Source organism: Bombina bombina, chromosome 1 (assembly GCF_027579735.1).
Source record: "Bombina bombina isolate aBomBom1 chromosome 1, aBomBom1.pri, whole genome shotgun sequence".
In the NCBI taxonomy this organism is placed as follows: domain Eukaryota; kingdom Metazoa; phylum Chordata; class Amphibia; order Anura; family Bombinatoridae; genus Bombina; species Bombina bombina.
Window position 1 is genome coordinate 1,434,447,660 of NC_069499.1, and position 72,089 is coordinate 1,434,519,748.

Genomic DNA, 72,089 nt, shown 5'->3' on the forward strand with positions numbered 1-72,089 from the left:
GTATACTTGCAGATATAAACAGCAACATGCAATCAGCTTAAAGGAGCTTGTTATGGAAAGTGCGGTTACAGGCACGGAAGTATATTGTAGGTGGAGGGTTGGCTAGACTTCTTACACCCTGTTGCACACAGTACCCCCAATTACGGAGGTATATACTGGGCAGGTGTTAATCGGGATCTAAGTAATCTAGAGATCAAGCCCACCTAAATATGCATATATATCATATAGTAAAACAAGCGAAATGTAAGCATAGAAGGATTAGTAGGCAAGTTATGGCAGTAATGCCGTCGTAGCAGTTAGATGCCTTTCAAAGCATTGTTATATATAGTTATACACAGTTAGGGAAATAGTTCAGCTGGATATGTAGCATAGGTTAGTTGGTAGTTATTCAAATCACAGTTCCATATTCATTAGTGTCAAATCCTCGGCAGGGATACTTATGCCTTTATGTAAAAAGTCAAAGTTTACTCCAACTTTCATGACCAGTCTGTTGCTCACATAGAAAAGTGCATACAACCTTGTTATCAGCTATAGAAGCAGCAAAATCCTTGCATATCCTTCGAAGGAGTGCTTTACTTGTCTTGTCTGTGCTTACAAACGAGCTGCTCCAAGAAACGCCAACATTTTCGTAGCGTTACTCTGCAATCCGATGCACACATCACGTGGGCCAGTCAGCCAATGCTGACGCGCGTTTCACCCCCTCATCTGGTAGTGAGACGGGGCTTCATCAACGCGTATGAAATGGGGACATAAGCGTCCCTTTTTAACTCGATACAATGTTGCGCCCATACTGAAGGGTGAAAGTAACTTTATCTTTAGAATCTGTAACATGTATGGACACAATTAACAATTATTATTAAATAAATTTATAGCAACATAATTCATTACATTAAAAAGGTCTTGCTTGCCAGCTAAAGACAAAAGGTATTATTGTTTATAGCGGTTATGTATAAGTACCAAGTTAGATGGAAAAATTGTTAAAGTCATAGGAAGCAGGCCATATATTTAACAATAAATTGGGATATTGGCACTCCTGCATTTCTGTCAGATAATGCACCACTTCGCCCAGAAAATTGTTGAAATTACAAATATTTAGGCATTCTCATGTTTATTTCTTTTGTTTGTATTGGTATGACACAAAAAAAGTGGAGAAAAAAAAGCAAATCTGACACATTCCATGCAAAACTCCAAAAATGGACTGGACAAAATTATTGACACCTTATCAAAATTATAAAATAATTGCATTCTAAGTTTGGGATGCTTCTGTAGTTTGCAATTAAACTCACCTGTATCAATTAACAGGTACTGACAATATAGAAATTTACACTGGCAACCATTTAAAATGGTGAACAATTTACTCAACCTTTCTGTTGTGTGTCTCTGTGTGCCACACTGAGCATGGAGAAGAGAAAGAGCAGCAAAGAATTGTCTGTGGATTTGAGAACACAAATTGTGAAAAAGTATTGACAATCTCAAGGTTGCAAGTCCATCTCAAGAGATCTTAAAGGGACAGTCAAGTCCAAAAAAAAACTTTCATGGGTTAAATAGGGCATGTGATTTTAAACAACTTCCCAATTTACTTGTATCACCAATTTTGCTTTGTTCTCTTGGTATTCTTGGTTGAAAGCTAAACATAGGAGGTTCATATGATAATTTCTTAGATCTTGAAGACTGTCTCTAGTCTGAATACATTTTGACCACTAGAGGGCATTAATTCATGTGTTTTATATAGATAACATTGAGCTCATGCATGTGAAGTGACCTAGGAGTTAACACTGATTGGCTTAACTGTATGTCTGTCAAAATAACTGAAATAAGGGGGCAGTTTGCAGAAGCTTAAATACAAGGTAATTACAGAGTTAAAACTTATTATTATAACTGTGTTGGTTAAGCAAAACTGGGGAATGGGTAATAAAGGGATTATCTTTCTTTTTAAACAACGAAAATTCTGGTGTTGATTGTCCCTTTAATATTCCTGTGTCCAATGTGCACAACATTGTCAAGAAGTTTACAGCCCATGGCACTGTAGCTAATCTCCCTGGACGTGGATGAAAGAGAAAAATTGATCAAAGATTGCAACAAAGGATTGTTCAAATGGTGGATAAAGGACCTTGATCAACTTTGAGACAAAGTCAAGCTGACCTTTAGGCACAGGATACAAATGTGTCAGCTCGCACTATACGTCGCCATCTGACTGAAAAAGGACACTGTGCTAGGAGACACAGGAGGATGCCACTGCTGACACAAAAACATAAAAAAGCCAGATTGGAGTTTGCCAAAACTTACCTGAGGAAGCTTAAATCCTTTTGGGAGAATGTGACGAAACAAAGTCACAGCTTTTTGGTAAAGCCCATCATACAACTGTTTTCAGAAAATGAAATGATGCGTTTAAAGAAAAGAATACAGTCCCTACAGTCAAACATGGTGGAGGTTCACTGATGTTTTGGGGTTGCTTTGCTGCTTCAGGCACTGGGTTTCTTGACTGTGTACATGGCATTATGAAATCTTAAGACTACCAAAGAATTCTGTGGTGCAATGTAGGGCCCAGTGTCAGAAAGTTGGGTCTCTGTCAGAGGTCATGGGTCTTACAGCAGGACAGTGACCCAAAGCACATGTCAAAAAGCACCCAGAAATGGTTTAAGACAAAGCACTGGAGAATACTTAACTGACCATCAATAAATCCAGATCTCAAACCCATAGAGCACCTGTGGAAATATCTCAAAACAGCAGTTGGGAAAAGGAACCCCTTCCAATCTGAGAGACCTGGAGCAGTTGGCCAAAGAAGAGTGGTCCAAAATTCCAGTAGAGAGGTGTAAGAAACTCAATGATGGTTACAGGAAGCGATTGATTTCAGTTATATTTTTCAAGAGGTGTGCTACCAAATATTAAATAGTAGGTTCGTGGAATGTGTCAGATTTGGCTTTTTTCTCTCTACTTTTTTGTGTCATACCAATACAAACAATTGAAATAAACATGAGAATACATAAACATTTGTAATTGCAACAATTTTCTGGGCAAAGTGGTGCATTATCTGACAGAAATGCAGGTGTGCCATTATTTTTGGCCATGACTTGTATAAATGTATGTTGTATCAAAATATTATCAGATATATGTATAAATATGTATTTATGAATAAACAGAAGATATTTATTTATATAAAGAAAATTGGAATATGAAATATTCATATTTTTCGTGTCAGGCTAGTGCAAATATGAATATGCAACCATGTTTGCATGAGATTGGGGTGTTAGCGCTCTAGTGAAAGTGGTTTAATACTGCTCCACTCATAAACTTGCCCATTGTGTAGCAAAGATAGCATTGTAAAAGAGAAATCAATAAAGTATAAATACCCTCACCCTGAGCATAGAGACTTGCCTTAGAACAGGTCCCACCTTGACTGTGCAGTGCTTCCCCCAGCCTCTGTCTACATGGATCCATGTCTGTTGGCAGCCTTGCCCTGGAAAAACTATAGACCAGTCCTTGGGTGAGGGTAAAGCCATCAGTAGGTAGTACCTTTGCAGCCAGCATACCCAGCAATTCTGGGAGTACATAATTGCTTGGAATAATATACGACTGTGTCTCCACCACACAAACTGTTACACTGCTTCTCTGCTTGCATTGCATGGCATGAGTTGCATAAATTGCTGCTTCTTTACTAACATTTCTCCATAACTGACTGCTTTACATGTACGGTCTTACCGCATAATTTGTAGATTAGTGTGGTGTCAATCCTGCATGGACTTTATGGGCTAATAATCTCTAATCCTAGGATCACTATATGAACCTTACTATGTTCAATCACGATGTTTTGAGAGATAATTAATTGAGCTCTATCCATGGATACAGGTTTCTCCCCAATGGCCATTGGTAGATAGATAGGTATATCTTTTTAAACATAGGCACTTTGTTACTCGTTGCTATAAATACATGTGTTACAGATTAATAAATTGAATGTTTTTTTGTTAATCCATGACTAGCATTCTGATGTGAATAGGAGAGGGGCTTATATCCCTTAGACTGGTGGCTCTCACATCCAGCCTTGAGACTTTATTCCCCTTTTTTCACGATTATTGCTGGCACAGGGCATACTTTTTTTCTTTCTTCTCTTTTTCTGTCCCCCTCTTCGCTTTTTCCATATATTATAGTATATATATATATATATATATAAATTTCTGACAAGTGTTACGCCGCGCCACTCGGGCGTGGCATCTCCTTCCCTGCTCGTTGCCAGGGGCAGTGTCGGCTGTGGATGCGTGTGGCGCTGATGTCATCATTGCACGCTCCGGATGCCGGTCAGAGTGGCGTGAATCTGTGCCTATTTAAATGTTCTAATAACGATCTGTCACTGCCCAAGTATAGGTGATACTTTGTGTGCTCCTGGGTGTGACAGATCGTTCTTTCTATGTGCCTAAATATTGTCCTGCCTGCCTGACTACTCTACCTGCCTTAACCCTTAAACTGCTGGATTAAATATTGTTGCTGAACCTGCCTGTCTGACTACTCTACCTGCCTTAACCCTTAAACTGTTGGACTGCTTTACTGTTGCCAAACCCTGCCTGCCTGACCATTCTAGTGGTTTATCCTTGGACTGCTTTAAAGTTGCCAGACCCTGCCTGCCTTACCATTCTAGTGGTTCATCCTTGGACTGCTCTGTTGTTGCCGCTGGGGACTATCCTGCCTGTGGTGAGTGACTCCTTTCTCATCTTCCTAACTTTCTCTGCTCTGGGATATTTAATATCGTTCCAGCTCAATGCTGAGATAACAAGACTACTGGCCGAGTTTGGTCTGATAGAGGAGTATCCCACGAGCGTTACATTATACTTGGGCCATGCAGCCAGATGAGGTGGCATGAGCTGTTTATCTTCAGGAACAGATGTTGGGAACCCATACCACACAGTTGCAGAATATGGATTCCAAGTTAGAGGCTATTACCGCTCAACTCTCCTTACTAGTTGTAGCGAGGGATGCCACTCCTGTTGCTACACCATCAGCTCCTAGTACTGTGACTTCTTCCTCTGCTTCTGGAAGTATACCCCGGATACCCTTGCCTGACAAGTATGAAGGTACTACTGATTGCAGGGGCTTTCTAAACCAATGCAAGCTGCACTTTCACAATGATCCTCACACCTTTCAGTCTCATCAGTCAAGGGTCACCTTTATCATTTCCTTGCTAAAGAACAAGGCCCTAGCCTGGGTCTCTCCCCTGTTGGAACAGAGCGCTACACTCCTGCATGATGCTGATGAGTTCATTTCTGCTTTATCTTCTGTGTTTGGGACATCTGGCCGTAGCTCTGCTGTGGAATATTCTCTCCTGGATCTCCTCCAGGGCAAAAAAACTGTGGCACAATTTGACATCGAGTTCCGCACCTTGGCACTTGAAACCACTTGGGATGGCAGTGCTCTCAAGGCAGCCTTTAGGAGGGGTCTCCATGAACGCATCAAAGATAAATTCACTTATCGTGATATTCCTTCTGCTTTGGATGACTTTATAATGCTTTGTATCAATCTGGACTCTTGCTTTCAGGAAAGGCAAACCATGAGAGACAGAACAAGGAGGGTCCTTCCCTCCCATCCTCCTATTCGCCCAGGTTTGACAGCATTCGCTACCCCTTCAGCTACTCCAGTTACCTCAGTAGAGGAACCCATGGATCTCTCCTCCTTCAAACCTTCAGAGTCTGAAAGGCAGAGAAGAAGGAGACTGAGATTATCTTTTTATTGTGGATCTAACACCCACCAACTAAAGTGACATTCGGACGGGAAAAGCCAATGCTTAGGGGATAACACTGGAGCACCTCTAAGCATGGTCTCAACTAAATCCCCTCACTCCTCTCGGATCCTGGTACCTGTTACCCTTACCTTCCTTCAGAATACTGTCCACACTCAAGCCTTCATTGATTCAGGGGCAGCTGGAAACTTCCTGGATCACCGTTTTATGATTCAAGCTGGTTTGCCTCTTCTGCAAAAAAGACATTGTCTCAAAATAACTACCCTGGATGGCACCCCCCTTGGTTCGGGCATGATCCTTTTTGAGTCAGCACCCCTGACCCTGACTGTGGGAGTCCTCCACACTGAACAGCTGCAGTTTGAGGTCATTCATTCCCCAGCACATCCTGTCATCCTTGGTCTTCCTTGACTTCAAGTACACAATCCACAGTTCGACTGGGCTGAGGGACAACTGGCCTCCTGGGGTACCTCCTGTTTCCACTCCTGCCTTGCTAAAGTCATTCCTCTGCCCCGTATTCCCATAGCCAGTATACAGACTCCTTCAAACCTTCCTTCAGTATACACAGACTTTGCGGATGTGTTTGAGAAAAAAGCAGCCGACGTGCTGCCAACCCACCGTCCTTATGACTGCAAGATTGACCACTTTCCCGGAGACCCACTTCCTAAAGCGAGGTCTTATCCACTCTCCAAGTCTGAAACCAAATCCATGGAGGAGTACATCCGAGAGAACCTAGCTAAAGGTTTAATTCACCCTTCCGCCTCTCCTGCTGGGGCTGGCTTCTTTTTTGTCAGTAAGAAGGATGGTGGGCTCAGACCCTGTATAGACTACAGGGCCTTGAACCACATAACCATCAAGAATCGCTATCCCATACCATTGATCACCGAACTGTATGACTCACTCCAGGATGCTCGCTTTTTCACCAAATTACGTGGGGCATACAATCTGATTCGCATCTTTCCAGGCCACAAATGGAAGACCGCCTTTAACAGAAGATCTGGGCATTACAAATACTTTGTAATGCCCTTTGGGCTGTGTAACGCCCCTGCAGTCTTCCAGGCATTTGTCAGCAATGTCTTCCGTGACCTTCTCAACCGCACTGTCATCATTTATCTGGATGATATCCTTGTTTTCTCTTCCACTTTAGAGGAGCATCATAGGCACGTGAGACAGGTGCTTCTTCATCTCAGAGATAATTCTTTGGTAGCCAAGCTAGAAAAGTGTGAGTTTGATCAAATTCAGATCCAATTCCTTGGTTATGTCATCTCGAAAGAGGGTTTTGCTATGGATCCTGCTAAACTCACTGCAGTACTAGAATGACCTCAACCTACCTCTTTAAAGGAATTGCAGAGGTTCTTGGGATTCTCCAATTATTACCGCAAGTTTATAAAGAACTTTTCTCAAACAGTCACTCCTCTTACTGAATTGATAAAACGGAACAAAGACTGTAAATATTGGCCTCCTGAGGCCATAAATGCCTTCTCTTGTCTGAAAAAGGCCTTTTGTTCAGCACCTGTGCTCCACCATCCTGATCCTGATCTACAGTACACCTTAGAGGTTGATGCCTCCGAGATAGGGGCTGGAGCATTTCTTACCCAAAGGGACCCTTTGACTTCCAAGTCACACCTTTTAGCCTTTTTCGCTAAACGTTTTACTCCTGCTGAGAGAAACTATGATGTGGGTAATAGTGAACTCTTAGCCATTAAGATGGCCTTGACTGAATGGCGTCACTGGTTAGAGGGCACCACCAATCCTATTCAGATTCTCACCGACCACAAGAATCTGACTTATCTAGAGACTGCTCATCGACTCAATCCTCGACAGGCCAGGTGGGCCTTGTTCTTCCCGTTTTAACTTTGTTGTTTCTTATGTTCCTGGGACCAAGAACAAGAAGGTGGATGCACTTTCCCGTCAATTCCCTCACTCAAGTGATTCCTCAGAAGCTCCTATTGAACAGATCATACCCCCCTCCTGTGCGGTTGCTCAACTCAATACCACCCTTCTGCAAAGATTGCAACGTGCTCAGTCTAGTAAACCTCCAGATGCCCCATGGCCTCCTATATCCTCTTTGTACTTCTGAACCTATGTATCCCTGTGCTAGCCTGGGCTCATGATAGCAAACTCTCAGGACATCTTGGTTCAACTAGGACTTTCAAGCGTCTTTCCCAACATGTTTGGTGGCCTACTATGAAGTCTGACACTCAGGATTATGTGAAAGTCTGCCAACAAGACTCCCCGATCCTTGCCTCCTGGCTTGCTCCAACCATTGTCCATTCCCAAACAACCATGAACACACATAACAATGGAATTCATTGTGGACCTTCCTTCTTCCGACCACCATACAGTTATCTGGGTTGTGGTGGACCGCTTTTCCAGACTGGCTCACTTCGTGCCCCTAACCAAACTGCCTTCTGCTCAAGAATTATCATCCCTTTTTCTCTTGCATGTGTTACGACTTCATGGCATTCCTGTGAATATTGTTTCCGACAGAGGTCCACAGTTCATATTTGCCTTCTGGAGAGCCTTTTGTAATTTGATTGGAACCACTGTTTCCTTGTCGTCTGGCTCCCATCCTCAGACCAATGGAGCTAACCAGGATCTTGAAGCCTACCTTTGAGCCTTTGTCAACGCTTGCCATACCAACTGGTCTGAATTGCTACCCCAAGCTTAGCTGGCAAGAAACACTTATTGGCACTCTTCTCTTCGATGTTCTCTGTTTCAAGCCGCAGCAGGGTATCAACCTTGTGTCTTCCCTCTTTCAGCTCAGTCCACTGGGGTCCCTGCCCGCAGACCAACACATCACTGAACTCACCACTTATTGGCAACGTATTCGCTCTCAGCTGCATTTAGCTGTCTCTAGATATAAGAGGTTTGCTGATCATCATAGGGCTTCTGTACGTGCCATTCCAGTGGGTGAACGTGTTTGGATCTCTACTCGACATATTGGTCTACGTCAACCCTGTCACAAATTGGGGCTTACAAGGTCCTGAAAAGACTGTCTCCTGTTGCCTACAAAGAGGCCTTGCCAAAAACACTAGGCATACATCCAGTCTTCCACATCTCACTACTTAAATCTTACATCAAGAATAGATATACCCGGCTCCTCCTCCTCCGCTCTTGGTCCGTGGTGACCCCAAATATGAAGTAGCTAAGATTCTGGACTCCAGAAACAGGCGCAGACAACTGCAGTATCTGATTCATTGGAAGGGTTACTCCATGGCAGATCGTTCCTGGGTTCCTGTCCATGATGTGCATGCTCCATCTCTGGTCTCCAGATTCCATGCTGCTCATCCTTTGAGGCTGACTCTGGTCCCGGAGGGAACCCTTGAGAGGGGAGCTATGTCGCGCTGCTCTAGCCTTTGCTAGGGGCACGGCGTCTCCTTCCCTGCTCGTTGCCAGGGACAGTGTCGGCTCCATATGTGTGAAGTGCTGACATCATCACCACATGCTCCAGGTGCAGGTCGGAGCTCAGTAGCACGAATCTGCACCTATTTAAATGTTCTAATAATGATCTGTCACTGCCCAAGTATAGGTGATACTTTGTGTGCTACTGGGTGTGACAGATCGTTCTTTCTATGTGCCTAAATATTGTTGCTGAACCTGCCTGTCTGACTACTCTACCTGCCTTAACCCTTACACTGCTGGATTGATTATTGTTGCTAAACCTGCCTGCCTGACTACTCTACCTGCCTTAACCCTTACACTGCTGGATTGATTATTGTTGCTAAACCTGCCTGTCTGACTACTCTACCTGCCTTAACCCTTAAACTGTTGGACTGCTTTACTGTTGCCAAACCCTGCCTGCCTGACCATTCTAGTGGTTTATCCTTGGACAGCTTTAAAGTTGCCAGACCCTGCCTGCCTGACCATTCTAGTGCTTCATCCTTGGACTGCTCTGCTGTTGCTGCTGGGGACTGTCCTGCCTTTGGTGAGTGCCGCCTTCCTCATCTTCCTAACTTTCTCTGCTCTGGGATATTCCCTATCATTCCAGCTTGACCGCGGGATAACAAGACTACTGGCCGAGTTTGGTCTGAGGAGTATCTCACGAGCGTTACAACAAGAAGGCTTGCACTCTCTGTTCTTTATAAAGTGTAGATTTATTGAGGTCAATATATATAAATATATATATATTTTTTTCTTCAAAAAAGAATCCCCAAAGTAGGCAAAAATGGGAAGTGGCACTCAAAGTTTTTTTCTTTGAAATTACAAATCCAGCTATTTTACAAACTCTCCTGTGATGTTTCGGGTTAGTTAACCCCTTCCTCAGACACTGCATAGTGAACAAACTATCAGTTAGATTACGAGTTGTGCATTCGTCTTTTAACGCTGAAAATATGATATTTTCAGCATTAAAACAGCACTGCAGCCATTACAAGTCTTGTCGATATAGGTGTACTGCAAGCCTTTTAGCCTGTAACGCAACGTCAGTACCGCACTCATAAAAATTACGTTTTTTCATGGGATTCCCATAGCGCTGCCATTACGAGTTTTGCGGTGAGGGTTAAAAACTTGCGTTACAGAATAAAACCAAGACAAAATCCGTAACGCCATCTAAAAGCAGTAGTTATTAGTTTTACGCTACAAATTTGTAACCTAAAACTCATAACTAAACTGCTACAAAGTACACTAAACACCCATAAACTACCTATTAACCCCTAAACTGAGGCCCTTCCGCATCGCAAATACTATATTAAATGTATTAATCCCTAATCTGCCGCTCCCGACATCACCGCCACTAAAAAAAAATATTAACCCCTATTCCGCTGCTCCCCGACATCATCACCACTATAATAAACATATTAAACCCTAAACCACTGCCCTCCCGCATCACAAAAATTATTTAAATATAATTAACCCCTAATCTGCCGTACGCCCACATCGCCCCCACTATACTAAAGTTATTAAGCCCTACACCACCATCACTATAATAAACAAATTAACCCCTAAACCGCAAGCCCCCCACAACAAAATATACTAAATTAAACTATAAACCCCTAAACCGAAAGCCCCCCACATCGCAATAAACTAAATTAAACTAGTAACCACTAAACCTAATGCCCCCCTGACTTTATATTAAAATTACAATTTCCCTAGCTTAAATTAAATTAAAAATTAAATTAAAAGAACTAAGTTTAAACTAACAATTAAACTAATATGATTATTAAACTAAAATTAATCTAACTACCAATTAAATAAAACTAAACTACGCATTAAAAAAATCCTCACTACTCTAAAAATTACAAAGTAGCTAATTACAAAAACTAAAAAGACTAAATTACGAAAAATAACAAACAAAATTATCCAAAATAAAAAAGCTCTTTTGCTTCCCAAACCCTAAAAAAAAAACACCCAAAAAAACCTAACACTAACCCCCGACAATCCACTTACAATTTTTGAGGTGCCGCTTGAACGATCTTCATCCAGGCGGCAAGAAGTCTTCATGCAGGCGGCCTCTTCTATCTTCATCCAGGTGGGATCTTCTATCTTGATTCCAGCGGTGCGGAGCGGGCCAATCCTAAAGACATCTGGCATGGAGCATCCTCTTCATACGGTCCCCACTTACACTAAATCTTCAATGCAAGGTACGCGATTCAAGATGGGTCCCTTGCATTCCTAATGGATGAAAATTTTCAATCAGCCAACAGGAATTAGAGCTGCTAAAATCTAATTGGCTGTTCAAATCAGCCAATAGGATTTAAGCAGCTCTCATTCTATTGGATGATTCATCATACAATAGAATGAGAGCTGCTAAAATCCTATTGGCTGATTTGAACAGCCAATAGGATTTTAACAGCTCTAATTCCTATTGGCTGATTCAAATTTTTCAGCTAATAGGAATGCAAGGGACGCTATGTTGAATCGCGTACCTTGCATTGAAGATGCAGTGTACTACTGGGTGTGACAGATCGTTCTTTCTATGTGCCTAAATATTGTTGCTGAACCTGCCTGTCTGACTACTCTACCTGCCTTAACCCTTACACTGCTGGATTGATTATTGTTGCTAAACCTGCCTGCCTGACTACTCTACCTGCCTTAACCCTTACACTGCTGGATTGATTATTGTTGCTAAACCTGCCTGTCTGACTACTCTACCTGCCTTAACCCTTAAACTGTTGGACTGCTTTACTGTTGCCAAACCCTGCCTGCCTGACCATTCTAGTGGTTTATCCTTGGACAGCTTTAAAGTTGCCAGACCCTGCCTGACCATTCTAGTGCTTCATCCTTGGACTGCTCTGCTGTTGCTGCTGGGGACTGTCCTGCCTTTGGTGAGTGCCGCCTTACTCATCTTCCTAACTTTCTCTGCTCTGGGATATTCCCTATCATTCCAGCTCGACCGCAGGATAACAAGACTACTGGCCGAGTTTGGTCTGAGGAGTATCTCACGAGCGTTACAACAAGAAGGCTTGCACTCTCTGTTCTTTATAAAGTGTAGATTTATTGAGGTCAATATATATAAATATATATATATTTTTTTTCTTCAAAAAAGAATCCCCAAAGTAGGCAAAAATGGGAAGCGGCACTCAAAGTTTTTTTCTTTGAAATTACAAATCCAGCTATTTTACAAACTCTCCTGTGATGTTTCGGGTTAGTTAACCCCTTCCTCAGACACTGCATAGTGAACAAACTATCAGTTAGATTACGAGTTGTGCATTCGTCTTTTAACGCTGAAAATATGATATTTTCAGCATTAAAACAGCACTGCAGCCATTACAAGTCTTGTCGATATAGGTGTACTGCAAGCCTTTTAGCCTGTAACGCAACGTCAGTACCGCACTCGTAAAAATTACGTTTTTTCATGGGATTCCCATAGCGCTGCCATTACGAGTTTTGCGGTGAGGGTTAAAAACTTGCGTTACAGAATAAAACCAAGACAAAATCCGTAACGCCATCTAAAAGCAGTAGTTATTAGTTTTACGCTACAAATTTGTAACCTAAAACTCATAACTAAACTGCTACAAAGTACACTAAACACCCATAAACTACCTATTAACCCCTAAACTGAGGCCCTTCCGCATCGCAAATACTATATTAAATGTATTAATCCCTAATCTGCCGCTCCCGACATCACCGCCACTAAAAAAAAAATATTAACCCCTATTCCGCTGCTCCCCGACATCATCACCACTATAATAAACATATTAAACCCTAAACCACTGCCCTCCCGCATCACAAAAATTATTTAAATATAATTAACCCCTAATCTGCCGTACGCCCACATCGCCCCCACTATACTAAAGTTATTAAGCCCTACACCACCATCACTATAATAAACAAATTAACCCCGAAACCGCAAGCCCCCCACAACAAAATATACTAAATTAAACTATAAACCCCTAAACCGAAAGCCCCCCACATCGCAATAAACTAAATTAAACTAGTAACCACTAAACCTAATGCCCCCCTGACTTTATATTAAAATTACAATTTCCCTAGCTTAAATTAAATTAAAAATTAAATTAAAAGAACTAAGTTTAAACTAACAATTAAACTAATATGATTATTAAACTAAAATTAATCTAACTACCAATTAAATAAAACTAAACTACGCATTAAAAAAATCCTCACTACTCTAAAAATTACAAAGTAGCTAATTACAAAAACTAAAAAGACTAAATTACGAAAAATAACAAACAAAATTATCCAAAATAAAAAAGCTCTTTTGCTTCCCAAACCCTAAAAAAAAAACACCCAAAAAAAACCTAACACTAACCCCCGACAATCCACTTACAATTTTTGAGGTGCCGCTTGAACGATCTTCATCCAGGCGGCAAGAAGTCTTCATGCAGGCGGCCTCTTCTATCTTCATCCAGGTGGGATCTTCTATCTTGATTCCAGCGGTGCGGAGCGGGCCAATCCTAAAGACATCTGGCATGGAGCATCCTCTTCATACGGTCCCCACGTACACTAAATCTTCAATGCAAGGTACGCGATTCAAGATGGGTCCCTTGCATTCCTAATGGATGAAAATTTTCAATCAGCCAACAGGAATTAGAGCTGCTAAAATCTAATTGGCTGTTCAAATCAGCCAATAGGATTTAAGCAGCTCTCATTTTATTGGATGATTCATCATACAATAGAATGAGAGCTGCTAAAATCCTATTGGCTGATTTGAACAGCCAATAGGATTTTAACAGCTCTAATTCCTATTGGCTGATTCAAATTTTTCAGCTAATAGAAATGCAAGGGACGCTATGTTGAATCGCGTACCTTGCATTGAAGATGCAGTGTACGGCGGCGACCATATGAACAGGATGCTCCTTGCCAGATGTCTTTAGGATGGACCCACTCTGTGCCACCAGGATCAAGATAGAAGAGGCCACCTGGATGAAGACTTCTCGCCGCCTGGATGAATATCGCTCAAGTGGGACTTCAAAAACTGTGAGTGGATCTTCGGGGGTTAGTGTTGGTTTTTTTAAGGTTTTTTTTTGGGTGTTTTTTTTTTAGTTTAGGGTTTAGGCTTGTAAAATAGCTAAATGCCCATACAAATGCCCTTTTCATGGCAATGGTTAACTTACGGTTAGATTTAGAGTTCTGCGCGTTAGCTAGGGGTGCATTAGCTACGCATGCTTTTTTTCTCCCGCATCTTTTAAATACCGCTGGTATTTAGAGTTCACGGAAGGGCTGCGTTAGGCTCCAAAAACGGAGCGTATAGCATATTTACCGCCACTGCAACTCTCGATACCAGCGGTGCTTACGGAAGCGGCCAGCTTAAAAAACGTGCTTGTGCACGATTCCCCCATAGGAAACAATGGGGCTGTTTGCGCTGAAAAAAAACCTAACACCTGCAAAAAAGCAGCGTTCAGCTCCTAACGCAGCTACATTGTTTCCTATGGGGAAACACTTCCTACGTCTGCAACTAACACCCTAACATGTACCCCGTGTCTAAACACCCCTAACCTTACACTTATTAACCCCTAATCTGCCGCCCCCGCTATCGCTGACCCCTGCATATTATTATTAACCCCTAATCTGCCGCTCCGTACACCGCCGCCTGCTACGTTATCCCTATGTACCCCTAACATCGCCGACCACTATGTTATATTTATTAACCACTAATCTGCCACCCCCGCTATCGCTGACACCTGCATATTATTATTAACCCCTAATCTGCCACTCCGTACAGCGGCGACCCCTATATTATATTTATTAACCCCTAATCTGCCCCCCACAACGTCGCCGCCAGCAACCTACAATAATTAACCCCTAATCTGCCGACCGGAGCTCACCGCTACTATAATAAATGTATTAACCCCTAAAGCTAAGTCTAACCCTAACACTAACACCCCCCTAAGTTAAATATAATTTAAATCTAACGAAATAAATTAACTCTTATTAAATAAATTATTCCTATTTAAAGCTAAATACTTACCTGTAAAATAAACCCTAATATAGCTACAATATAAATTATAATTATATTGTAGCTATTTTAGGATTAATATTTATTTTACAGGCAACTTTGTATTTATTTTAACCAGGTACAATAGCTATTAAATAGTTAATAACTATTTAATAGTTACCTAGTTAAAATAATTACAAAATTACCTGTAAAATAAATCCTAACCTAAGTTACAATTAAACCTAACACTACACTATCAATAAATAAATTAAATACAATACCTACAATTATCTACAATTAAACCTAACACTACACTATCAATAAATAAATTAAATAAAATACCTACAATTATCTACAATTAAACCTAACACTACACTATCAATAAATTAATTAAATACAATATCTACAAATAAATACAATGAAATAAACTAACTAAAGTACAAAAAATAAAAAAGAACTAAGTTACAAAAAATAAAAAAATATTTACAAAAAGAAAAATATTACAACAAATTTAAACTAATTACACCTACTCTAAGCCCCCTAATAAAATAACAAAGATCCCCAAAATAAAAAAATGCCCTACCCTATTCTAAATTAAAAAAGTTCAAAGCTCTTTTACCTTACCAGCCCTGAAAAGGGCCCTTTGCGGGTCATGCCCCAAAGAATTCAGCTCTTTTGCCTGTAAAAAAAACACATACAATACCCCCCCCCAACAATAGAATAGAATGCAAGCTCAATCTGATTGGCTGATCGGATCAGCCAATCGGATTGAACTTGATTCTGATTGGCTGATTCCATCAGCCAATCAGAATTTTCCTACCTTAATTCTGATTGGCTGATCCTATCAGCCAATCGGAATTCGACGGACGCCATCTTGGATGACGTCATTTAAAGGAACCGTCATTCGGCGAGTAGGCGTCGGTAGAAGAGGTTGGATCCGCGTCGGCTGGAAGATGATGGCTCTGGAAGAAAGAAGATTGAAGATGCCGTTGATAGAAGACTTCAGCCGGATCATGGACCTCTTCAGCTCCCGCTTGGATGAAGACTTCAGCCGGATCATGGACATCTTCAGCCCCCCGCTTGGGCTTGGATCAAGACATCGGAGCCAGGGCGGATCGGTGTGATACCCGGCGAGGTGAAGATAAGGTAGGAAGATCTTCAGGGGCTTAGTGTTAGGTTTATTTAAGGGGGGTTTGGGTTAGATTAGGGGTATGTGGGTGGTGGGTTGTAATGTTGGGGGGTATTGTATGTGTTTTTTTTACAGGCAAAAGAGCTGAATTCTTTGGGGCATGCCCCGCAAAGGGCCCTTTTCAGGGCTGGTAAGGTAAAAGAGCTTTGAACTTTTTAAATTTAGAATAGGGTAGGGCATTTTTTTATTTTGGGGGTCTTTGTTATTTTATTAGGGGGCTTAGAGTAGGTGTAATTAGTTTAAAATTGTTGTAATATTTTTCTAATGTTTGTAAATATCTTTTTATTTTTTGTAACTTAGTTCTTTTTTATTTTTTGTACTTTAGTTAGTTTATTTCATTGTATTTATTTGTAGATATTGTATTTAATTAATTTATTGATTGTGTAGTGTTAGGTTTAATTGTAGATAATTGTAGGTAGTTTATTTAATTTATTTATTGATAGTGTAGTGTTAGGTTTAATTGTTGATAATTGTAGGTATTGTTTTTAATTTATTTATTGATAGTGTAGTGTTAGGTTTAATTGTAACATAGGTTAGGATTTATTTTACAGGTAATTTTGTAATTATTTTAACTAGGTAACTATTTAATAGTTATTAACTATTTAATAGCTATTGTACCTGGTTAAAATAATTACAAAGTTGCCTGTAAAATAAATATTAATCCTAAAATAGCTACAATATAATTATTATTTATATTGTAGCTATATTAGGGTTTATTTTACAGGTAAGTATTTAGCTTTAAATAGGAATCATTTATTTAATAAGAGTTAATTTATTTCTTTAGATTTAAATTATATTTAACTTAGGGGGGTGTTAGGGTTAAGGTTAGCTTTAGGGGTTAATACATTTATTATAGTAGCGGTGAGATCCGGTCGGCAGATTAGGGGTTAATAATTGTAGGTAGGTGGAGGCGACGTTGGGGGCGGCAGATTAGGGGTTAATAAATATAATATAAGGGTCGGCGGTGTTAGGGGCAGCAGATTAGGAGTACATAGGGATAATGTAGCTGGTGGCGGTGTACGGAGCGGCAGATTAGGGGTTAAAAAAATATGCAGGTGTCAGCCATAGCGGGGGCGGCAGATTAGGGGTTAATAAATATAATATAGGGGTCGGCGATGTTAGGGGCAGCAGATTAGGGGTACATAGGGATAACGTAGCTGGCGGCGGTGTACGGAGCGGCAGATTAGGGGTTAAAATTTTTTAATAGAGTGGCGGCGATGTGGGGGGACCTCGGTTTAGGGGTACATAGGTAGTTTATGGGTGTTAGTGTACTTTAGAGCACAGTAGTTAAGAGCTTTATAAACCGGCGTTAGCCCAGAAAGCTCTTAACTACTGACTTTTTTCTGCGGCTGGAGTTTTGACGTTAGATTTCAAACGCACACTTCAGCCAAGACTCTAAATACCAGCGTTAGGAAGATCCCATTGAAAAGATAGGATACGCAAATGGTGTAGGGGATCTGCGGTATGGAAAAGTCGGGGCTGCAAAGTGAGCGTTAGACCCTTTCCTGACTGACTCCAAATACCAGCGGGCGGTAAAAACCAGTGTTAGGACCCTCTAACGCTGGTTTTGACGGCTACCGCCCAACTCTAAATCTAGGCCTTAGTTTTTTTTATTTTGTGGGTTTGGGGGGTGGGGGTTTCTAATGTTCATGGGTCTTTTTATTTTTATTTTTTCAGGTAAAAGAGCTGTTTAACTTAGGGCAATGCCCTACAAAAGGCCCTTTTAAGGGCTATTTGTAGTTTATTCTAGATAAGGTTTTTTTTATTTCGGGGTGTTTTTTTTTTAAATGGGTATTAGAATAGGAATAATAAATAAATAATAAATAATAAATAATTTGTATTATTTTGGATAATTTGTTATTTTGTGTAATGTATTTTTTTCGTTTTGGGGTGGGTTTTTATTTTTAGATTAGGGCTTGGGCATTTCACAAAAGAGCTAAATGCCCTTTTAAGGGCAGGAAAAAGAGCTAAATGCCCTTTTAAGGGCAATGCCCATACAAATGCCCTTTTCAGGGCAATGGTAAGCTTATGTTTTATTTTTATTTTGTGGGTTTGGAGGGTGGAGGTTTGTATACTGTTAGGGGGGTGTTCGTTTTGTTTTGTAGCAAAAGAGCTGTTAACTTTAGGGCAATGCCCTACAAAAGGCCCTTTAAGGGCCCTTGGTAGCCTATTTTAGATTAGGTTTTTTTTATTTGGGGCGGGTTTTTTATTTTCTCTTACATTGGTGTGTCTGGTCCACGGCTTCATCCTTACTTGTGGGATATTCTCAATCCCTACAGGAAGTGGCAAAGAGAGCACACAGCAGAGCTGTCCATATAGCTCCCCTCAGGCTCCGCCCCCAGTCATTCTCTTTGCCGCTCTAACAAGTAGCATCTCCACGGGAGGGTAAAGAGTTTATGGTGTTAGATTTGTAGTTTTTATTTCCTCTATCAAAAGTTTGTTATTTTAAAATAGTGCCTGCTTGTACTATTTACTCTGAAGCAGAAAGAGATGAAGATTTCTGCTGAGAGGAATATGATTTTAGCACCAGTAACTAAAATCCATTGCTGTTCGCACGCAGGACTGTTGAATACCGGAGAACTTCAGTTGGGGGGAACAGTTTGCAGGCTTAACTGCTTCAGGTATGATCAGTCATTTTTCTAACAAGACCCAGTAATGCTAGAAGACTGTCAGAAATCCCCACAGGGGTAGGTAAACCATTTTTCTCAGACTCTGTATAAAATGATGGCTTAAATTAAGGGCTTAATTTCTGGTTGTCACTATTTTGGGCTTAATCGATTGCTTATTACCATGATTTAAGAAGGATATGGTGATTTGTGAAACTTATAAAACGCTTATGGTTTTTTTTATTCGCCTGGCACTGGATTAGACTCCTAATCTACCTCAAAGGCCCCAGCACTCTGTAATGAAGAGGGAGGGGGCCTCATTTTCGCGCCTCAATTGTGCAGTTGTTTTTGACTAGACAGTTCATGCAGCTTCACGTGTGGAGTCCAGAGACCTCAGAGGGGACTTCAGAGAGGCTTATTTCTTCACCAAATAATCCCTAAGGAAGGTAAAAGCCACAGTAGAGGCTGTGGCATCGTGCTGTAGTGTGTTTAACCGGTTAACTGCTCTTTTTAGCTACGGTTTGGGCATTAAGGGGTTAATTGATCTGAAAATTTGTGTGCAATCTTTTCAAAGCATTAGGATAATATGGTGAAAATTTCATTAAGATCGGATGTTTATTTGATGGTTATCTGTTGTGTTGGTAATAAAGTGTGCACTTTTATTATTTAAAGACACAGTAACGTTTTTTCCAAAAGTATTTTTTCTTGCATTATAGTGCTGTCTAAGTCTGCCAAACATGTCTGAGCCTTCAGATAGCCCTTGTTCTATATGTTTAAAAGCCATGGCGGTACCCCCATTGAATTTATGTTTGAAGTGTGCTATAGCGTCCAAGCAGTTTAAGGACCATACAGTGACACTTAAAAATGTAGCCCAAGATGTATCTTTAGCTGAAGGTAGTGAGGATAGTACTCTATCTTCTCCTTCTGTGTCGACACCAGTTATGCCCGCGCAAGCGATGCCCAGTACCTCTAGCGCATCGATCCCTATTACTTTACAACAGTTAGCAGCAGTAATGGATAATTCTCTCGCAGCATTTTTATCCAAACTGCCAGCATTTCCAAGGAAGCGCGATAGCTCTGTTTTAAATACAGAAAATGAGCAATTAGACGCAGCGGATAATTTATCTGTAGTGCCCTCACAACAATCTGACTTGGCGGTGAGGGAGGGCCTGTCTGAGGGAGAAATTTCTGACACAGGAAAAATTTCTCAACAGGCAGAGCCAGATACCATAGCATTTAAATTTAAGCTAGAACACCTCCGCGCCCTGCTTAAGGAGGTCCTGGCTACACTTGATGATTGTGACCCCTTGGTGGTCCCAGAAAAATTGTGTAAAATGGACAAATTCTTAGAGGTCCCGGTACACACTGACGCGTTTCCGATACCTAAGAGGGTGGCGGATATCGTGACTAGGGAGTGGGAAAGGTCAGGTGTACCTTTTGTTCCCCCCCCTATATTTAAGAAAATGTTCCCCATTGTTGACCCCAGAAGGGACGCGTGGCAGACGGTCCCTAAGGTAGAGGGGGCAGTTTCAACACTAGCTAAGCGCACGACTATACCAATAGAAGACAGTTGCGCTTTCAAAGATCCTATGGATAAAAAATTAGAAGGTTTACTTAAGAAAATATTTGTTCAACAAGGTTTTCTTCTTCAACCAATTTCTTGCATTATTCCTGTAACCACTGCAGCGGCTTTTTGGTTTGAAGAACTAGAAAACTCGCTCCAGAAAGAGACTTCTTATGACGAGGTCATGGACAGAATTCACACCCTGAAGTTGGCTAATTCTTTTATTACAGATGCCGCTTTTCAGTTAGCTAAATTAGCGGCGAAAAATTCTGGTTTTGCAATCGTGGCGCGCAGAGCGCTTTGGCTAAAATCTTGGTCGGCAGATGTGTCGTCCAAAACTAAATTGCTTAATATTCCTTTCAAGGGTAAGACCCTATTCGGGCAAGAGTTGAAAGAGATTATTTCAGATATCACTGGGGAAAAGGGTCATGCCCTTCCACAGGATAGACCTTTTAAAGCTAAAAACAAGTCTAATTTTCGTTCCTTTCGCAATTTCAGGAACGGACCTGCTTCTACCTCTACAGCCACTAAGCAAGAGGGTAACGCTTCCCAGTCCAAACCAGCATGGAAACCCCTGCAAGGCTGGAATAAGGGTAAAAAGGCCAAGAAGCCTGCTGCTGCTACCAAGACAGCATGAAAGGGTAGCCCCCGATCCGGGACCGGATCTAGTAGGGGGCAGACTCTCTCTCTTTGCTCAGGCCTGGGCAAGAGATGTTCCGGATCCCTGGGCGTTAGAAATTGTCACTCAGGGGTACCTTCTGGAATTCAAGAACCTTCCTCCAAGGGGAAGGTTCCACATTTCTCGCTTGTCTTTAGACCAGACAAAGAGACAGGCATTCTTACGTTGCGTAGAAGACCTTCGAAAAATGGGAGTGATACACCCAGTTCCAACAGCAGAACAAGGACTGGGTTTTTACTCAAACCTGTTTGTAGTTCCCAAAAAGGAAGGGACTTTCAGGCCAATCCTGGACCTAAAAATCCTAAACAAATTCCTCAGAGTTCCATCATTCAAAATGTAAACCATTCGGACAATCTTACCAATGATCCAGGAGGGTCAATATATGACTACCGTGGACTTAAAGGATGTGTACCTGCATATTCCTATCCACAAAGATCACCATCAGTTCCTGAGGTTCGCCTTTCTGGACAAACATTATCAGTTCGTGGCTCTTCCCTTCGGATTGGCCACTGCTCCCAGAATTTTCACAAAGGTGTTAGGGTCCCTTCTAGCGTTACTAAGACCAAGGGGCATTGCAGTAGCACCTTACCTAGATGACATCCTAATACAAGCGTCGTCCTTTCACAGAGCAAAGGCTCATACGGACATTGTTCTGGCCTTTCTAAGGTCTCACGGGTGGAAGGTGAACGTAGAAAAAAGTTCTCTGTCCCCGTTCACAAGGGTTCCCTTCCTGGGAACAATTATAGACTCGGTAGAAATGAAAATCTTTCTGACGGAGGTCAGGAAGTCAAAACTTTCGAACACTTGTCGAGTTCTTCATGCAATTCCTCAGCCTTCTGTGGCTCAGTGCATGGAGGTAATAGGTCTAATGGTTGCGGCAATGGACGTGGTTCCTTTTACTCGAATTCATTTAAGACCACTGCAACTCTGCATGCTCAAACAGTGGAATGGGGATTATGCAGATTTGTCTCCCAAGATAAAAATGGACCAGAAAACCAGAGACTCACTCCTCTGGTGGTTGTCTCAGGATCACCTGTCTCAGGGAATGAGTTTCCGCAGACCGGAGTGGATCATTGTCACGACCGACGCCAGCCTCTTAGGCTGGGGTGTGGTCTGGGACTCCCTGAAAGCTCAGGGTCTATGGTCTCGGGAAGAATCTCTTCTCCCGATAAACATTTTGGAATTGAGAGCGATATTCAATGCGCTCCAGGCTTGGCCCCAACTAGCGGAGGCCAAATTCATCAGATTTCAGTCGGACAACATCACGACTGAGGCGTACATCAATCATCAGGGAGGAACAAAGAGTTCCCTGGCGATGAGGGAGGTATCCAAGATCATCAAATGGGCAGAGGATCACTTCTGCCATCTATCCGCAATTTACATCCCAGGAGTGGACAACTGGGGGGCGGATTATCTGAGTCGTCAGACTTTCCATCCGGGGGAGTGGGAACTCCCCCTGGAGGTTTTCGCCCAGTTAACCCAACTATGGGGCTTCCCAGATCTGGATCTCATGGCGTCATGCCAGAACTCCAAGCTTCCACGTTACGGGTTCAGGTCCAGGGATCCCAAGGCGACATTGGTAGATGCCTTAGTCGTTCAATCTAGCTTATGTCTTTCCACCGTTTCCTCTTCTCCCCCGGCTAGTAGCCAGAATCAAGCAGGAGAAGGCTTCGGTAATCCTGATAGCTCCTGCGGGGCCACGCAGGACTTGGTATGCAGACCTGGTGGATATGTCATCGGCTCCACCATGGAAGCTACCTTTGAGACAGGACCTTCTAATCCAAGGTCCATTCAAGCATCCAAACCTGGTTTCTCTGCAACTGACTGCTTGGAGATTGAACGCTTAATTCTAGCTAAGCGTGGATTCTCTGAATCAGTTATAGATACTCTGATCCAGGCTAGAAAGCCTGTTACCAGGAAAATTTATCATAAGATATGGAGGAAATATCTTTGTTGGTGCGAATCCAAAGGTTACTCATGGAGTAAGGTTAGGATTCCAAGGTTGTTATCCTTTCTCCAAGAAGGATTGGAGAAAGGGTTGGCAGCTAGTTCTCTAAAGGGACAGATATCTGCTCTGTCCATTCTGTTGCATAAGCGTCTGGCAGCCGTGCCAGATGTTCAGGCGTTTGTACAGGCCTTAGTCAGAATTAAGCCTGTCTACAGACCTGTGGCTCCTCCATGGAGTCTAAATTTAGTTCTTTCAGTTTTTCAAGGAGTTCCGTTTGAACCCCTACATTCCATAGATATTAAGTTACTATCTTGGAAAGTTTTGTTTTTGGTAGCTATTTCTTCTGCTCGAAGAGTTTCTGAATTGTCTGCTTTGCAGTGTAATTCACCCTATCTGGTGTTCCATGCAGATAAGGTTGTTTTGCGTACCAAACCTGGTTTCCTTCCAAAAGTGGTTTCTAATAAGAATATTAACCAGGAAATTATTGTTCCTCCTCTGTGCCCTAATCCAGTTTCTAAGAAGGAACGACTGTTACACAATCTTGATGTGGTTCGTGCTTTAAAATTCTATTTAAAGGCAACTAAAGATTTCAGACAAACATCATCCTTGTTTGTTGTCTATTCTGGTAAGAGGAGAGGTCAGAAAGCGACTGCTACCTCTCTTTCCTTCTGGCTGAAAAGCATCATCCGATTGGCATATGAGACTGCTGGACAGCAGCCTTCTGAACGAATTACAGCTCATTCCACTAGAGCTGTGGCTTCCACATGGGCTTTCAAGAATGAGGCTTCTGTTGAACAGATCTGTAAGGCAGCGACTTGGTCTTCACTGTATACATTTGCTAAATTTTACAAATTCGATACTTTTGCTTCTTCGGAGGCTATTTTTGTGAGAAAGGTTTTACAAGCAGTGGTGCCTTCCATTTAGGTTACCTGACTGTTTCCCTCCCTTCATCCGTGTCCTTAAGCTTTGGTATTGGTTCCCACAAGTAAGGATGAAGCCGTGGACCGGACACACCAATGTAAGGTAAAACAGAATTTATGCTTACCTGATAAATTTCTTTCTCTTACGGTGTGTCCGGTCCACGGCCCACCCTGGCAATTTAGTCAGGTTTAAATTTATTTTTGTAAACTACAGTCACCACTGCACCCTATGGTTCTCCTTTTTCTCCAAACCGTCGGTCGAATGACTGGGGGGCGGAGCCTGAGGGGAGCTATATGGACAGCTCTGCTGTGTGCTCTCTTTGCCACTTCCTGTAGGGATTGAGAATATCCCACAAGTAAGGATGAAGCCGTGGACCGGACACACCGTAAGAGAAAGAAATTTATCAGGTAAGCGTCAATTCTGTTTTTTTAAAAGGGTATTAGAATAGGAATAATTTATATTATTTTGTATAATTTCGTAAATTTTTTGTAATAGTAGGTTTTTTTTCTTTTTAGTAATTTTAGTATTTGTTATTTTTTGTAATGTTAGGTTTTAGTGTAAGGCAGCTTAGATTTTATTTTATAGGTAAGTTTATATTTATTTTAACTAGGTAGTTAGTAAATTGTTAACTATTTACTAACTAGTCTACCTAGTTAAAATAAATACAAACTTACCTGTGAAATAAAAAGAAAACCTAAGCTAGCTACAATATAACTATTAGTTATATTATAGCAAGCTTAGGTTTTATTTCCCAGGTAAGTATTTAGTTTTAAATAGGAATTATTTAGTTAATAATTGTAACTTTTATTTAGCTATATTTTAATTATGTTAAAGTTAGGGTTATGTTAAAGGTTAGTTTTACGGGTTAATATAGTATTATTTAGGTTGTTGTGGTGTGGGGGGCTGGCAGTTTAGGGGTTAATAGATTTATTTAGAAGAAGTGATGTGGGATGCCAGAGGGGTTTAGGGGTTACTAACTTTATTTAGTTGTGGCGATGTCAGGGAGTCGCGGAATAGGGGTTAATAGATTTATTATAGTGTTGGCGATGTTGGGATGCGAGGGAATAGGGTTAATAACTTTAGTATAGTGGCAGCAACATCGGGAGCGGCAGATTAAGGGTTAATAGCTTTATTTGGGTGGCGGTGATATCAGGAGTGGCAGATTAGGGGTTAGTAACTTTATGCATATATATATATATATATATATATATATATATATATATATATACATATATATATATATATGTGTGTATATATATATATATATGTGTGTATATATATGTATATATATATATATATATATATATATAAATAGGTTGGAGGAAACGGCACACACTTAGTTCACAGCCACCTGGTGCTCAGCCAAAAGAAATATACATACAGTAGTGCAGAACCGGATCCAACGGACGGACTCCGTTGCCTGATGAGATCCAAGAACAGCCGGCACACAGGAATTTTGTTATAATCCGATTTATTCAATAAGCAGAAAAAACCAAACGTTTCGGCTCTAGCGTGAGCCTTTCTCAATGGTATTCAGACCGGTCTGAATACCATTGAAAAAGGCTAACGGTAGAGACGAAATGTTTGGTTTATTTTGTTTATTGAATAAATCGGATTATAACAAAATTCCAGTGTGCCAGCTTTTCTTGGATCTCATCAGGCAACGGAGTCCGTCCGTTGGATCTGGTTCTGCACTACTGTATATATATATATATATATATATATATATATGTATATATATATGTGTATATATACAGTATATATGTGTATATATATATATATGTGTATGTGTGTATATATATATATATATATATATATGTGTGTGTATATATATATATATGTATGTATATATACTGTATATATATGTATGTATATATATATATGTGTATATATATATATATATATATATATATATATATATGTGTATATATATATATATATATATAATACCGTCCTTTAATCACAGGATATACCCTCCCAAGGTCGTCTGCCTGGGTGCAGTGATGTTTTGAATATCTCCAGTACAAATAACAGCACTCTCAGGTCTTTCGTTAAAGTGAGAACAGCAAAAGTCTCTTTTTTTATTGAAACGTTTTCAAGGAGCTTGTCCCCGTCATCAGCATAACAAACATGTGAAACACAACTTATATTTATGTTAAAATACCAACAATATTAATGACAAAAAGCTGTGTACCTCTTAGTGCCCCAGAATAAACCGCCAAACACTCGTGATGGTAACTTGCCTGATATGTGTCTTATCCCAAGAGTAGTGGAAGTCACTCTCGTGTCCCCCCTTACTCTGATCATAGGATTGTGATTGGGGCACTACCCCCCTTGGGGTCTGTGTCCCCATCCATCCTTGATACGGTGCACAATATCTTAATGGCGTACCTTTGTTTGTGTCTCCTACCTATAACAGTGCCTTAAAGTCTGGTGCCGAGTTGAGCCCCCCTGGATGTACTGTTCCCAATCTATACATCCATTCTGCCTCTCTTCTGAGCAGGGCTTTATTGCGGTCCCCTCCTCTCTCCAGCTGGGGGATATGGTCAATTAGAATGTATCTAATGCTGGATACTTGATGTTGTTTTTGTGTACAGTGTCTGGCTACAGGTTGGTCAGACTCTCCTGTGTCAAGTGCCACACGTATCGCCCGCCTATGTTTGGCCATTCTTTCACGTAATGTTCCACTGGTCTTTCCAATGTAGAATCGGGCACATGGGCAAAAGAGTAGATAGATTACATGTGTTGTGTTGCATGATAAGGAATGCTTGATGTGATACACTTGGTTGGTGTGCGGATGGTGAAAGGTCTTGGTAGCTATTAGGCCATTACATGTGGTGCAGCCTAAGCATCTGTATGAGCCTTTGATGTTAATCTTTTCTTTATTCAGATAGCATCTTTTGGGGTCTGTTTTTACCAGCAGATCTCTTAGATTCGTGCCCCTCCGGTATGCATTCATGGGTGTAAGATTATGAGCAAATCTTAGTTTAGGGTCCGATTGTACCACTGGCCAGTGTTTTCTCAGGATATTACCAGCCTCAGTGGTGTTGGGTGAAAATGTAGTAGCCATTATGAGCCTGTTGGATGGTTCTTTTATATTTTCCTTGTATATAAGGGTCTCCTGTGTGTATGGTAGTACTTCTTGTAGGATTGTTTCTATTGTATTCCTCTTGTACCCCCGTTGTATGAATTTGTCCCTCATATACTGAAGTTGGGAGACCCCTGGGGCTTTACTTGTATTGTTGCGTATTACTCGCATCATTTGTGATTTAATAATTCCTTTGAGTAGAGCTGGTGGGTGGCAGCTATTTGCACATAGAATGGAGTTCCTATCAGTGGGTTTGTAGTAAAGTGTGGTACCTAGAGTGCCATTTTGTATGTACACATTAAGGTCCAAAAAATGTATTTCAGTTTCACTGTGTGTTATTTTGAACCTCACCGGTGTGTCTGTGCTGTTCATATATTCAAACCATTCCAGTAATGTGTGTTGTCCTCCCCTCCAAATTAAAAAGACATCATCTATATATCTTACATAGAATATTATAGATGTTATATCCTTATTCCAAAGGAATGTCTTTTCAAAGTCAGACATGTAGATGTTGGCATACGATGGGGCCATATTTGACCCCATCGCCGTGCCCGATGTCTGCAGGTAGTACTGAGTCTCAAAGCGAAAATAATTATGTGTAAGGCAGAATTGCATGAGTGTCATGAGGTATTCAATTGGGGGTCCCTCATATTCTGTGTCTTCAATGAGGTGGTTCCTAACCGCTGTTAGTCCTTTGTCATGAGGGATGATGGTGTAGAGACTGTTGACATCCAGGGTAACCAGGATGTCCCCAGTCTCCACAGCAACATCCCTCAATTGGCATATGAGATCATTTGTGTCAGCGATATAAGAAGTGATTTTTTTCACTGTTGGTTGCAGCAATATATCAAGTAGTTGCGCCACTGGCTGCGTCATGGATTGTACCACCGACACAATTGGTCGCCCTGGTGGTCTTTCCATGGTTTTGTGGATTTTGGGCGTGGTGTATAATATCGGGACTTTTGGATATTTAGTTGTACAAAATTCATATAGGTGTTCATTGAGGTATCCCTGCTCAAATCCAAGTGTTAGGACTTGGTCCAGTTCTTGTTTGTATTTACCCGTGGGGTCCCTTGTTAGTGTGGTATATGTTTCAACATCACCTAACTGTTGCAGGATGTCCTCTTTATAGTCTGAGTAGTTCAAAAGGACAATTGCCCCGCCCTTATCAGCGGGGCGGATGACTAGTGAGTGATCATCCTGCAAAGTTTTGATGGCTTGTCTTTCTTCTTGTGTTAGGTTGTGTGTCCATTTTTTGTTGACCCTTTCTAGTTCAAGATCTTGTGTTGTGAGTCTTATGTAGGTCTTTGTTGAAGCACTATTACTGTGAGGTTCGAATGTGCTTGCCTTTTTGCATTTGTCTAACGGGGACATTTGTGTGTCTCGTGTGGGGGTGTCTTGGAAGAATTCCTTAATTTTTAGAACCCTATTATGTTTATACATATCTATTTTGAGTTCTAATTCTGGTGTGCTGTGACTTGGCACAAATGTTAGGCCTTTATTGAGGACTTGTCTCTCTGCTGGTGTAAGAATATGTTTGCTAAGATTGACTATTATGTCCTCATTCTGCTGCGGCGTGCTGGCCTGTATCTTCCTCCCCGTCCTCCTGATGTGCGGCCTATGTCTCCTCCTCCTCCCCGTGACCTGGTGGTCACCCCTAAAAAATGATGGTCTGGGGTGGAGTGTCCCCTGTGTGCATATATGTCCCCACGTGTTGTTTGAGGCGTGTATGTTCCTGGTGACATAGGGGTCGTATGTGAGGTATTGGTGTCTGTTTCGGAAAACTCTGCCCCACTTGTATCTATTGTTGCAAATTGTACCCGTCTAGGTCTATAGGTTCTCCTATTTCTACCTTCTGTGGTGTTGGTTAACCATTTATATACCCTACCATGTGTGTAGTCTGCATTTACAGAGTCAAGTTTTCTGTTTTTGAACACTGTTAGATCCGTTCTATATTTTTCTATCTGTTGGTTCAACTTGAGTAGCCAGTTTTCCTGCTGGTCTAGTGTGAGTGTGGTGTTGTGTGCCTCCTCAAAAGTTGTTATTTCTATCTTGACCTTTACTAGTATGTTTGTGACCTCTTCAATTACTAGGAGTACCAAATCTAGGGAGCACTTATTCAAGATGTGACACCACTTTCTCCTAAACTCAGGGTTATCACGCCCTATAGTTGGGATATTTTTAACCCTGAATCCCCTAGGTATGTGGCTCAATCTGTAGTATTCTGATAGGTAACTACCGTGTAACGTAAGATCTATTTCACGTTTTTTAAGTTTTAGTAGGTTGTGGTATAAATTTATAGGGGTCTCACCGGTACTTCTGTTGATTGGGGCGAACAGAATCCTTGCTGCATCATCTTGCGTGTAAGTCACCGTGCCTATCTGTGCCACCAAGGCATGTTCTCCCGGGGTTTCCTCTGTTTGCACTGTTGTATTTCCTGGTGGTGGTAGTGCTGATATTTGGGGAAAAACAGGTTCCATATTATATATGCAATTTATGCAATGTATAATGGTCCAAGGAAAAAAAAGGCAGGAATATGTGCTCACACAGAAGACCATAGCAATGTACAGAGAACAGGTACCCACATACAGGCACAAATACACCAAGTAGAATACAAAAAGATTGGCCATTGCAGAGATAAAGTATTCACATTTTCGTAATAAGCCTATAGCAAAAACGTAGGGTGTGAGGTATACAAAAGAAGCGTTGAAAAGTAGGCTAATTACAACACCTGAAGAAGGTCACAGGGATATAAGAACAATTAATTACACAGCTCACATATCAGATTAAGATCTGAGAATCACTAATTATAATTTACACGGAGAATGTATAAAAAAATCATAGACCGGAAGTCATGTGACATGAGACACTTCCGGCTGCAAACCACTGGAACGCACAGTGCGTTCCAATCACGAGTGTTTGGCGGTTTATTCTGGGGCACTAAGAGGTACACAGGTTTTTGTCATTAATATTGTTGGTATGTTAACATAAATATAAGTTGTGTTTCACATGTTTGTTATGCTGATGACGGGGACAAGCTCCTTGAAAACGTTTCAATAAAAAAAGAGACTTTTGCTGTTCTCACTTTAACGAAAGACCTGAGAGTGCTGTTATTTGTACTGGAGATATATATATATATATATATATATATATATATATATATATATATACTGTATAGATTAGGGAGAAGTTGTTGGGGGTGGAGAATTTGTTCCAGACTTGAAAATACTGCAAATCCACTTACGTCAATTGCGTATCCTATTTTTTCAATGGGACTTGCATAACGCCGGTATTACGAGTCTTCCAAAAAGTGAGCGGTACACCCTCTTCTGTCAAGCCTGGTACCACATTTTAAAGTCAGTAGTTATACTAACGCCGTAGTCAGAGGTGTATTTAGGTTTTGTGCTGCCCTAGGCACTCAAAATTCTGCTCCCCCCCCCCCCCACACCTAAAATCAGGTTCTAGTCTGTTTTCCCGTTAATATTATTTTGGGTCAGTGTGTAAAATGTTGGGCAAGAAATAAGAGAAGGAGTTGAGGGAGGGAGGGAGGAAGGGAGTTGAGGGAGGAAGGGAGGGAGAAAGGAACAGAAGGGAGAGAGAGGGAGGGACAGAAGAATACACTTTGAAACAATCACTGCCCTTCACATGCAACAACATACAGTAATTACCATCATTCAAGTAATGAAACTTTTTATGTGTCCATTTACTATTTACTACGTGGGTTCATAAATGCAGAGAAAGCTATTAGTAGCTAACATACAATAGGGCTGAGAGTTTATGATTAGACATCACATGAATGCAGTGAAAGCTAGCTATTAGTAGCTAACATACATTAGCGCTGAGAGTTTATGATTAGACATCACATGAACGCAGAGAAAGCTAGCTATTAGTAGCTAACATACATTAGCGCTGAGAGTTTATGATTAGACATCACATGAATGTAGAGAAAGCTAGCTATTAGAAGCTAACATACATTAGTGCTGAGAGTTTATGATTAGACATCACATGAATGCAGAGAAAGCTAGCTATTAGTAGCTAACATTCATTAGCACTGAGAGTTTATGATTAGACATCACAAGGTGATCTAAGCAGTGCACAGACGCATCCAGTCTGTTAGTTACTAAGACCTGCAATAAGCACTGAACTTGCAGAACCACCACAGCTGACAAGGGGAGGCAGCATATCGGCACAAGGTCTTCTCCTCCAGCCTCACCTTGGAAGCATTTCCCTGGGCAAGTTTCTCACCAAGAACGCTTCCACTGCAAAAATGCCGGTGGCTCTAAATGAAGCAATGGTTTAAAGGAGCACTGCCTGTAAAGAGCGACCTTATTAAGCGCACGTGCCTTGTCTTCTCTGTAAAAGCCTGCACTTTATCGCTCATTGTACTGTGTGCTGGCTTTTAGAGAGAGGATAGGGCAGATGTGCTGCCCCTCCCAAATCTGCTGCCCTAGGCACCGGCCTTGTTGGCCTAGGCCATAATACGCCCCTGGCCGTAGTATAAAACTCTTAACTAAAGTGCTAAAAAGTACACTAACACCCATAAACTACCTATTAACCCCTAAACCGAGGCCCCCCCCACATTGCAAACACTATAATACATTTTTTAACCCCTAATCTGCCGAACCGGACATTGCCGCCACTATAATAAATATATTAACCCCTAAACCACCGCACTCCCACCTCGCAAACACTAGTTAAATTTTATTAACCCCTAATCTGCCGCCCCCAACATCGCCACCACTATATTAAAGTTATTAACCCCTAAATCTAAGTCTAACCCTAACTCTAACACCCCCTAACTTAAATATAATTTAAATAAATCTAGATAAAATTACTATTATTAACTACATTATTCCTATTTAAAACTAAAGACTTACCTGTAAAATAAACCCTAAGATAGCTACAATATAACTAATAGTTACATTGTAGCTATCTCAGGCTTTATTTTTATTTTACAGGCAAGTTTGTATTTATTTTAACTAGGTAGAATAGTTATTAAATAGTTATTATTTACCTGTAAAATAAAACCTAACCTAAGTTACACTAACACCTAACACTACACTATAATTAAATTCATTACCTAAATTAAATTTAATTAATTACAATTAAATAAAATTAACTAAAGTACAAAAAAAACTAAATTATAGAAAATAATAAAATAATTACAAGCTTTTTAAACTAATTACACCTAATCTAATCCCCCTAATAAAATAAAAAAGCCCCCCAAAATAAAAAAAAACCCTACCCTATACTAAATAACAAATAGCCCTTAAAAGGACTTTTTGCGGGGCATTGCTCCAAAGTAATGAGCTCTTTTACCGGTAAAAAAAAGTACAATACCCCCCCAACATTAAAACCCACCACCCACACACCCAACCCTACTCTAAAACCCACCCAATCCCCTCTTAATAAAACCTAACACTAACCCCTTGAAGATCACCTAACCTTGAGAAGTCTTCACCCAACCGGGCCGAAGTCCTCAACGAAGCTGGGCGAAGTGGTCCCCCAGATGGGCAGAAGTCTTCATCCAACCCGGGAAGAAGAGGTCCTGCCAATAGGATTGAACGTCAATCCTTTTGGCTGATTGGAACAGCCAATAGGATTGAGCTTGCATTCTATTGGCTGTTCCAATCAGCCAATAGAATGCAAGCTCAATCCTATTGGCTGATTGCATCAATAGGATTTTTTCTACCTTAATTCCGATTGGCTGATAGAATTCTATCAGCCAATCGGAATTGAAGGGACGCCATCTTGGATGACGTCATTTAAAGGAACCTTCATTCAGTCATCGGACGAAGAAAGAAGAGGATGCTCCGCGTCAGATGTCTTGAAGATGGACCCGCTCCGCGCCGGATGGATAAAGATAGAAGATGCCTGACTTCTGCCCGTCTGGAGGACCTCTTCTTCCTGGCTGGGATGAAGACTTCTGCCCATCTGGAGGACCACTTCGCCTGGCTTCGCTGAGGACTTTGGCCCGGTTGGGTGAAGACTTCTCAAGGTAAGGTGATCTTCAAGGGGTTAGTGTTAGGTTTTATTAAGGGGGGATTGGGTGGGTTTTAGAGTAGGGTTGGGTGTATGGGTGGTGGGTTTTAATGTTGGGGGAAGGTATCGTACTTTTTTTACAGGTAAAAGAGCTGATAACTTTGGGGCAATGTCCCGCAAAAAGCCCTTTAAAGGGCTATTTTTAATTTAGTATAGGCCTTTTTTTTTAGATTAGGTGTAATTAGTTTAAAAATCTTGTAATTATTTTATTATTTTCTGTAATTTAGTTTTTATTTAATTTAGTTAATTTTATTTAATTGTAATTAATTTAATTTAGGTAATTTAATTATAGTGTAGTGTTAGGTATTAGTGTAACTTAGGTTAGGTTTTATTTTACAGGTAAATTTGGTAAATTTGTCTTAATAATAACTATTTAATAACTATTCTACATAGTTAAAATAAATACAAACTTGCCTGTAAAATAAAAATAAAGCCTGAGATAGCTACAATGTAACTATTAGTTATATTGTAGCTATCTTAAGGTTTATTTTACAGGTAAATATTTAGTTTTAAATAGGAATAATGTAGTTAATGCTAGTTATTTTATTTAGATTTATTTAAATTATATTTAAGTTAGGGGGGTAGGGGTAAACTTAGGTATAGGGGATAATATGTTTAATATAGTGGCGGCAACGTTGGGGGCGGCATATTAGGGGTTAATAAATATAATGTATGTGTCGGCAATGTTGGGGGCATTAGATTAAGGGGTTCATACATATAATGTAGGTGGCGGCTGTGTCCGGAGCGGCAGATTAGGGGTTAATAATACAATGCAGGTGTCGGGGGCGGCAGATTAGGGGTTAATAAGTGTAAGATTAGGGGTGTTTAGACTCGGGGTTCATGTTAGGGTGTTAGGTGTAGACATAACTTTTATTTCCCCATAGGAATCAATGGGGCTGCGTTAGGAGCTGAACGCTGCTTTTTTGCAGCAGATGTTAGTTTTTTTTTTTAGCCGGCTCTCCCCCATTGATTCCTATGGGGAAATCGTGCACAAGCACGTTTAGCCATCTCACCAATACCGTAAGCAGCGCTGGTATTGAGGTGAGATGTGGAGCAAAATTTTGCTCTCCGCTCACTTTTCTGCGGCTAACGCCGGGTTTGTAAAAACCTGTAATACCAGCGTTGTCTGTAGATGAGCGGTGAGCAGAAACTGCTCGTTAGCACCGCACCCCTGCTACCACAAAACTCATAATCTAGGTGATGGGACTTATATTACTGTTATATGTCAAATGATCGGTATGATGGATCACATATTACTAGTCGCATCTCTCCGGTTGTTATGATACGGATTGGGGATGAGTGGTGTCGTGATCACGCCCTCCCTGGTTCTTAGCCTATAGGATATTGCTCCTGCTAGCTAATGAGAGCTTAGGGGAGTGGCCTCCATGGAAATCGAATGCCGTTAGGTGTTGACATTACCGCAGGAGAGTGATCGGGTTACACGATCGGAGTAACATAGAGTCTATAAGCCTTGATGGCTGAGATGAGACAGTTTATCTGGGTATGTGATCATGCTGACGATGCAAGTTGCATTTCAAAAGTGGATGAGGCAATCTGCATTCGAATAGTTTCCCTGATGGTTTACTAACGTTGCTAAGACAACGGTTTATAAATGATTACTCGTTATATGGGCGGTATTGTTAATGATCCAATAACAACAGGGACTGGTCCATTCTGATACTTTAACCTGGGGGAATAACTGGCTGTTTTGTTGGCATTGTGGTATCAATGAACACATATCACATTTACACATACGTTGTTAGAAGAACACGCTGTATTAATGTTTGCATGATATTTGTTTTTTAACTTGTTCTTCACTTGTTTAGGATATAGTTTATTTCTTTGGGCTACAGATATGGTTTAGCCCTTTTGCACACGGTCTCCATGGATTGGTGACTAGATTAGAGGGGGGCCTAGAGGCCTTTATAAGTTTGCTTGTTTATATACTCTTTTTGTCAGAAGAAGGGATGTTTGAGATCCCAAAACGTCACAGAATAAAGATTTCACATCTGATATCCATAGACCAGTGAGTGCTTCACTTCATTTTCCATTATGTATGTATATATATATATATATATATATATATATATATATGTATATGTATGTGTGTATATATATATATATATATATATATATATATGTATGTGTATATATATATATATATATATATATATATATATATATATATGTGTGTATATATATATATATGTGTATATGTATATATATGTATGTATGTATATGTATGTGTATATATGTGTGTATATATATGTGTGTGTATATGTCTGTGTATATATATATATATATATAAAACAGGCGAAAGAAAGGCGCTCTCCGTAGTATTCAATAGAAACTTTACTTGTGTGTTAATGTTTTCGAGGATGCCCCAGTCCTCAGACTTACATAACAATACAATGACAAAACAATTTATGCATTACCTGGTCTCTGATCCACCTCCAGGCATGTAGCGTCTCCTGTGCGCAACTGCGCATGCGCAAGAGTCAGTACGGAGGCCCTAGAGGTTCAAAAGAGTCACCAAGGCAAAATTAAAAATGTGTGTAACCAAAACCATAAAATACATCACAGCAAACCCTTTTATCACTAATCACAATATACAAACATGGAGAGTCGAAGTAATGCTTGATAAAGCATACAACTGGTTGAACTGGGAATTATCCTATTGTAAATAGTAATATACATCAATTGGCATACAGTATACATAAAGATATATAAGTGTCAGTCACATTTTATACTGTTTGCTACAAAGGGTGATCAGTTGGATAAACCTAATAGGAACTCGACCAATATTGGAATTAAATGTTCAGCTGAATACTCGCTACCAGTACATAAGGCATTAAGCCATACAGAGCAGTCCAAAAAGGTGTAAATTCATAGGACCGTCTATTAAATCAACATAGACACATCGTTTAGTTGATAGAAGATTAAATCCATATTAGGGCAAGACATGTCTAGCTAGATATTTAAAGCTAATGTTTAATGCATTATATTGTGCAATACAGACATACACATCTTAACAGTCCATCACGATGTAAATTCATATAGTTAAAGTTGCATCATACTAAGCAACAGCAAACACTAGTATACAACAAAATATTAACTCCAACACCCAGAATAAAAAATGAATTATTGTTGTCATATGCTTAGACAGCTATAAAGGTAGATTCACAGTTAAATACTGCATTAAATACAATATCATATCTAGCAGAATTATTGACCAATCTACTGCAACAGATATCATAGACCTACTGTCATTAGTAGAAATCATATACTGCCATATCAACCACTAAATCACAAAAATCACTGCAAATTCAAATTATTATAGGAAGCAGAGCATGTCAAAATGGACATTAAGGCCCTTAGGAACAAGAGTGTCTAAAGTGAAGATCCACTGACTCTCCCTTTGTAGCAACATTCTTCCCCTATCACCACCTCTTGGGAGGGGGGGGGGATGTGATCAATAATGGCAAATCTCAAATCCGTTGTCTTGTGTTTGGCATGTACAACATGTCTAGCCACAGGTTGGTCTGATTTACCACTAGTAAGGGCTGTTCTTATAGCCGACCTGTGGTTAGCCATTCTGGTGTGGGCATCATCTTGGGTCTTGCCCAACATAAAATTTCCCACACGGGCAATGGAGCATATACACAACAAACTTAGTAGTGCACGTAACCCTGTGCTTTATTGCAAATTTTCTATTTGTCCACGGATGTGTGAAAAACTTGCTCTGGGTCATCCCACTACATGTTGTGCATCCACTGCAGCGGAAGCAACCATTTTTGGTGGTGTCTAACCATGTTTTAGACTTATAACTAAGTCTATTATCAGGGCGCATCAAGTGATCACGTATGGAGGCCGCCCTCCTAAAACCAACAATCGGTGGATCCATAGAGCCACAAGGTAAACTCTTGTCTGTAGAAATAATGTCACAGTGATCCCTTAGGATTTTGGGTAGGTTGACCTTGTCAGGAGAAGATGTGGTGGTTAAGATTAACCGATCCTTTCCAGGTACCTCCTATTCCTTATTCTTGATGGCATCCGCCTATGAAGTCCCTTCTGCTTCAATGTAAGCAGTTGTGAGTAATCGTTTCTTCTACCCACATTGTTCAAATTTATTCCTCATTTCTTCTAACTGGACTTGCTTGTTGTTCACATCACTGTTATTGCTAACAACTCTCCTGAACTGTGATTTTGGAAGAGCCTTTTTCAGAAAAGGTGGATGACAGCTCGTACCCTGTAGGATGGAATTCCTGTCCATTGGTTTCTGGAAGAGTGTTGTTTCCAATCTCATCCCAGATTTATAAATTCTTAAATCCAAAAAGTCTATTGATTGCTGGTTAGAAGTGATTTTGAACTTCAAGTTGTTATTTATCCTGTTTAATTCATCAAACAAAAGGTCCAGTTCCTCTTGACTACCTCGTCAGATAATAAAAAGGTCGTCTATATATCTGCGGAACATTGCTATCCTCTGGTCACAGAACAGTGTGGTACATCCTGTTTAAAACTGTACCATATACAAATTGGCATCGGATGGGGCCACATTGGACCCCATTGCTGTGCCAGATATTTGTAAGTAGAAGCTTGTTTCGAACTTGAAGTAGTTAAACTTGAGACCATACTCCAATAATTGCAAAATCACATCAGCTGGTGGGCCCACATAGGGAGAGCTGAGCAGAGTATCTCTAATGGCAGACATCCCTTCATCGTGCGGTATCACCGTATAAAGGCTGGTTATATCCAAAGTAACCAGCAATTAATCGCCATTGAGATCTTCAAACTGCTGTAGTAGCTTCACCAGTTTAATATAATCTAGGAGAAAGGAATCCAATTGTCTCACAAATGGTTGAAGGATTTCATCTATGAAGATGGCAAGAGTTTGCAAAATGTAACCCCTTGCGGACACTATAGGGCGTCCTGGTTGCTTAATAGGGTCCTTGTGAACCTTTGGTAAGGAATAAATAATAGGGATGATCAGGTATTCAACAATCAGGAATTCATAGGAAGCTTTGTTCAGGAAATTATTTGATAGTAGTACATCCAAATAATCATCTATGATCTTCTTGAAGTCCAATGTAGGGTCCTGGGGTAACACCCGGTATACTGTTGAATCATTCAACTGTGTCAGCACCTCCGATCTGTAGTCCACATAGTCCTGTAGAACAAGTGCTCCACCTTTATCCGCTTTTCTTATGACCAGGTTGTGGTTCCCCTTTAAATCACTTAATGCCTTCCATTCGTCTTTATTAAGATTATTTCTAATCACACTTGATGTTTCGGATAAGGCACTCTTGAATCATGCGTGTATAGGTACTAATACTGGCATTATTTGATTTGGGGTCGAAAGTGCACCCCGGAGGCCCGGAGGTTGCTGTGGAATAGAGAGTGCTGGATCCATCCTGAATAATGTGTGTGTATATATATATATATATATATATATATATATATATAGATATATATATAGATATATATATATATAGATATATATATATATATATATAGATATATATATATATATATAGATATAAATATATATATATATATATATGTATGTGTGTATATATATATATGTATGTGTGTGTATATATATATGTGTATATATGTATATATGCATACATATTTATTACAACGCAAGGTTATGGTCTCTGTGTCATCTGACAAGTCAGGCCAAATGGTTTCGGTCCCATATAATTTTCAAAGTATAATACTAAAGTGTCAGGTGATAATAATGGTGACACAGTACTGACAATTATAGATCAGTAACATTATCAGATATTTTTACATAGTTACTTATTATGATATATACAGTAGATATATATAACTAGATATCATGTTATGGGCTTGATACAATTAACCAGAGATGAGATCTATGATAAATTTTATAAATGTACCCTAAATGCCCCCATAATACATTGTAGTGTATTTTATTAAAAAAATAAAATTGTAGCAGCTTTATGTGTTTATAATTTTATGTATATATGTGACTCACTTTATTGCCCTACTTATTTCAATATTCATATTGATTGACTTTTTCTCATGCAGATATGTACGGAAAAGGTTTCCTGTTTCCTAGAGATACAAACAATTCTTTTGTGAAGCTGATGCCTATGTTGAATGGACCCTTTGATGCCTTAACCGTTTGTCTAAGAGTCTACACTAACTTATCCAGAGTATATCCTCTATTCTTATTGGCGACAACATATGATGCTGATGAATTCCTCCTCCTTGCTGATCCTCAAAATGATTTGATTTCAGTTAGATTAGGTAAAGCCACGATTACATTACCTTTTGTCAAACAAGGAAACCTGGAATGGAGAAGTATGTGTTTGAGCTGGGACTCCTCTGTCGGTGAGGTGACACTGTATATAAATGGGGAGCATACTAAAACAGAGAAATTCCAAAAAGACTACAACATCACTTTAAATCCTACAATTATACTTGGGCAGAATCAATACTTATACAACAGCAGTTTTTATGGTAACCGTTATTTTGTTGGAGAAATTACTGATGTTCACATGTGGGACAGAGCACTAAGCAGTCAGGATATATCTGTTGTCAATGATAATAGTAATACTAATGAGATAAATGGAAATGTAATTAACTGGAGGTCCCTCAATTATTACATTACAGGGGAAGTCAGTATTCTGGCATACATATGTCCAATCTATTTTAGTCCTCCATGTTGTGGCAGTTCTGTGTAACTTGATTTCAAAACACTAAACTGACAGCATAGAGATACTTTCTACTTGATTCTAGTAATAGTTTGCTCTGTCCCTAAGGGGCAATGAAATGTAGTCTTTTGGGTGTACAAGAAGGAAAACTTATGAATACAATAATGAGCAAATACAAATTAAATAACTGATAAAAATGTATATTGTTCATGGTCATATACAGTATATTGATATTTATAATAAAGTATATTTACAGTCTGTCTCACCTTTTGGATATGTTTACAGATAAGTTGTTGGATAATTATTTGCTTATGCAGGAGACAAACAACAGGGAAATAAAATAGCAGATGTATGTGTGCATATGAAGAAATCTGACTGCAAACCCTGTTATTAATATAATCCAACAATAAACATTCAGAAACAGAGATAATCAAGCTGAAAAGGTAAAAAAGAGAGAAAAGTTTGACAGTACCCAGCACTCACATAACACAATATGTAGCAATGATATGAAAACCGGATAGGTGTCAGGGACTGGTTAATAAAACCTAACTTTTACTATTGATTAAATAAAAACTGGTAAATTGTACCAAGTGTATTACATAGAAGTGTGCAGGACATAAATTTAAAACTTAGATTAAGAAAGAGATCAGGACTGTGTGTGTGAGACACAAAGGCAGAATTACTACCCAGGGTAATAGTTCAGAAAAACCCTTTCACACAGGGCTCAAAGAATACACCGATTTCTCTCAAACTAATCTATAAAAGGGGATTGACCCCAACAACATTATCTAATCTGAGCAATGCTGGTATCTAGAGCAGGGGAGGAAACGGTTTGTAAATAACTGAATAAGTAAGGCAATTGCCTCAAGAATCAATGTCTGAACGTTCCCAGGTATAAACAAATTAACCGGTCTCACACGCACAGACAACGCATGATGCGCATTTCGCCGCTAGCACGGCTTTCTCAGAGGCTAACCAGAGTCAAGACACTGGCCCGGTATTTGTATTTGTCTTTTACCAATCGAAATTGGTTCTGAGCACACACCTCTAGAAACAGCCTATCACAAGAGGCTTGTCGTAATTGGTTATGGACTAATCACATGATCGTATCTAGGCAACAAAGGAAGCCAAACGTAAGACCAGTTACTAGTTACTTGCGGGATTCTCCTATAATATATATTTTGCGCTGCATTTTCATTTCACTTATAAATTGTTAATAGGTGTATGGAGCATTAATTGGTGCGAGTAACCGTTCCATCCTGAAATGCTTACTGAGACTCGATTGAGAATTTTAGTCATACGGATTTTAAACATCAAGTGTTGTCTCAATCCAGTTGGTTTGTCCTCATTGGTCAAAAAGTAATCCCACCCACCAATAAAATTCTTAAGTGTCCGATAATGGAAAAGTCAACGGTTAATACCAATAGTGTATTTACACACATATTTCAATACTCATATAATGAAATTTGTTCTTTAGAGATCCTATGAAGGAAAATATACAGCACCCTGTTAGTGCAGGAAAACGTTCTTCTTGATATATGTTTTTGAAAAACTGCTTATGTCTTTCAAATAAAGATATTCAAGAGAGTGGTATCAACATGAATAGATATCTTATATCTATCAGGACAATATCTCCTTGTCGATCAAGGGTAAAATATGTTGATGATATAGCTTAAAATCCGAATTTACGTATTAGATTAGTCCAAGAGATCATGTAGCCCATGTATTGATCGTGAGACCGAATGGTACTAAAACAATTATCACAATATTGCACATTTTGGCATACAAATTATGAACAATTAGTGTTATCTCAATCATGCTGATTATTCCTTATTGGTCAAAGGGTAATCCATCCACCAATCAAATTTATAAGTATCCGAAATAGAGAAAATCTGCGATCAATACCCATAGTTTATTTTACTTATGTATCTTAATAATAATTGTGTATAAACAACTGTCTCTGTTAAGTAAAGGATATTACTATTGCAACCAAGTAAATCTTTTTCGCTCATGCATTGAGATTTGTCCTTTAGTGATCGTGCATAGGAAAATATACAGCACTCTGTTAATGCGGGAAAACATATTGTTATATATTTTTAAAGATAAAACTCATGTCATTGAAAATAAAAATATTTTTAAGGAGTGGTGTCAACATAAATAAAAAACTTTTAGCTCTTATTAGAACAATAACTCCTTATGGTCGGAGGTAGTGCTAACATCAAACTCAGTTGATGATATAACTTAATATCAAAAAATCGTTATAGAAGATTTGACCAGAAGATCATGTAGTGCATGTATTAATCAGTATAGCGAATAATACCACAGCAGTTGTCACATTGTTCTAACAGTCATATCCTAACAGTTACATCGGGCTAGGGTAGAATAACAATACTTGTCACTATATATGCTTGGTCAAAATTAATAGAATGTTAGATCGTATATTCTGGGATCACACTAATGCATCTTTATAAAGTTTAATTTAAGTTCACGTAAGTATCAACAAAGTTAATACAAAGGGATATATGATCTGTATCCAAGTGCTATCTTCTAAATATATTAGATATCCTCTGTTCAGAATAATCTCTACTTATTATCAATATGATCAAGTAAGATACTATTTGCTAGGATATTATTTTAAGGAATTATTGCAAATAGTTAATGAACAGTAATAGAATTCTATAATATATTAGTAGTACAAGGTTGTTAGAGTAGTTACAATCATTTTTTAAGCAATTCTAATGATTGCTGTCAAAGCTGGAAACCCCAGAGTAAAAGTATGTATTCATGGTTCGTATTCTCAACTCCCTGAAAGGGCATACAACATATTGTTACAAATAGAGTGGTTAAGTTAAGAGCAATCCACTAATACTCTTATATTACTTAACATTAGTGCCTCAAATTTTATAGTATCTTTCCCCAGAGGTCGTCTGCTACAGATATGGATACTATCATCAGTACTAACATGGTGTATGATGGTTTAACTTTATAGGATTTATGAGATTATGACTTATGTTTCTTATGTCGCAGATTTGTAGTATTTATACTTATTTCAGGTCCCATCTTATTCCTTTACAGGAATGCTGAAAATCCATCCTGTTCGTTAATCCCATTTGGTGTAAGAGTATTAAGCCAAAAAATCCAGCGACATTCAGATTGGAGCAGCATTTGTTCTATATCACCTCCTCTGATGCCTGGTTTTTATACGTTTGGCTTCCTTTGTTGCCTAGATACGATCATGTGATTAGTCCCTAACCAATTACGACAAGCCTCTTGTGATAGGCTGTTCTAGAGGTGTGTGCTCAGAACCAATTTCTATTGGTAAAAGACAAATACAAATACCGGGCCAGTGTCTTGACTCTGGTTAGCCTCTGAGAAAGCCGTGCTAGCGGCGAAATGCGCATCAGGCGTTGTCTGTGCGTGTGAGACCGGTTAATTTGTTTATACCTGGGAACGTTCAGACATTGATTCTTGAGGCAATTGCCTTACTTATTCAGTTATTTACAAACCGTTTCCTCCCCTGCTCTAGATACCAGTATTGCTCAGATTAGATAATGTTGTTGGGGTCAATCCCCTTTTATAGATTAGTTTGAGAGCAATCGGTGTATTCTTTGAGCCCTGTGTGAAACGGTTTTTCTGAACTATTACCCTGGGTAGTAATTCTGCCTTTGTGTCTCACACACACAGTCCTGATCTCTTTCTTAATCTAAGTTTTAAATGTATGTTCTGCACACTTCTATGTAATACACTTGGTACACTTTACCAGTTTTTATTTAATCAATAGTAAAAGTTACGTTTTATTAACCAGTCCCTGACACCTATCCGGTTTTCATATAACTGCTACATATTGTGTTACGTGAGTGCTGTTTACTGTCAAACTTTTCTCTCTTTTTTACCTATATATTTATCTGACAGTCAGCACCCCCCTTCATCTATATTTTACCAGTGGAGCTAACTGGTATTAATATAATAATGGATATACTGTGTATCTATACTCATTGACTTATAATCAATATTGAAGGGGCCTTATACTTATTAAAACTAACACCGTTCCTATTATTTCTAATCAAGATGAAAAGCCTCATAACAAGTTAGCAAAGAAGGGTAATGCTTTATACATCATGTATGACATCACTGATCTAAGACATCATTTGGACACAAGCTGCTCTATAATAACAAAGGGACTTTTTTTTTTTGGATGTTCAAGCCTGTGGCTATTATGTCTACAGATCCACTCACAATAAACATTATTTTTTTTTATAGAAACATTAATGAATGCTGCCCTCTTCTACAAGTACAGCTGGATCAGGCTGGATCCATTGTCTTCCACAGCATGTCCCTACGTCAATAACCCCTTTCCTGCTGAGCCATTTGCACCTCTGTGCTGTAGATATTTTTAATAGGTACATTCGATCCAATCTAGAGCGCACATACAAACAAAAGCCACAAATAGTGTAATACTGTTTACACCATATTTTATTAAAAGATTATTTAGGTACTCACAAACAAAAAAAAACATTCATGCATCAAAAAAGATTCTAGGTGATCCTTGAATGCAAATTGTTTCCTGAGTTTCCTGTGACCGATCGTAATAGTTGGCGTGTGACGTCACCACCCAACAGGACCCACCAGATTTCACTCAGTCTCAATCCTCTGCAACTCCAAGGATTCCTGCACACCGCCCCAATTTCCCGGCGCAACTGCCTACCAGTCAGCAGAACATCTTTATCAGTAAGCACCCAAAGTTTGCAGGAAAAGGAATCAATCTCAAGTTTGTCTTCCTTCCACTGGAAACAAAGAAGCTCCTCCTGTACACGATGAGATGTTTTTAATAGTTTGTCACTTGTTGCCTTACTCAAGCATGAAGCATTTTAACTTTAGTTTTCAGTACTACTATAATATGGGAGAACACCACAATATGAAACAATGATATTTGTGCATTCTTTTCTGTGGCATGAATGGTAAATAGCAGCAATGGAGTAATTATTTCCAAAATATTTCAACATTTAGCTCCATCTTCCCAAACACAAACATTTTAGGAATCTATGCCTATATTGTTCAATAGAAGGGAATCATTACAAATCTGAAGGGAAATGCTTAGATTATAAGTGTATCGCAAAAGAATATACTAAATATTAACATTGCTTTAGTTATTGTTTTATCAATTGAGACTTGGGCACGCTAACATCTACATGTCAGATAGCGCAAATATGCTAAATCTCTCATATAATAGATATTTATGGGTGTGCACAGTAAAACTCACTGGATATCGCCTGAACAAAGATGATACTCGTGTAGTGGGGTTCTACATGTAGTTCTGTGCTTTACTATTAATAAGAAGTGTTTACTTCAGGTCTCAAACAGCGTTAAATTTTACAGCAATATTGTGGATGGTACTCAAGAGCGACACTTAACTCACTACTTAATAATATAATAATATGAGCCGTAATAAGTAAGTCAAAGCTATTGGTACCTGAATCTACAAATAAGAAAATACAGGTGAGATCTGTATAGATGTGTTTTTGAAGAAAGGACTCCATTTTTTTTTTTTAATATATATATTTTATTGAGGTTTAAGCGTTAACATATGAATAACACAAAGCAATAATAGGTACAATAAAACAAGTATATTAAAACGATCAAGAGTTACTTGTGTCAAATTTAAATAAACACAATAAGAACCTAATTTCTGACAACTTTTTTTGGGCCACTAGTATTTAGTTGACCTAAATATAAATAGTTATAATAGTGAAAACAAGAGAAAAAATACATTTAAAACAGGTATTTGCATTTAAACATACAACATTATACTTATTTATTTGCCTAAACTCAACCAAGGCAGAAAAGGTTATGTATTACAATCTCCCTAAAAGCCATGGATTATTCACTTGCGGCTAGATTGCGAGTTTTGCGTTATGAGGGGTGTGGTACTAACTTGCATGTTATTGTCACCGCTCACTTCCCTACATTGCTGGTTTACAAAAACCCGGCGTTATCAGGCAAAAAGTGAGCGTAGAGCAAAATTGAGCTCCATACCGCACTTCAATACCAACGCTGCTGAAAGCCGTGGTGAGCTGGTTTTACGTGCTCGTGCACGATATCCCCATAGACATCAATGGGGAGATCCGGCTGAAAAAAAGTCTAACACCTGCAAAAAAGCAGCGTAAAGCTCCGTAACGCAGCCCCATTGATTCCTATGGGGAAACAAAATTTATGTTTACACCTAATACCCTAACATAAACCCCAAGTCTAAACACCCCTAATCTTACACTTATTAACCCTAATCTGCCGCCCCCAACACCTACATTATACTTATTAACCTCTAATCTGCTGCTCCGGACATCGCCGCCACTATAATAAACATATTTACCCCTAAACCGCCACACTCCCGCCTCGCAAACACTAGTTAAATATTATTAACCCCTAATCTGCTGTCCCTAACATCGCCGCAACCTACATTACAGTTATTAACCCCTAATCTGCCTTCCCCAACATCGCCACCACTAAACTAAAGTTATTAACCCTTTAAACCTAAGTCTAACCCTAACACCCCCTAACTAAAATATAATTTTTTTCTATTGGCTGTTCCAGTCAGCCAATAGAATGGGAGCTCAATCCTTTTGGCTGATTGGATCAGCCAATAGGATTGAAGCTCAATCCTATTTTCTAATTGCATCAGCCAATAGGATTTTTTCACCTTTAATTCCGATTGGCTGATAGAATTCTATCAGCCAATTGGAATCCAAGGGACGCCATCTTGGATGACGTTACTTAAAGGAACCTTCATTCCAGAAGAGTCGTCGTAAGAAGAGGATTCTCCGCAACCGGATGTCTTGAAGATGGACCTGCTCCGCGCCGGATAGATGAAGATAGAAGATGCCGTCTGGATGAAGACTTCTGCCCATCTGGAGGACCACTTCTGCCGGCTTGGATGAAGACTTCTCTCGGCTTCGTTGAGGATGGAGGTCTTCAAAACTGTAAGTGGATCTTCGGGGGTTAGTGTTAGTTTTTTTTATGAGTTTATTGGGTGGGTTTTATTTTTAGGTTAGGGTTTGGGCACTTGAAAAGAGCTAAATGCCCTTTTAAGGGCAATGACCATCCAAATGCCCTTTTCAGGGCAATGGGGAGCTTAGGTTTTTTTAGTTAGGATTTTATTTTGGAGGTTGGTTGTGTGGGTGGTGGGTTTTACTGTTGGGGGGTTTGTATTTTTTTTTACAGGTAAAAGAGCTGATTTATTTGGGGCAATGTCCTGCAAAAGGCCCTTTTAAGTTCTATTGTTAGTTTAGTTTAGGCTAGGGTTTTTTTATTTTTTTTATTTTTTTTTTATTTTGATAGGGCTATTAGATTACCGTAGGTTTAATTAGTTTAAATATCTGATAGTTTCTTTTTTTATTTTGTGTAATTTAGTGTTTTTTAATTTAGGTAATTGTATTTAATAAATGTAATTTATTTAATTGTAGTGTAAGGTTAGGTGTTAGTATAAATCAGGTTAGGTTTTATTTTACAGATAAATTTGTATTTATTTTAGCTAGGTAGTTAGTAAATAGTTACTAACTAGTCTACCTAGTTAAAATAAATACAAACTTGCCTGTAAAATAAAAATAAACCCTAAGCTAGCTACAATGTAACTATTAGTTATATTTTAGCTAGCTTAGGGTTTATTTTACAGGTAAGTATTTAGTTTTAAATAGGAATTATTTAGGTAATGATAGTAGGTTTTATTTAGATTTATTTTAATTATATTTAAGTTAGGGGGTGTTAGGGTTAGGGTTAGACTTAGGTTTAGGGGTTAATAACTTTAGTATAGTGGCGCCGACGTTGGGGGCGGCAGATTAGGGGTTAATAACTGTAATGTAGGTTGCGGCGATGTTAGGGACAACAGATTAGGGGTTAATAATATTTAACTAGTGTTTGCGAGGCGGGAGTGCCGCAGTTTAGGGCTTAATAGGTAGTTTATAGGTGTTAGTACACTTTTTAGCACTTTAGTTATGAGTTTTATGTTACAGGTTTGTAGCGTAAAACCCATAACTACTGACTTTAGATTGCGGTACGAATCTTGTCGGTATAGGCTGTACCGCTCACTTTTTGGCCTCCCAGGCACAACTCATAATACCGGCGCTATGGAAGTCCCATTGAAAAAGGACTTTTTGAAAGCTGCAGTAATTACATTGCGTTATGGCCAAAAAAGTATGCGATGCAGCTAAACCTGCAAGACTCATAATACCAGCGGTAGTGAAAAAGCAGCGTTATGAGCCATAACGCTGGTTTTTCACCCATACCGCAAAACTCGTAATCTAGCCGTTGATTAGCTATGCAGAAAGTAATAACTGGAGAAAGCAAAATGTTTTCTGAAGATATTACAAATTAGTTAAGAACAAACCTATATGAATAAATATCAAGTTGAACTTCGTAATAAACTATGTGTTATTTCCATAACAAGCAACACTAAAGAGGCCACTCCTAGATTAAAAAAACTATACTTAAAGGATCTCATATAAGTATGGATGAAAGTGAATGAAAATGCACTGACTGCAACACCGAAGTGTGAAAAAAAATAATAATTAAAAAGACCTTTATTGTTCTATGGTCCAAAGTATAGCAACAACGTTTCAGACCTGTATCAGGTCCTTAGTCATGTCAACACTGAAGTGTACAGACAGCAAGCTAAATTAAAATAAAATTATCATGTATGTTTAGGGTAGTATAGAAATCAGCATTTTTTTCATAAGCTGAACGACGGGCCTGTTTGGTTTAATAGTACTATAAAAATTACCATAAAATTGGCTTTTCACATAGAAAGTAATCTGCATGAAAGGATGCCCTCCCCACACATTATGCTACCTAATACATAAAGTTAAGGGTGCTAACAGAGTAGGATCAGATATACAAATTCTAACAACAGGCAGCCATACTTGGGTATTTTAGAGGACATACTAGAGGACCCAAACCAGACATCTTCCACTATATAACTCAATTATTAACTAAACTTGGGAGATGTCCCTTACCCAAATTAACTCAGGAACAATTGCAAGATTTAAATTCCCTATCATATCTTCTGAGATCTTAGGTATTGTCTGCTTTCTTAAACAAGGTCAAATTTCCGATCCAGACGATTTCTCCTCCAAATACTATAAGAGATTTGCTCAAATACTAACTCCCCATTTACTAAAGATCTTCCAAGCAGTAACAAAATATATTTTTTTCGGCTTTTTATGCAGGAAGCACATGCAGTGGTAATCACCAAACCTTGGAAAACCCCAAATACTCCATCTAACTTTTACCCATTTTCCTTATTGAACTTAGATATCAAAAATTACACAAATCAATAGCTTCACACCCCTTAGAGAACCTAGGGATAATACAACAAAAAATGTACATTTTATCGATTATGCTACTACATGGCAAATTCCTACGGTGTTGATTTCGATGAGAGCCGAAAAAGCGTTATAAATACTTAGCTCGTCCTTTCTGAAATTTTCTTTATCTAGATTTGGTTTTGATGATTCCTTTATCAATAGGATATTTGCCTTATACCACACTCCCTCAGCAAAGATTAAACATAACAATTATATCTCCCATACTCTTCAGATATTGAATGACACCTGCCAAGCTTGCCTCTTATGACCAATACTGTTTGTCCTGGTGGATATTTTAGCAGCACTCATTAGAATCAATACAGATATTAAGGGGATACAGATTGGTAATACTGAGTACAAGGTAGCCTTGTATACCGACTGTTTTTTTAACCCTTACAAATCCTAATAAATCAATTCCAACTCTTCTACAAACTTTAGATACTTATAGGAAGTTCTCAATTTTTCGAATAAATGTTTCCAATTCTCAAATTTTTGGTGTTGAGGTATTAACTGATGAGATGTCCTCTATCAATAAACAAAATAATTTTTGAATTCAACAAGATGCTATTAAATATTTAGGTATCCAAATATCCTGAATCGCTTTAAACTGATAACTCTAAATTATGACTGCCTAATGCAAGAAGTTAAAACATTGATGAGAACCTGGGAAGGTAAACCTGTCTCTTGGCTAGGAAGGGTGAATGTAATTATAATGTCAATCCTACCTTGTCTTATATATTTTTCAGACTTTAACAATCCCTATCTTAGATGAGAGGCTCTTTAAACCCCAAAAGCTGCTTAACTCTTTCACCTGGAAACATAAGTGCCCTAGGATAGCAACTAACACATTGAGGCCTATTTAAGAAATGTCTTGCGGACATCGCTGAATGCGGAGAACAATATTCTCTCCACATTTAACATTGCCCCAGCATCTCTTGTGAGCTGCTGGTGCAACGCCGCCCCCTGCAGACTTGCGGCTAATGGGCCGCCAGCAGGGAGCTGTCAATCAACCCAATCGTACTCGATTGGGTTGAATTGTTGCGATTCCTGTCTGCCTGCTCAGAAAAGGTGGACAGGGTTATGGAGCAGCGGTAGACTCGCCAGAAACACGGGCCGTCAAGCTCCTTTCGGAGCTTGATGGACAGACCCCATTATATAGATCTAGGGATCAAGGGTGAATTGAAGTACCAAATCTATTTTATCATAGATTAGCTTCCTTTTAGCCAGAATTCATGATTGGAATAAAAATGTCCATAATAAAGAGTGGGTCTATATAGAACATGATATAACTGGGTCCACACAATTGGTAGGAACCTGTTGGCTATCACCCGCTTCCAGAGGATTAACTAATGTATCTAATTATATTATCAAGGATATATTTCAGTTATGGGATAAGTGTACAAATATGTTTAAATTAATCTCCACAAGACATCCCCCTCTTACTCCATTACTTGATAATCTGAGACTGAGCTCCTTCTTATCCCCCCCTCAAGCTCTACACTGACTTCTGACTTCTCTATCCCTGTTGATGGCATCACCATTTCCCCATCGCTCCAAGTCCACTGCCTTGGAGTGACACTTGACTCAAACCTATCCTTCGTCACCCATATCCAATTGCTTTCTACATCCTGCCACAATCATCTACGCAATATTTCCAAAATTCACCACAAAGCAAATAATCCACTCCCGACTTGACAACTGCAATAACCTACTCGCTGGCCTTGCTCTTTCCCGCCTCTCCTCCCTTCAATCTATCCTAAATGCCTCTGCCAGGCTGATCCAACTTTCCCGTCGATCTGTATCTGCTGCACCTCTCTGTAAGTCCCTTCATTGGCTCCCCATTCACAGCAGAATTAAATTCAAAATTCTCACCCTTACATACAAAACTCTCACCAACGCCGCTCCCCTCTACCTCTCCAGCCCGTCCACTAAGATCCAACAATGACCTGCTCCTTGCATCCGCAACTATCACCTCCTCTCATGCTAGACTGCAGGAATTATGTCGTGCAGCACCTACCCTCTGGAACACTCTCCCTCGTGCTGTCAGGCTTTGCCCTAATCTTTCTTCCTTTAAATGTTCCCTGAAGACTTTTCTGTTCAGAGAAGCCTACCACCCAACTCAATAATAAATTAATTTCACTTACCTAACATTTCCCTAATCTAACTCTGCATTAACATCTTTCTCAATCTTGCAGTCCTCACCTCCTGTTTCTCAACCTCCTACCCTTCTAGATTGTAAGTTCCCACAGGAATAGGGCCCTCAATCCCTCCTGTATGTGTTTGTAAATTTTGTCCTGTATCTTACAAGTCTTGTATTGTTTTATTTAAATGAATTGTATCCATGGACAGTGCTGCGGAATATGTTGGCGCTTAATAAATAAATAATAATAATAATAATAATCCAAAGTTACACATTGACGCTTCAGCTACGAATACTATACATTGTGCAAACCCTTGTTACTCAGTTTTACCAGATGGTAATTTAATACTTTTCGCAGAAGCATCGGAAAATTTAAGCCCAATATTTTCCCATTGTTACAAATATTTTCAATTATCTCCATTGAAAACATATGCTACAATACATCACGCTTCAAAGGCACACTTTCCCTAGCTTATAAACTAACCATGACCCACCACTTGGTAATGCTGCCATCTTATACCCTGAAAAGGGAAGATGAATTACATCAACCAATTTCTAAAAAAGATGGTTGAAGATATTTAAGCAAATAAGTACATCTTCATCCTCCATGTCAATCACTGAAATGAATGTAAAATTCTTGTGCTGATGGTTCCTGACACTGTCAAGATTAGGACAGATTTACATGGGAGCCCAAACATCTTGTTGGAGAGGCTGCACAGAAAAAGGCCCACAGTTACATATATGGTGGCCATGCACTTCTGCCCAAAAATATTGGTCCATTATTAAAGATGAAATTGAAAAGGTCCTTTCAGTCCTGATAGAGCTAAACTCATTTCTTTTTCAAATCCCCAAAATCAGATGTACCATGCATCTTAACCTATTAATTATCATGATCAATTGTGCAAAACAGTTTAATCCCACTGTCCTAAAAGAAAATCGCATTACCCTCAGCTCCTTACTGGAAAGATAGAGTATCCTTTATGTTGAAATTAGAAAAATACCATAATAGCTGGATTAAGCATGCAGAAGATGACCATTTGTTTTCTGTGGGATGAATATATGTTAAAATTAGGATAACGGGTCTATAATATTGCTTCTAAAATACTATTATTTTTGGTAACTTTGCTATAAAACGTTTAAATATGTTTGTTATCCAATTCTTCTATATGCTTCCAACTGTAATAAATTGCAAGAATGAATTTACCTTATAACGATATACTACCCCGTGTATTCTGAAAGTAACAAGAAAAAACTCAATGATCAGTGAAACCTAAAAGTAGTGGCAATACAGACATATAGACATAGGGCACACTAACACCCAATACATAACTGTTACTTCATACATTTCCAATCCTCTGATGGCGACATGAGTACAGATAGCCTTCCTGTTGTGGCATTATCTTCTGCAAGGAGAATGGCTGAGGGCTCCAAATACATAGAACATACATTTGCCCATATAAGGCAGGGGAGCTCATCACATCAAAGTCCCCCTTATACTGTATCACAGTAGGTTCACAGCACAATTCCTTAGCAGCCATTCTCCATTCACCTTCTTCTGAAGATTAATCATTCCTGGAAAACTTAAGAAGCAATGGGAGTCAAATTCTAATGCTGCCATCTCTCTCCTGACCTCCAAGCCCTCAGCTCCACTCTCTTAACATTGACATCTCAAAAAAACAACTTGCAAGGTTCCGTTATGGAGGCCACATTGACAGCCAAGACTCAGTGGAGGTGAATTACCCTCTTTAATTTTATTTTTTAATAAAGCATTTTTATTGAGGTTTTGTATTACATCATTGTGCATAAAGTTTACCAAAACATTTAACAACAATAAAAAATAAACAAGTGGTATTGTCTTTACAGAGACATTGATCGTGTGCTCAATTTTCACAGTAAATAGAACAGTAAGGTCTAGAATTGAAAGCAGAAAGTTTACGGGTAAAGTTAGACTGTTGGTGGTCAGTATAAGGTCTCTTAGGTGTGTACCTAAAGTATAGCTAAGAGTCTTTTTTTTAAAGTGTGAGAAGGCTTACCTATTATTATGATGTGCTTATAATGTGGATTCCCATATAAATTTAAGATCATGAAACATGTCTTTTTTATGATTTGTAGAGCCCATATCACATATCAGTCACATATCAGTCATATGTGATTTTCATTAATTTAATGTGGGTGTTGTTTTTTTACAATTGCGTGCTATTAGAGTTTTTGCTGCATGTAGGGAGAATTGTAGGAGTGTCAGGTGAAGTTTGCATGGGTATTTGTAGGGAATGTTTAGAAGTCTTTCGCCTAGATTACGAGTTTTGCGGTAACAGGGGTGCGTTGCTAACAAGCCATTTTTTTCCAACGCTCACTTTAAACAACGCTGGCATTACAAGTTTTCTGAATGGCTGTGTTAGCCTCAGAAAAGTGAGCGTTGAGCAAATTTAGCTCCACATCTCACTGTAATACCAGCGTTGCTTATGGCAGTGGTAAGCAGTCAAAACGTGCTCGTGCACGATTTACCCATAGGAAACAATGGGGCTGAGATGGCTGAAAAAAACCCCCTAACACCTGCAAAAAAGCAGCATCCAGCTTCTAACGCAGCCCCATTGTTTCCTATGGGAAAATACTTTTAATGTCTACACCTAACACCCTAACATGAACCCCGAGTCTAAACACCCCTAATCTTACACTTATTAACCCCTTATCTGCTGACCCCGACATCGCTGCCACCTGCATAACCTTATTAACCCCTAATCTGCCGCTCCGTACACTGCCGCCACCTACATTATAACTATGAACCCCTAATCTGCTGCCCCTAACACCACCGGCACCTACATTATATTTATTAACCCCTAATCTGCCACCCCCAATGTCGCCACCACTATAATAAAGTTATTAACCCCTAAACCTAAGTCTAACCCTAACCCCCCCTAACTTAAATATTATTTAAATAAATCTAAAGAAAATTACTATTATTAACTACATTATTCCTATTTAAAACTAAATACTTACCTATAAAATAAACCCTAATATAGCTACTATATAACTAATAGTTACATTACAGCTATTTTAGGATTTATTTTTATTTTACAGGCAACTTTGTATTTATTTTAACTAGGTACAATAGTTATTAAATAGTTATTAACTATTTAATAACTACCTAGCTAAAGTAAATAAAAAATTACCTGTAAAATAAATCCTAACCTAAGTTACAATTACACCTAACACTACTCTATAAATAAATTAATTACCTAAAGTAAATTAAACTAATAACAATTAAATTAAATAAACTAAATTACAAAAAACAAACACTAAATTACAGAAAATAAAAAATAAATTAAACTTTTTTAAACTTATTACACCTAATCTAATCCCCCTAATAAAATAACAAAGCCCCTCAAAATAATAAAAATCCCTACCCTACACTAAATTACAAATAGCCCTTAAAAGGGCCTTTTGTGGGGCATTACCCCAAAGTAATCAGCTCTTTTACCTGTAAAAAAAATACAATACCCCCCAACATTACAACCCACCACCCACATACCCCTACTCTAAAATCCACCCAATCCCCCATTAAAAGAACCTAACACTAACCCCCTGAAGATCACCCTACCTTGAGTCGTCTTCACCCAGCTGGGCACAAGTGGTCCTCCAGAGGGTCCGAAGTCTTCATCCAATCTGGGCAGAAGAGGACATCCAGACCGGCAGAAGTCTTCATCCAAGCGGCTGGGAAATGTGTATAAGGTGTGCAAATCTAACCCCTGCAATACACACTAATCTGCTCCCATAAGGCAGAAAATATAGGGAATAGTTCAAAAAAAAAAAAGAAAGATGTGTGTGTATGCGCTGAACAGCTGAGGGGATGAGAGAAATAAGCAAATTTATAATTATAAGATAGTTTTTATGGGTACGTGGTACACAGCAAATTTTATGTAAATGAATGCAAATGCTCCTATAATTGTATAGCATAAAATGTAACTAGGTATCAGAAATAAGCCTAGTATCAAATAAAAAATTATTTATTCCATTAAAAAAGCTCACATAAAAGATATATAAATAATAATATGACCGGTCATGTACATGAACACGTAAAGTTTCTACATAAAAATAGCTGTTACTTAAGCTCTTATCGTAGCTAGGCAAAATTGGAGTCATAAAAATGAACATCCTGCTATATATACTATATATACATATATACATATATATACTATATATACTACAAACACTCCCGATCCCCATCCCTAAAAACTTCCTCCCACAGCTCCAAAAAATACTTGAGCAGTTCATATGGAATAATATCAAACCCCGAGTCCCAAGAAAAACACTTTACATGACTAGAGATAAAGGAGGATTAGGCTTCCCAGAACTGGCATCTTACAGACAGGCTATTTTCCTACAAAAAATTGTGGAATGGGCCCATAACTACAACCACAAAGCATGGATAAAACTAGATGGCCAGCTTCTCAATCTTAATAATGTTAGTGTCCTAGCATTCACATCGCCAACAAATTTCCAGAAAATCATCAATAATTACACTATTATATCAGAAACTTTAATAATATGGGACAAGACAGTTAACACTAGCACATATATTTCATCAAAACATTCACCGCTCTTACCTATTATCAAAAACCCAGACCTCCCATATTGTCGTCTGGGAACACAAATGAGTAGGCCCTACAGCCTCCGTGAAGGCTCCTTTCATTTTGCAATGGTTGGCGGGAAATTATTACTCCAATAAGACATGATAGAGAAATATGGTACAATTTTTCACTATTGGTTGAGATACAACCAACTTCAACATTTCTTAATGCACCACAAACATAAAGAGAACTTCATGAGAGCTCTGTCTACTTTTGAAACACTTTGTACAACAAACAAACCAGTACGGAGACTAATCTCATTAATATATAAACTTCTATCAGCGCCCCCTGACTCAACTCTCCCCTCATACACAAATGCATGGGAAAGGGATCTAGGCATGGACATTGACGAGGACACATGGCTCAAGTCTTTTCAATTGACTAAGCACTCCTCCATCTCCGCTAACGTCCAGGAAATTCATTTAAAACTCACTAGTAGATGGTATTTAACTCCAACAAGGCTACATAGATGTTATCAGACAGCCAGCCCTATGTGCTGGAGAGATTGTGGAGAATATGGCACACTTTTACACATCTGGTGGGAGTGCCCAAAAATAAAAGACTATTGGGACAAAGTGCTTAACATTATGTCAGACAGACTGCAAATGACCATACCAAGCACGCCTGAGGCAACCCTCCTGTTTCATTTACCAGAAGTAAAAGCTCAACATACACGAGCGCTGATGCTTATAATGCTCACAGGAGCTAAAAAATTAATACCTAGGAGATGGAAGTCGCGGATTGTCCCGTCACTCGAGGAGTGGAGCCACACGGTAGATGAGCTACTCACATTAGAGAGATTCCACTACTTTAAAATCAAACAAATAGAAATACATGAAATGATGCTGGCCACATGGAGGGGCACTGGTCTCTGAGCAAAATAGATTTAGCAAAATCAAAATCAAAAACACACTTCCCAACCTTCCCTTCCTACTCCCCACCCTCCACACACATGAACCTTTCTACCCCCCTCTTTTTTTTTTTTTCTTTTCAAATTTACTTTAAGTTAGATAAGTTAAATAGTACTAATAAAGGAGGAGAGTATTGGAAAAGAAAAAATATAACAGGCTTGGTATGCAAAGATATTTAATATACAATGTATGCATGCAGATACAATATATGATCGGATATATCCTTAAATGACACATAGTTGGACACAATGGTTAAAACGCAAGCAAAGGATGTATGTAGTAATGTGTTTTTATTGTATGCACTTTTTTTATTTCAATAAAGCTTGTTTCAAAAAGAAAAATAGCTGTTACTGTTTTAGGGCAACTCATTTAAAAGTATTTACACCTTAAAAAAGACTACCTAATATAAGACGAACAACAACAAGAAATTGATTGTATGCACCCCTGTTTTGGATATTTGGATGCATACACAGAGCTACACACAAACGGAACTTTTATATTAACCAATACCCATATGAACTAACATAACAGAGGTGGATTTCACTATATTGGTTTAATTAATGGGACAATAATTTCTAGGATTTATTGTCTAAATCCACAACATTGCACAGTCTAATAAGACCATTTTTCAGGTGTAAATACTTTTAAATGAGTTGCCCTAAAACAGTAACAGCTATTTTTATGTAGAAACTTTCGGCTAGATTTGGAGTTTGGCGGTAGATGGGCTGCTAACACTACGCGTGGTTTATGTCTAACGCACGGCATTGTTTGACTCCGGTATTTAGAGTACAAAAAAGACCATCTAACGATGCTCCTAACGCGTGTATGTCACACGCGGAATCCTGCCTGCGTTAGACAGTCTCCCATAGAGATCAATGGAAAAGCAAAAAAAACTCTTTTTTCACCTAACACTCGATCTCGCGAGAAATACGCACAGCTCGGTCATATGACGCATACCACATCATGCACAACAATAACACGCCGCAAATGTCACAACAACAATCACTCAACAAAGCACAGAAGCATTACACATTCACAAGCGGGGGGATTTTTAATAAAATTTAATACAGGGAATACGCATATACTTTAAGATGCGGAAATTCGCAAAATAACAACAAGGAATAAAAAAATATATACATACACTAGCAAAATAATTGCATTCAATATCACTATATATTAGGACAAACATACATATACAACACTTCACTAATAACACACCATCGCAAATTCACATTTAAACAGAATACTATTGGACAATGTTAGAGAAAACAAACACTATGACATCATCACATTCTACACATTCCACAAATTCTAACTCCAAATGAGCATGCGCAAATTCACACAACTAATACACATTGCACTAATATTAATTGCTAATAAAGCACACCTGAACACAATTTACAACGGAAATTGGTACATCATTAAACATTTACACAGGGTATATAAGCACCACACAAGCATGGCTTCTTTGACTGTGTTGCTGGTGGGTCTTTGGAGATTGGAGGTTTAAGATTAGAGAGTTTGTGCATTATTGTGAGTGAGTTAGTGTTAGTGTGAGAGAGTCAGTTGTTAGTGTTATCGTGAGTGAGTGAGTGGGAGTTAGTGGGAGCGTGAGTGAGTTATTGGTAGTGGGAGTTGTTAGTGAGAGTTAGTGGTAGTGTGAGTCAGTTAGTGGGAGCGTGAGTTAGTGGTAGTGTGAGTTATTGAGAGTTAGTGGGAGTGTGAGTTAGTGAGAATTAGTAGTAGTGTGTTAGTGAGAATTAGTAGTAGTGTGAGTTAGCGAGCTAGTGATTTTTCTGTACACTTAACACATTTACACGCAAACACATTCAATACATACATGCACTTATCAATAACACTACATACACTCCATACCCCATACCCCCTCATACTACACTCCATACCCCATTCCCTGTAGTCCCATTCCCTTTCATCCCATTTACTCTTATCCCATACCCCATACCCATCCCATACCCATCCCCTAGTTACATTTAGTTTACATATCCTCCTTTTAGTCTTCTTCTTCTTTTGGTTTATTTAAATACTCCTTACCCTCTTTGTTTTTTTAGATCCCTCTCACACTTTCAGCACTTTTTTTGTCTTTTTAGTTCTTTATTTTGACCCCCTTTCATTTCATCACACTCACTTTTTGTTTGATTATTTGGGGTTTAGTTTAGGGAACAGATGGAGGGCAGGCAGGGGAGAGGTAGAGGGGGGAGGAGAGGGAGGGGGAGAGGAACAGGGCAGGAAGGGGGGCAGGAAGTGGGGCAGGAAGCGGGGGTGGAAGCGGTGGGTGAACCCAGCCACTTGGTTCAAGATGAACAAGTGGCTGGGCCCAGTGGCGGACAGAGTAGGACTTCACAGTCCGGGAAACAGAGGGCATCGTCACAGGGGAAGGCCAAGGAGACTAGGGAGGCGAGGTTTTCGATGGAGGAGAAGGAGGCCCTCGTAGAGGCCTATATGGCCAGGTATAGGAGGCTGCAGCACCAGAAGACCACCCCGACTGAGAAGAGGAAGCTCTGGCATGAGATAAGGAATGCAGTCAATGCAGTGGGTGGCCGGAACAGAGATATGGACTCTATAAAACATCGCTACCGGGACTTTAAGATGGATCTCAAGAAAAAGTTAAGCCTGGAGGCCCGACATTCCGCAGGAACCGGTGGCGGCCCTGCCCTGGAAATCGAGTACTGCCGATGGGAGGAAATGTTGCGGCCCAGCATCTCCGAGGTGGATGTAGTCGGTATCGGAGGAATTGATGCCGGGAACCTGCCATTCTCATCTGACGGTAAGCTCATTGAAGAATAAATTCAAATACGAATGTATTTCAAGGGACACTATACGCAAACCTTTACTTTCATGATTGAGGTAGAGAATACAATTTGACAAAACATTCAAATGTACTTATATTACCTAATTTGAATCATTCTTGAGATATATTTTAATGAAGAAATAGCCATGCACACGGTGAACCAATTACAGGAGGCAGCTATATTCAGCTATCAATCAGCATCTAAGCATATTTAGATATGCTTTTCAGCAAAAAATATCCAGAGAATGAAGCTAATTAGATAAGAAAAGTACATTAGAAAGTTGATTATAAATGTATGCTTCTAAATCATGAAAGATAAAACATTGGGTTTCATGTCCCTTTAAGGATCAGATTAATGCTATTACGCTGTTTACACGCATTCACAATTACTTTGTGGTTACATCAGTATCTAGGCTATAGGTTAGGTGTGCATTTAAACAGACTGAAAACAAACGCTAAAACATTCAGATTGACCAGAGATATCACAAACACGGTTTAGAAAATGCGGAAATCGTATTGATTGTTAGATTTCAAAGTGGATTAATGATTCTGCATTCGTAATTGTATCGTAAGCTAAGTCATTTAAAGCTTCATTTGGAAATATGCTAATATATACATTTTTTTTTTTTAAATATACAGAGTCTGGGGAGGAGGCAGCACAACAAATACAGCCTCCTCCATCTCCCCGGGATGAGAGTGGTGGGGAGGAATTTCCACTTCGGAGGGAAGAGGCCCCCCGTGATGAAGATGGCACGGAAGCAGATGAAGAGGCCCCGGAAGCAGAGGAGGAGGCCGCGGAACCAGAGGCCCCTCAAGGACCTGCACACCGCCGTGCACGGGCACCCCGCCAAGCACAACAAGAGGAAATAGCGGAGGTGCGGGTTCTACTAGACTACATAGACCAGATGCGTAACTCCCGGATACAAAATATAGAAGGCCGAACTCGAATTCTTGATGGACAAAACCAAATAATTGAAGGCCAAAACCAAATAATAAACATATTTAATAGAATAGAACAAGGGAAAAACAGAATCATTAATCTACACCAAGAGATGTTTAATTTTTTCCGGGAGGCGCATGCTGGTCTGCCTCCTGGTCCGCCTCCTGCTGCTGGGCCTCCTGCTGCTGGGCCATCTTCTCCTGCCAGATAGGTATGTGATGATGTGGTTTTCATACACTTGTGGACCACACTCTGTATATAATCTACTTCTATGGGACCGGGTCCATGGAGGCAGATTGTTTGCAGAGTGTGGGTTATAAGTGTGTGAAAACCACATCATCACATACCTATCCTTGTTCATGATATTGATTGGTTTCTGTGATGTGATGTCCAAACTGTTTCCCGAATCGCAAACAAAATTACCATTACAATTATCCATGATGGCATATTACTGTTTGAATGCCAATAACACAGCTTAAAGGGACAGTCAGAAAATTATTGATTACAAAGAAAACACTGTATTACGCATTATCAAGTTGGAAACAACAAAACATGGAGAAATACGTGTGACTTATGTGCTTACCCTTGTATCTATGACTATGAAAAATGACCACTTATTTGTTGTTCTGACATAACAACATTTTAGATATCAATGATCAATACATGGTAAATAATATGCTGTATGAGCACAAGGTTTTACATATACAAATGCTATCCAAATGCCCTCTAGTGGTCAAATTGTATAATGATTACATGCACTCTTCAAGCTCGAAGAAATGAGCACACGAACCTCATAGGTTTAGCTAGCAAATTAAAATAAACACAGACAAATTATTAATTGGTGAGAAACCATTGATATTACAAAATTGACTTTTAGAATAATGCAAAACATTATTTGTTTTCTAAACTGTCCCTTTAACAAAATTACATATGCTAACATATATTTGAAGATTGTTGGTATATCTACATGTACTTGTTCAAACAATAAATATTGAAATCAGATTTATATTGACGTGTTAAATAAAGTCTATTTTCTTAAAGAGACATTATTGTGTTAATTTATTTTTATAAAGACATTTGTTTTAACAATGAATATGGTTTAAAGTCCTTTTAGGAGTGGGGGGTGAAAATATGCTAACAATAATATATTTGGAGATTAACCAATGTGGAACTCATACATGATACAAAAATCAACATTTGCATTAAAGGGACAGTATACTATATTTTTAACAGAACAGTATGTAATAGACACTACTAGAAACAACAAGATTAACATATACTGATATCAATATTACAAAGCTTTAAACACTTTCAAAGAAAATCGGGTTAGCTCTATTGAAAATATAGATGAACCCCCATTACAACCGTAAAACAAGACAATACACCATCATACACAAAACAGGAGAAAGCTGGAGATGGTACTCACATGAAACTTAGAGGCTTGGCGAGGAGTCTGAAAATTACTTACATTTTATTTGAACAGAAGCAAAATGAAACGTGTATTTGTTAAACAATGGACTATCTAACTAGAGACCAAATTAATTTTTTTTATTTATAATGTGAGTGTCTAATGAACCTTTAATAAAATATACGACGAAATTACATTTAGAAGAAGTCGGCATCATATATTTAGCATATGATAAAGATAAATGCATATTGATTACTTTATTCTAACACAATAGCGCATATTTATGAATTAGATATCTTTAAACACAACAATCATTTTTCAGAAAAAGGAACATATTGTTGACAAACATATTAAACAACATGGACTATAGAGATTTGCACTTGCCTCGAAATATCATATGCATGAAAACATTTTGCTTTCGTTCGTTTATTCAACCAGACATCCAGCAAAAGAGAATGTGGTGGTCTTTATCAGCTACGGGTCAACAATGTAACATGATGCAAAAAATCCATATTCGCAAGGTTTTTAAAATTGGCTTCATTCACAAACGTGTTTAACGTGCACAAACAAATATTGCGGGACTACGTAATACAATCAGACATTTTTTTACCTTTGCATGTGACGTCTTAATTAACATGGCGCTTCCTTGATCACGTAAGAACGCCATCCAATAAAAGGCACATTCTTGATCACGTAAGAACGCCAAAAAAAAAGGCGCATCCTTGATCGCGTCAAAACGCCATCCAATAAAAGGCACATTCTTGATCACGTAAGAACGTCAGTCAATACAAGGAATCATTGGACAGCCTGGCAGGTGACGTCTTAAGCAACATGGCGCATCCGAGATCGCTGAAAAACCGCAGCCAATACAAGGACTCAGTTGACAGCTTGGCATATCACTAAGAAACGTATTTATATTTTAGTAACTAGTATGTGTCTAGATTGCTATCTAGGAATATCACGAAATCATGAATCATCTTTTCGGACTTGACTGTCCCTTGAACTATAGCTATGGTGTATATCTTTAACATTTAAAAGATACACATGAGAAATACATATGCCATTGATGTTTTAAGATATGTTTAGATTGTTTTGGAATAACAATAATGACACATGTATTGATTAAACGTGTCATTTATTCAAGTTGAAATATGGTCAGCCTACCTATAGCCATATATGGGAGTAGAAGTATTTTGTTAACATATTTGGTAAAAAATATTCATCATCTAAAATATGCGCATTACACACAGAGATTTATTTGGTTACACTTTTACAATAAGATAGAATTGAAAATGAAATACATGTGCTGTCAACATTACAATAAGATTGTTTATTAATAATATTATATGTCCTTGTTCATGTAAAAAGGACAAAAACGCTTTAGAAATGGAAATACATTCATTAACAATTGTGCTCACCATCACTTAAAGGGACATGATTTTTTTTTTAAAAAGAGGATACACAGAGACAATACTATTTCAATAAAATGAACACTTTACAGGGATTATATCATTGTATCAATCCTCAGATCATTTGTTAAAGGTGCATCAATTCATGCAGAGTTTCTAAATACACACATGGATGTGAAAATTGAAATATACATATATACACAAATAACAATCTATATATACATATATAAAAGAATTACTATGCTAATCATAATCATGCAATGATAAAGCTTTGAGAAAAATATATAAAGACAAATAATAAAATTACATTGGAGATGTTAATCTTAAAGTCATTTACAATTGTATTACATATATGATTCTTGAAAATCCATTATTATCTGCGCCCTTGGAGCATCTCCAGATCCTCCACTTACTGGTCATCCTCTTCATCGTCCTGTGCATGTCCAGCTCCAGATTCAGGCCTTGAATTTAATAGCATGATCTGCCGCAGAGTCAAATCCTGAACCCGGAGCTGGGCCTGCATGGTGTTGTTCATCCCTCTCAGGACAGCTGCGTTCCTCAACACGGCCTGCTCTACTCGTGCTATACCTTCTAGCATGAGCCATGCTGAGTCACAGCCTAAAATAAAGAATAAATCAAATATTAAGGATAATTACACAATAGACAAAAAAATAAGCAAAGATACATTGTCATCATAAAGACAAATCATTCTTCACATCAATTTGTTTAAATTGATTCTTTACACATTAAATATGTTATTCAGACAGACCGAAATCATTAAAGGGACAGTTTACTCAAACATGTTGTCCCCTTTAATTGGTTTTCGATGATCCACTTATACAGCTTGAGTGTATCAAATCTTGTTAAAGGATTTACATTGTACTTACATTAGCAATTTAAATATTTTAATTATACTGTGGTAAACATAGCAACCTGAAGAAATTACATTCCCACTGGGTTAGACAAGAGATAATGTATCAACATTTGTACATAAATTGTTGGATCCAAGTAGTGGTGATTGGTATATGTAGTGATATCAAATTAAAGGGACACTGAACCTAAATATTTAATTGACTGATTCAGATAGAGCATGACATTACAAATATGAAAAAATTACACATATTCTTTAAATGTTAGAATTCTCTAGCTAGATTTTGAATGCAAGAATGTAGGTTTATAGGGCAGGCCATATTTGTTTATCAACTTTGGTTGTCCCTGCTGGTTGATGGATACATTCCTCCAACAATAAAGAAATGATGTCCACAATTATTTTCTATTTAAAATTAATTCTAGGCATTTCTTTGTTTCAATAAAGATAGCAAGAGAATGAAGAATAATTCATAAGAGTAGTAAATTATAAATTTGATTAACATTGCATGCTCTATTTGAATCACAATAGAAACAATTTGCCTTCAGTGTACTTTTAAGTATCTTATAATGTGGATTTTGAATGATACTTACAGCTGTGCCTGGGAAGGACAATCCGACACCCAGGACAATGAAGGTTGAGACAGGGGGGAGGGATGGGATTGGGTTGGGGAGGGATGGGATTGGGTTGGGGAGGGATGAGCTGCTGCTCCGGGGTAGGCCGTACAGCTGGGGAGTGGTGAGTTGGGGTCTGGGCAGCTGTACGGGCCATAATACGGGGAGAGAGGCGAAGGGGGGTGAAGGGGCATGTTTTGGGAGGGACAGGGAAGGGGCGTTTTTTGGTAGGGACAGGAAATGACAAATGGGAAGGGCCGGCAGGGGTCTGGGCCTGGGCAGGGGCCTGGGCAGGAGTCTGTGCCTGGGCAGGGGTCTGGGCCTGGGCAGTGGTCAGGGTCTGGGCCTGGGCAGGGGTCTGTGACTGGGCAGGGGACTGGGCAGGGGCGGAAACCAGATGACCAGAGGTGGAGGATCCATCTGAAAAAAAGAATCCAAATATATTAACATCTCATACATCATGAAATCAAATCAACGCATTTCAAATTGATTATGTTTTCAATATACTTAGAAGTGTGTTTGAATTTCTAAACAATTATGAAATGAGGATATGGTATGCATATAGGCACTCAGATGAATATCAATGACTGTCTGTACAATTATAACATTATTATTGTGTTTTGGCCTGGAATATGCATGTGACATAATGATGGCATGAATTATAAATTTAAAAAACAAAAACAAACATCCAAGCATATTTTCTTGCTGCCTGATATAGAAAGGGGGCAGTAGTGTATTTGAACAGACAAATAATATTCCTTTTTAAAGTGCAAAAGCTGTAGACTTTGAATGTCTTCAATAAAATGATTTCCAATAAAGCAACATGTTGGAAACATGATAGATATATTTCACATACCGTCAGACTTCAAGGCAGCCTCTTCCTCCTCCGTCACACATGTTAAATCAATCTCTGTAAAACATAACATGTTGTGTACACGTTAAGATCAGATATTATAACATATGTTACTGTTGATCAAAGACACACATCAATGTTGCATTAAAGATATACACACCCAAAGTTATGATTTACATCATTTTGATGGAGCATACAAATGACATTAGATTTGTTATTCTCAATTATTCAGATTTTCGATGTATTGTTTGTATTAATTTTAAAATCATAAAAGCATAGTACATAGAACATTTAAGATTTCTCGTGTGTATCACTTGATGACTGTTGTCAAAAATGAACATGGAAACAAACATATGCTATACATCTTCTGAATAACAAAGGTGTAGACTAAGAAAGTTTTAATTATTAATCTTTCAATATTCCAAGAAAATTAATATATAATCAGAGGAGTAAATTATATGTTTGTTTCAAATGTTATGCTTCATCAGAATCATGCTCATAATATTGATTACCAATACACCTTCAATGACATATAAATGAGTCAATGGACTTACCAGGAGACCGCAAAGGTGGCTCTGTGTCAGTGCTGGATTCCTCTGGGCTCCCCACACCAACTCTCTCTATGAATGATATAGATATATATTAGTGAACACATTTGGGATAGCACTAAATCACATCTGTAGCGAATTTTAAGAATAATCAACTTGAAAATGTGAATAATAGAGCAGTCATTAAACAAAAAAATGCTTGATTGAATCAAGGGGATTCTGTTAAAAATGATGTGTTGAACATATGTTTAATTTCTGACTATATTAGACATCAAACTCATCTCATACGATGCTATTGCATATCTAAATATACCCATTGATCAATGTTCTTAAAAGAATACACACAAACCACATTTTGAATAACAGCTGTTGACAAATATAAACAAAGACATGTGGCACATCGAGCCATTTGTGCAATGTACAGTAATCTTGTTTAGGACACAACACATATTTATCACAATACAAAACCAAATTGATTAGTACAAATATGTAATCATGGTGCTGTTAGAGTATGCTGATATCTATAAAGTAACTCCAACAGTGAATATGTGAATTATATATCAATATTGTCTAATCCAAAGAATGTAAAGATGAATGAATCTATTGTTTATTAAAGGGACACTGACATGATTTATTTCAATCATTGATTTCACTGTTCAAACTGTTCCAAATGATTTAACATTGGCTCCTATTATAATTTGAATGTTGCTACATTTTAATCTTAAAGGCAGATAAGCAATATTGGATTCAATAAATATTGTTTGTTGAAGGTATCCACCAATCATCAATCAAAACCCAGGTTGGTCAACCAAAATTGAGCTGCAGATAAACGTACATTCTTGATTTTAAAATACATTTAGCAATAGAATATTTCACATATGATTATAGTATTATATTTAAATGTTGATTAATATTGCATGCTCTATCTGAATGACAACATTAATAATTTTAGCTCAGTATCCCTTTAATATAAAATTATATTGATTTGACAATGTTGGTGTTAATGAATTCTCTACTCCATATGTTGATGTAATGAATGGGATTGAGCATGTAATTCCAATCTAATATGTTATTTAAGGATATCCTAAGAATTATTTAATTTTCATCTATTAAAGGGACATGAAGCTCTAAATGTGTAATTGTATACTTTTTTAAACTATGTACTACTGTTATCTGAACACATGATTTTAACTTTTGTAAATATGCCAATTTATGCATACAAAAACAGCCGGATAATACCAGTAATGCATTGTTTAACCTAAACCAAAATCCATTAATTTTTTTAAGAACTAAAACAATAGACTGAACCAATGTAGCTCATAAAATGTTTAAACAAAACAATAAAATCACGTTTAAAAATAATTCTATGTAAAATTTAGTTGGCATGTCCCTTAAATGACGTGATCAATTTCAAAAATGGAATCTATATTTTTAAAATCTAAACATATGCAAAATTGTGTGTATTTTTTAAAAATGTATACAAATAAGATTAAGCAATACACAAGGGAAGAATATAAATTGGACATTCAAAGAATCTTACATTAAAATTAAGACATCCAGAATAGATGGGATATCTTAAATTCCAAACAAAATCAGAGTAGTCTTACAATGTAATCCTATTTTTTGGTTTTATTTATTCTTATTTGCAAAAAGTTTTAAAATCCATTTTGAAGATACATATAAATATTGAACAATGTGGATTTAGTATGTAATGTTCTGTCCATGTTTCTAAGACAAATGTCAATTAAAATGAGACCTACCATACTGTGACAAGCCCTGCCTTGAGGATCCAGCACCAACATCCAGATCTGTAATATATTAAATGAGGATTGGATATCATTAATACAAATCATGCCATGTTTAAAATCTTTACATTATTAGCAAATCAATTTAAAACTATTAATCCTTTGGTAGTCCCATGAGTTAATTGTTTCCTCAATTCTATTCATGATAAATATATCCTGTACTCTTATTTTCAATCAGTTGTGTTGTTTACTGTAGCTTTAATTGATTCTCATCAATTGATGGGCATATGTTATAATTTATTTGGATTCTTCTTTTTTTATTATGTATAATATTGAAAATAAGAATACTGTATTCTTCACATATATAATAATTCACATTTCATTTTGACCAACATGTGTAAAGCAATGCCACTTACAGCAAACCCATGTTAACGTGTATGCGCAATTCCATTTTCGCGATCATTGCGCAATGATTCCAAGCGGAATTACGCATCCGTCATTTGACCAACATGTATAAAGCAATGCCACTTACAGCAAACCCATGTTAACGTGTATGCGCAATTCCATTTTCGCGATCATTGCGCAATGATTCCAAGCGGAATTACGCATCCGTCATTTGACCAACATGTATAAAGCAATGCCACTTACAGCAAACCCATGTTAACGTGTATGCGCAATTCCATTTTCACGATCATTGCGCAATGATTCCAAGCGGAATTACGCATCCGTCATTTGACCAACATGTATAAAGCAATGCCACTTACAGCAAACCCATGTTAACGTGTATGCGCAATTCCATTTTCGCGATCATTGCGCAATGATTCCAAGCGGAATTACGCATCCGTCATTTGACCAACATGTATAAAGCAATGCCACTTACAGCAAACCCATGTTAACGTGTATGCGCAATTCCATTTTCGCCATCATTGCGCAATGATTCCAAGCGGAATTACGCATCCGTCATTTGACCAACATGTATAAAGCAATGCCACTTACAGCTAACCCATGTTAACGTGTATGCGCAATTCCATTTTCGCTCTGTGACGCATATTCTGTAGAGAGCAAGAAACATCATTCCTATTTCATGTGTCACTAATCTAAAATCAGATATCTAAACATCATATGTAGTGTATGTTGTGAGATCTGTATAGGTTTAGTATCTGACTATATACACATTTTTTAAAAATAAATCAAATATTAAGATATTATATGAAGTTGGATAGTTACCTGGTTCAGATTCTCCATCATCTCCTCCCAGGCCACCGGACGGAGAAGCAGCTGCCCTGGCCCCCGCGTCAGGACTTTCAGATCCCGCAGCTGGGAGGGAAGAAGAGGAGGCCGAGGATGGCGAGGATCTAAATCTTTTGGGGACCCGGAGATTGAGGAGCTCTCATAAAGTCACCTCATAAGGGAGTAGGTATAGTTTCCGCGGGGCCTTTCTTTGGCCCCCTCTTTTACGGGCTTGTACCCAGTCCCTTATGAGGTTGACTTTTTTTGTTAAGCGCAACCTCATATCTCCGAATCTCCTCATGATTTGATCCTGGCTCCTCTGGACGTCACACACCAATTTAACCGCATTGGTGATAGACTCCCAGAGGGCCTTCTTAACAGGCGCATCTGTCAACCTCCTCTTGTTCCCAAACAGCTGGGGATAAAAGTCCTTGACGGCGTGGACCAGTGCAGCGCTCTCCTGCTTGGTGAACCTGGGAGGTTTAGAGAACTGACACGATGGCAACGTGTAATGGAATTTTATATGGTGAAGTAAACATGAGATGCACCATGGGACAAGTTATCTGTACATCTGATTGGATAAAAGTTTGAAATATTGTTAGAATGTCTGTGAGACCATCCTGACTCAAGTTGTGTTTGTGTGATGAACTCTGATTGGCCGTTCCTTAATGTTTCATATCTTAGCAACTTCCATACACATACCTCCTGGTGGTGCTGTAACTTCATTTTTCATGTAGACTTATTTGTAACTCATGGGCCTGTCATGCGGATATGTGTGAAGCATATTTAATATCCGTGATCCGTTAAATATTAATGATTAAATTCTCTTTAAAATCTAATACTGTCACATTATTAAATGTTGTAGACATTTCTCGGTTTAATAACGGTCTGTTTCTTTAATACAAATACACATTTAATATTGTATGTCTTTATTGTTCATAAAATCCATTTCTTGACTTATTGTGAAGTATTGATATTGCTCTATTAAATGTATTTATAATGCACATTGATTGTGTGCTATTGCGTGACATTAGACTCTAATGTTTAAAGATGCTAATCTGGTGTTTCAAGATGCGTTTCCCACGCAATATTTCTGAATGTTCAAATTCAGGTTATAATGTCAGTAACTTGGATAATCTGTTTATAAATGTTAAACTACAGGTTTGTTTGTTATTAGTAAATAAACCTCGAGCTTGTATTTGTCTGAAGTGCTCATATATGTTATTGTGCAATGGCGTCTTTATTTTTAAATAGACATTACAAACAAACAATTGTATCAAATGATCTGTAGAGATAGAAAATTGTTTAGACTTTAAAATGTAACTCAATTTATCTTAGTATTTAGCTATCCTCAACAGAAGAAATTTAAATGCACATGGTTGAGCCAATCACATAAGGCATCTCTGTGCATCCACCAATCTTCATCTACTGAGCCTATCTCGATATGCTTTTCAAGCAAAGTATGTCAAGATAAGAAGAGAAGTAAATACACTCTTTAAATCTCTTAAAGGGACACTGTCCAAACAAATTTAGCGTCCGTGATTCAGATTGAGCATGAAATGTTAAACAACTTTATAATTTAATCTGATTCTCAAATGTTAAGAATTATCTTGTTATCTTTCTTTGCAAATCAATAATGATATTTTAGACTACGGACAATTGTTTCCAAAAACCTGGGTTGTCCTTGATGATTGTTGGATAAATTAATCCAACCAAAAAAACCAAGTTCTGTCCAGAGTACTGAAGCAAATAAATTATCTATTTAATGCCTTATTTTTAAAGTAATGATAGCAACATCACAAGGAACATTCATAATATGAGACAATTTTTAAAGTTGCTTAAAATAGAATACTCATTCAGAATGTATAAATCATTAATTTTTTAACTGTCTCCCTTTAAGTATATTTTGAGTTCATGTCCCTTTAAAGAAACATTTCACAATAATGCTTGAAAAATCAGAAACCTAAGCACCTTCCTTTTGCTAAATTAGTATAACATATGAGTAAAGCAAATTTAGATTAACTTCTGGATTGTTTTACACACTGACTGAAATATATATTGTAAAGGAGGTATTTCGGAGTCTTCAGCTTAGAGGGACATTAAGCTATATGTTATGTATGCATTTTGGATAAGATTATAATATTTGAACAACTTAATATGTTTTGGTATTCAATCATTAGATTGTAATTATATATTCTTGGATTAAATACATATCTACATAGGCTATTTTGATGTTGATTGTTGGTTGCACATAGATGCCTTATGTAATTGACTAAGATATGTGCATTGATGTATCTTTTTAAAAGTATATTTAAAGACTGAATGTAATTCTATAGTACTTTCTAAATATGTTTAAATTCTTTTATGAATTATTGAAAAATCAATACACAATATACTTTGTGAATGTCCCTTTAAGGACCAAAACATTTGGAATGTTGATTTAACATTGTCAAAATAAACTAAAGGGGAATGAAAATTATATATAGATATGTGATGTCTAACCCAAGAGGTAAGATTTTAAAAACTACATAATATTAATAACTATAGTTAAATGACTCCACTAGAAAATTAAATCGATTAACCTGGCATCCAATAACTAGCTTGTGAAAAATATCAAGTTAAATGACCTAACATTTATAAATGTAAAAATTAAAAGAATTTAGAAAATAATGTTTTGAGATACCTAAGGAAGATACAAGATCTTATAAAATTAATTTTACATTCAACAACACTGTCACTTTAATGTAATTGAACCACTTCCCCTTCTTAAAAGTGAAAACAAATAATTTATGTCAAATTTTGACTACATATCCGAAATTATTTTAACATCTAAGAATTTCAAAAGAAAAGCATC